The sequence below is a fragment of the Cinclus cinclus genome, chromosome 1 (genome assembly GCF_963662255.1).
Source record: "Cinclus cinclus chromosome 1, bCinCin1.1, whole genome shotgun sequence".
Lineage (NCBI taxonomy): Eukaryota > Metazoa > Chordata > Aves > Passeriformes > Cinclidae > Cinclus > Cinclus cinclus.
This window is the reverse complement of record NC_085046.1, coordinates 30,532,691-30,604,779: the sequence shown is the minus strand read 5'-3', so window position 1 is coordinate 30,604,779 and position 72,089 is coordinate 30,532,691. Positions and strand designations below refer to the sequence as shown.

General features: G+C 40.0%; 1 protein-coding gene across 1 annotated transcript; it reads right to left on the bottom strand.

Annotated features, from left to right (window-relative positions):
• Window positions 1-31,374: 31,374 nt before the first annotated feature.
• Window positions 31,375-64,048, bottom strand: ABCB5 (ATP binding cassette subfamily B member 5). The gene is made up of 28 exons (XM_062495547.1): window positions 64,000-64,048; window positions 62,897-62,984; window positions 62,719-62,767; window positions 61,746-61,890; window positions 61,254-61,320; window positions 60,854-61,045; window positions 59,573-59,744; window positions 58,436-58,560; window positions 55,927-56,101; window positions 55,507-55,620; window positions 54,535-54,645; window positions 52,097-52,222; window positions 50,622-50,825; window positions 49,274-49,444; window positions 46,720-46,881; window positions 46,022-46,252; window positions 43,956-44,102; window positions 43,352-43,456; window positions 42,425-42,502; window positions 41,836-41,919; window positions 39,713-39,916; window positions 38,902-39,002; window positions 37,471-37,611; window positions 36,836-36,992; window positions 34,346-34,543; window positions 33,220-33,426; window positions 32,102-32,248; window positions 31,375-31,572 (listed from the first exon to the last, which is right to left on the bottom strand). Exons 1-28 carry the CDS (start codon window positions 64,046-64,048, stop codon window positions 31,375-31,377), a joined length of 3,948 nt encoding a protein of 1,315 aa, XP_062351531.1.
• Window positions 64,049-72,089: the final 8,041 nt, after the last annotated feature.

The following is a 72,089-nucleotide window of genomic DNA, read 5'->3' as shown; positions in this document are numbered from 1 at the left end:
TGTAAGAATAGAATATTACAGGTAAATTCTAAAGGGACTGGATAAAGACAGTTGCATAGTCAAACACTTCCTCACCTCTTATGTCATGATCCCTCAGCTGTGAAAACTGCATCTATCCCAATTTAAACAAGAAGACTAGAAACTTCTTCTTCTAAATCTTGTTCCGTTAAAGCTAAGAATTATCTGCAAGATTTTAGTGATTCACAAAGAATCACTAATGTAGTAGAAAAGGCATTTGGTTCCTCCTGAATCTCCTAATTATCATTCTTTATGTAAAAAAAAAAGGCAAGCAAAAAAAAATACTGATTTAATAATTCACCAAAGAGTGCTGTAGTTCATGAATTTTATACAATTCTCAGTCATGATCTTGACAGTGGAAAAGAGAATGGAAGAAAATGCTATATGGGTGATAATTTCCATAATGAGAAAGAACACTCATTATAAAATTTTTCAATGCAGTTGTGTTGCAAACTCTGTAAAAAACATTGGGTTCTAATGTTCATTTTGAAAGAACATCATTGTTGTGACAATATGGACTTCATTAGCTCCAACTTCAACTGTGGAAATAAATTTGTGTTGAAGACACAGTCTAACCTCTCTATAACAAATCACCACTAAGCTCAGATAAATATTTATGATTTCAGACTGTTCAGGGTAATAGGATTTGGCTGTTTGCTGCATTAAAAAAAATAGAGAAACTTGTGATTTGAATTAAAGACTTATATATAGTACTTTTACGGAAATTGTTTCCCACACATCAATATTTAGATGGAAACTTAAAAAGGAAGACCAAGTTAAATGAAAATGGAAATAAAAAGGATATTTCTAGATCATATGCATCACATATTGGGGAATTTTTTTTGGTAAGTTTATATTAAGGTTAATTTTGAATTCTTTCTCCTACAGACTGATCAATGAAATTAATTCAATCTTGTTGATAGGAGAATTAAATCAGGATGTTCTGGTGAAAGATAGGATACTGACTCAGGAAACAGATTATGTTTAGAGTATTTCCATAGGAAATACAGCAATAGAAACATAGAAATAGAAATTAATTATATGTAGCTTTATTAAAAATAAGCAATCACTATAGTTTTGCTTAGACCTCACAAGAATATTTTGAGTTTATCTACACTGAGTAGATATGCATTTGAAATGCACTAAGATATACATATAGGTATGTATTTCAGTCATATACAGGAAATTTTTTTATGCACTTTTTTTTGTATTAAACTTACAAGGTTTCTTGACCATGACTTTGACTGTTCTAAGTAGGATTGTCTTACTGCCAGTTTACAGCTTCTCACTACTGGATCATCAGTCTTCCTTGTTTTATCAGTATCTGAGGATCCTGTTAGACAACAAGGTGAGCATGATCAGCAGCGTGGCTTTCCAGCAAAGAGGGCACCAGCACAGGGGATAAGATCAGTGAAGGAGTGCAGGTGGAGAAAGGCAATTATTCTCCTCTATTCAGAAACTGGGAGCATATGAGGAGCACTGTGTCGAACTCTGGGCTCCCCACTGCAAAAAAAAGGACTTTGACATATACGAAATGAGATGCACAGAAGCCTACAAAGACAAAGAGGGCTCTGGGACTTCTCTGGTATGAGAAGTTATTGAGATGCTGAGAGAAATGTGTATTCACATTGGAGAAGACAAGTACAATGATTGCTGTCTACTGCTGGGTGATGATTGGCATCTACTGCTGATCCAGAGGAGCTGGAGCCACGTTCTTGTCAGAATGGAAATTGAAAAAGGATGATGGGCAAAAGATGCCAGCTACAGGAAGGAAACACTGGCTGAATAAAGGAGCACAGTATTCACAGGGGAGTGGCCAAGCAGTAGCTCAGACTGTCCAGAGGGGCTGTGGGTTTACCACCTCTAGGGCTATTCCAGAGTGTGTTCAAGAGCCCTGAGTAACCTGCCCTTATTTCACAGTTCTCTCTGCTTTGAGCAAGGGTTGGATCAAATAAAATCACACAACAGTTTAGGATTGGGGCTGCAAGACTCTCTGTTGAGGAATACTTCTGTTTGCACTAGGGGATGCTAGAAAAAGGCATGATTTAGCAGTGTAAACACAACTGGAAGCCAGAGACTTCAAGAATACACTTTTATGGGTAAATGAAATGAGCAAAAGCCTCATAAGTTCCTGAGACATAGCCCAGTGTACTTCTGGGAAAACGTATTCTTAAATATATTGTAAAAGCTCAGTCATTAATACTTCATGCTTTGTAAATCGGAAATGTGCCACATATGTGCTAGGACTCAATATAACATTAAAAATACTATGTCAAGAACAACTATTTTGAGCAGCAGAACCCATTCATTCTTTCCCTGAATGAAGCAGGACCACATTCAGGACCATTTTGGAGATCAATCATACCATTTTTGAGCTGGGGGATTAAAGACCAGGGAAGTGAATGGCAATAATGTTTAATAATCAGTCTAAGAAACATCTCTAACTGGTATTTCCCTGTGTTACTGATAATCAAGGGCTGTTAAAGGTACTTGCCATGTCACTTTACTGAATTTATTTTTTCAATTAAATTATAGTAATAAAAGTAATTTCTTTACACCTTCAGCAAGTGTGATGCAAAACAGGGGACCAAGTCACTTCGGAACTGTGGCCAGTGCTTAGTAAATGATCCTTCATACTTTAATTTTAGTATCTTCAGAAATAAGAAATTAAAAAATACTTCAAAATTACAGTTATTTCTACATTTTCAGGATACACTGATCTTAGTGTTGTATTCAGCTGCAAGAGGACCCAAACAGAATGATCCCAAGGCAGCAGAGAACAAGGGTGAGAATACAGGTCTGAGTCATTCTATAATGTGGTCTCAGAAACACAAATAACAGCAGAATCCAAGCTTAATAACTTTGGTGTATCAGTGACATTAATGTTAGAAAAAGGAAACAATCCTGATCACTACAGAAATAGTTGTTGACGTGTTCTTCTGAAGAAGTGATGTCAGTGTGAAAGGGGAAGTGGTGCACAGGAGCTCTCACTGGCTGTCATAAGCTCACAGAGCCTTGTTGGTCAGAAGGAATCTCCAGAGGTCATCCAGTACACCCTGTGCTCAGAGCTGGCTGCCTGGGGCCTCACTGCTTGAGTCTTCACCAGCTCCAAGGATGGAGAATCCACAGTTACACTGCTTGAAAAATATTTATCCTTTTCATGTTAGTTGTCTTAGGGTTCAGTGAGATCCCTGGACCTCTCAGCCTGTGTTGTTCATCACTTTTTGAGAGGTTTATTCTTCGTCTTCTTATTATGGAGCATGATTTCCCTTTTGATCTATTTGGCTTCAAACTGTTGATTCTTGATCCACACTTAAGATCTTCTGTGGTCACTAGTTCCTCTAGTAACATCCATTCAAACTAATTCAGGGAGGATAAGACATGAAGAATATTCAATCAGTCAGAAATGTATTGTGTTGGTCACTGTAGCTCTGAAAAGCGCACTAGTTTATCTTTGCAGTTTCACATAAGTACTCTGGTATTCAGTTTTAAATTTATTCATCTTGCCAAATTAGTCTCATTTCTAAAAGCTATTTCTTATGTGACTTGGGGATATTAGATGCCTTCTCTATACTTAACAATTTTATGATTCTATGTAACATTATAAAAATTTCCCTTAGTCATGAGGAACCCACATACAAGTCTACAGTATAGAAAAGAGGGAAAATACGTTTTTAAAAGCCCTAGGAAAACATTACTTGTTTTTCCTCAGTGGGATTAATTCTGTGTGATTTTTGAAAGGCTCCTGCAAGTATTCATTGACTACAATGATGCAATAATTACTTAGCACCTCTTCAAATTAGCAAGCAAACTTTGCAAGCAAACAATAGATTCTTATATCCATTGACAACTTTAAATTCCATTTTCTGAAATTTCGTCAAATTCATGATGAAATGCTTTTGGTGGCTGCTGCAATTTGCAAGTTCATTTTCTGGTCAGCGTCTACAGCTTACCAAAGCTATCATTGTCAAGTAGAGCCAGATTTCACCCTGAAAATTTTGCAGTCATCTTCTTTGTGAGTCCTTCTAGTTTTAGCCACCTTTACCCCCCAGTTTTAATTCTAGCCAGTATGCCAGAAAGACCCTGGCCACAGCTCATGAGCAGTAATGGCAGAACCACAACTATCAAGTGGCTTACATGGCAGTCCTGGGCAGGCCCAGATAAGTACTTGTTTTAATGTAATTTTCCAGAACATAGCTTTTAAACTGTGCTTTTCTAACCTCTGGAAATCCAGTTCCACTGCTTTTACTGTCCATTTTAACTTGGTTTAACTTGGTGCTAAAAAGAAGTGTCTCAAGTTATGCTCCTACAAATAGCGTGTGAACTGACAATGTGTTAGTTCAAGACAGTGTCTCTCTCTTCCCTGTCATGCTGCCAGAACTTTTCTGCCTGTCAGAGTTGACAGTTACTCAAACTGCATTAGATGGAGTGGTGGAGAGCCTGTCCATACCTGGCATCCTTAACCCTTTCCAATACTTCCATTTGTACTTTTGCTTTTGGAGGTAGACCAATCTGGAAAAAAGGTCCAAACTGTTAATAATTCAGTCAAAAAAAAAAAAAAAAAGATGGCATGTTATGTTTTCTGTGTCCTCTTGATTTTGTTTCCAGTTTGGCTCCTACATATGTATAGGGCTCAGAGTTACAGCCTCAGCTACTGCACTTGTCTTTACAGCCCACTCTAAACACTCTGAACTGTGGTAACCTTTACCCACACTTCTAACTGAGACTACAGGCGAAATTGTTTCCAGGAGATTTCAGAGGAGTGATATAAAGAGATGCAATCTTATTTGGAGGTGAGTTGACTTTGGTCTCTCAGTAGCAGGCAGCACAGACACCAGAGCACCAAGGGGTTTTCCTGATGATGGCCATGATGTAGCTGTTAGCTCTGTGACTCACATCTGTATGTGCCCCTTTAAAGCATAAGACAGATTATGCTTGAAACACAGGTCATGTTGCATTTTAAAACTCATCTGAGACATTCAGAAATAAATAAACTCACAGTGGTGCATACAAGAAACCAACATTTATAAAATTGCTGAGTGACAAATGTATGTATGCGTGATCATATTTTCAGCTCCCATATCTAAAAATGGCTCAGTAGGGATTTGATCCATGATATATCCAGCCTGCATACTATGTTTATGCAAGTAATAACAGCAATGAAAATCAATATACCTGTAAGGTTGCAAGTGAATAATATGGCTCCTTTTTCTCCATCAGCTCTGCGTGTGTTCCTATTTCAATCACTGCTCCATCCACAATACCCACTGTTACATCCACAGTCTGAGCAGTGGAGTGCCAATGAGCAGTTGTACCCTGCAAATAGGAGTAGTTTGACCTCGTGTGGCCTGTAAACAAAACACCAAACTGTAATTCATGTCCTCTGTTGCTTGGTGCTTTGGAGTAATTCCTCTAATTTGTCATATTGATACTGCTGTTACATCCCATTGATCCCATCTGCTGAATATCTGTATAATCCATGATTCTCTCTCAGCTGACTTATCTAACAACCAGCTCCTTTCCCTGGCAGTCATCACCTGTTCTCTCTTTTGGCTTGTTGTCTGTTCCTGCTTTTCTTGGAGTATGTATTTATAAAATGCTCTTTAAAAGCCCAGCCAATATGTACAAAGCTGGGAGCATGTCCATAGAGAATGGCTCACTGTTGAAGAACACGTCTGCTCCTGGTGTCTCTCAGATTCTAACAGCATGATACCAGTGATTTGCCACTGGTAAATGTTGCTCAACATTATCTGGCTGAAGGCAATCTATTTGCCTTAAATAGGCAGCTTTGGGCTTCCTTTGCCACACAAAAAATATAGAGGATATAATTTGGTAATTTATGGAGGAAAGCTATTCACCTCATATAAGCACAAATGCCAAATTTCCAGTAATAAACAAACATACAGGTCAGTACAAGCAGACTGCCTATACAACCAAAGAAGAGAGAAAAACACCTTTTCCAAAATGCATCTTACTCAGTTTTCTTCCTAATGAATTACTGGGATTTAAACACTCAGTGCAGTTAAATTGTCTGGGGTGTTGCAATAAGGGCTCCTCCTCTCTTAGGGCCATGGTGTCAGCCCAGTCCCCAGCTACATGAGCCAGGTGGAAATCATTGTTGCAGCAGTGGTGAGGTGGAAGAGATGAAGACATTGTCACAGAAGAACAGTAGGCAGCTTTTTGACCTGAATGGGAAATAATCCTCGTCCTTGTTACAGACTTGTCAAGGAAAATTATAACTGTCACTTGTGTCTTCTCTGTGAATTTAAATTAAATTCATGACTGGAGACAAGAGAAATGAGAGATATATCAACAACAAAGCACGTCCTTTTCCTAGTCTAATGTGAGCTAGCCATGTCTCGGCCATGTCTAGAGCAAATGCAGTGTTATCTAGTAAAAACGTATTGGGATTGCACACTGAAGCTCAATTAATAGACATTTCTGGTTTCTGAGCCCTGATTTCTGCAGATTTCTTCTTTCAACTAAAATGCCAGTGTGTTTTGAGAAGAAGGGTATAACATCAATAACCTTTTGCATTGTGAACAAATAATGTCTAATAGGACCTAACTAAGCATTAAGATAAATGGCAAGATCCCTTTTGATGCTGTGAAGTTCAGGCTGCAAAGGAATGTGATCTAAAAGTAATGTTTTCTCACTAGGTGACACTTTCTCCTAGAAACTGAATATCAGTGAAAATCCACCCTATTTCAGGGTGTTTTTCCACTGGCAAAACTTCCCCGTGTGAGCAGGTCTCCTGGCAACAGCAGCAACATTCATGAGCAGTTAAGTCCCTTGGGTGCAGCGCCTTGCTGAAGCAGGGCACTGGGTTCTCAAAAACAGATTTTGAGAGCTGCATTTTCTGTTTTCGACACAAGGTGGCTGCACCAAATCAGTTTGTGGTTTAAATTCATACATATATATACACACACACACACACACACACACACACACACATACACACTACACCCCTTCCTTTTACTGGATTTGCAGGGAGACAGATGTTACCCACTTGGGAGTGGCATATAACTCTCTCTTTCCCCCTCCAACATCCCTCCATAATTTCTACTGCATTTACATTCACTCAGCCACTCTGTGGCTTTGGACTTTGTTCTTATTACCTGGTTGATCTTAATTTCTTTATTCTCAGTGTGCATCCCTTCATTTACATTTCACTGAGTTTAGAGAAAAGCTAAACTTTAGAGATAAACTGGTTTATAGACAAGCACACAAAACTCCACTACACACATTAAAAAAAACCCAGCTCCTATTCAGTAATGAACTTTGTGTCAATTAATTTCTAAGGAAGAAAGAGATCTGAATATCACAAGAGAAGATCCATTACCATGAATCATAAACACATTCTCCTTTTGTTTTGATTACAGCTTGTTCATACATTGTATTTTCTCTGACATGTCTTACACCTGTTTTATTTGTAATCCAAAAATGATGGCTGCCTGTCTGACCGCACCTATGAGTTCTCAGAAACCTCTTATGTAAAATGACTTTTAGGGCATGTTCCTCCAGAATGATGTAGAGAAAAGATCACACTCTCTATCAAAGGACAAGATTCCATTTTACGGCCTTTCACCTCTGGATCAGACTGATATGTATGATAGGGCAATCTAATATTAGATTAACTAGTCATTAAGTAATGTCTCCTTTAGGTGCAGGTAGTTAGACATCAAACTTCTGGATGGATCACTAAAGCCAGGTAAAATATGTCCATATGAATTGTAAAAATGATAAAGTTTAAACTAAAAATACTTTATAGGCTGAAATGTTTGAGACTTGTACATTGATTGCTTTCGGGATTACTCATCTCCTGTGGAGAAAATGTGATTATCACAAAAAGACAACAAGAAGGTAATTCTTAAATATTTATCATCTTAAAAGTAGCTATTATTCCAGCAAGTTTTACATTGGCAACATTGTAAACATCACTATTTCATCTACAATCTTGCATCAGCTTGCAAATCAAACTTCACTTATGTGTGTGAACATGGTATCTATTTCCAAAAATTGTTTTAAGCTTGTATAGTAGTCTACATTTTACTGGACTAATCATGCCTCTTTGTGTATAATTTTCCTTCAGTTCATCTATTTAAAACATCCAGGAGAGAAGAGTTTACAAGACTGATGGAAATTCCCAGTTTTGGCATGCACTTCCCTTATTCTTCACTCAAAGGGGAAATACCATGAATGAGTCATCTCATACAATAAATACTTTCTACACCCCTAGTATAAAGACACCCATTTCTTCTGTACCAAACGGCCACGACCATGAGGAATCACTCCAAATATAGGCAGCACAGCACAAAGTTTGAGAGGGTTTTCCAAAGGCATCCGGAATTGCCCAGGGATGAGCAGAAGCTGTGCAGCAAATAGTAGCTACAGATCATTTCCAGAGAAATATTAGTTCAACTGCAACCAATTTCCTGCCCTTTGCCCTGGGACACTATTTTGCATGAGTCTATTTTTAACTTGGGTTATTTCTTTAGTATTTTGTGGTAGCTGCAGGCACACTGCCTTCAGTTTATCAAAGCAAATATCAACTGGGAAAAATAGACTTATTCAGACTGTATATAAAGGGAGAAATAATAGTGTTGCCTTTTATTTTACAAGCAAAAATCATAGCAAAAGACATTTTTAAAGAGCTGGTGTAAAATATTATGAAAGTAAAGACTTAGGGACTGGTAAGAAAAACACAAAGACCACGTTCTCTGGCAGATATAGCTTGTTGTGCCATCTATGCCAAGAAAACCCAATTTAAATCAAAGTCCTCCACCCAAGCTGCTGGCTCTGCATGTGGTGGACAAGGGGGCACTCACAAAGGTTGCATCTTTGTCCTCCTGAGCCTTTGTTGCTGAGAGCAGTTGAGGGTCCCAAAGAGCTCCTGAGGCTGTCCTGTGACAATTTAAATTTGAGGGCTGAAGGACCCCTTGAAGTCAACATCTGGAGACCTTTTGCACCTTTTCTTACCACTGTGTTTTACCTCTAGAAGCAAATAAAGCCACAACACCACTCTAGAGCATTGTTTCATGGAGTATGTTTATCCAAGCTGTGCTAGGAGCTGACACACCTATGAGCTGAAAAGAACTGTCAGAGGTGTAAGGGTGAAGAACTGACAGGGGTAAGCATGTCAGTATAAAAAATGACAAGCACTGCAGAGTAAGAAAAACATCCCTTTGCTTTCAATTCTACTGCAGGGAAATGAGCAAGGGATGGAATTTCCAATACAGAGGATAAAAAGTGGCTGAAGATGCTTTTAAAATATATGATTACACCTAATCCATGATTTTCACTGTTTAAGTGCTGCAGATCCACAATAAGACAGAAAAGACTGTAGTCTTGAAAAAGTTTTCTTGAATTAATTTTAGGATGATTGGTAACACAAAGTTAGCAATAGATGGGATATTTTTTAAAGCTGAAATACAGATGGAATCCTTTTCCAACCATTCTATACCATTCCTCCATTGAGTTCACCTGTCATGAGGATCATAAAAATGCTAAATGAAACAGTTTATTATGAATTTGTATTCTGGTGGATTGAATATCCAGTGAAGTCAATTGAGCTAATAGAGATCAGGAACTGAATTTGGAAGGTTATTCTATTTAGAGGAAACAAAAACTACCAAGAATTAAACTGCCTTAGGGCAAATACTCGTCTCAAAAGAAGATTACTGAAAGTGAACAAAGAACGTGGGGAAAAGTAAAAATATATTTATCACCAAATGTAGGTGTATTTTGATCATAAAAATGAAGCTAGAATAGTGTCAAATCAAGCAGACTGGGATGCTGCAAAAAAATAAACCAAACAAGACACAGAGAAAATAAAGGAAGCAGCAAGGCCATTGTGTACAATTGCCTCTAACAACACTGAATAACGTAGGCATTGGGTAACTACAAAGTTATTACCTTGTCTCAGCTTCCCAGGAAGCTGATGATGTCATGTATGTGGGAAAGGCAGGATCACAAAGGGGTCAAACAGCATGGAAATGGAAATGACCATAGTCAGGGAGCTTGTGGGCTCAGCTTGGATAATCTCTGGTCTGGAAAGGAAATGACATCTGTGATTCTGCCCACAGGCAGCTAGTCTGGGACATTCTGGGTACATCAGAGGTACATTGCATGCTTTACTTGGCAGAAAACAGATATCACAATGTTTTGTGGATGTGAAGAAACTGATTAGAAATTACTGAGTCATATTCTAGGCTTGTGCAAATAGTTTAGGCAATCTTAAATTTATTTTACTGAATAAATAGTATGTGCAAGACAAGTCAAGGGAAAGTGTAATTTGTATTCAAATTTATGACCAGTAATTTAATTTAATGAACTCTTCCCACATCAGCAAAAATTGAATTTTAAATCACCAGGTTAAATAAAGAGAACCTCCCCATACATTTCAAGATTTGTTGTGCAAATTTTCTGTTAGGCCAGTGATGAGCAAGACCTGTAAATCCAGAAAAAAACTCCTTTTTGCTGGTGTAAAGACTGATCACTGCCACCAGCATATCCCACTCATAAGACATGACAAAATTAAATCTGTGTTTCCTTTAAATTCAGATAGTGTATTATAGTATATGAAGTTCCTGTTTAAGGCTAGTGATTCATACCATGACTCTTGGATATGAAACAGATGTTCAGACCAGAAATTATTATTTCATTGGTGCCTTTATGTGGTATTAGGACACCTATAGGACTGCTAATTTAGAAATTACACATATAAAAATAAGACATCATAAATGATGAAACTCACATGAGGTATAGAGAACACAGCCTAATTTACAAAGAGCTATGCTTATAAATACACTCTCCTGAAAAATATTTCCATTTGAAGTGGTGGAGTCATCATCCTGAAGTGTTGAAAATATGTATGGATATGGCACTTGAGGACACAGTTTAATGGTGAACATGGTGGTGGCACTAGATTGACAGACCTGATGATCTTAAAAGACTTTTCCAGCCTTAATGATTCTATGATTTGGTGAAAACTCTGTGAATTACTTTAAGGTTTTTTTTGTGTATTTGAAACCATGAACCCACTTACACACTTTTATGTATTTGCAATTTAAATACTACCACATACTTATGATATACTTTTATGACATGTAATATATTTAATGTATTAAATGGATCATTGCATATGATATATATTTATATGCCATGTATGTGTTATAAAATTAATATTTTCTTCAGTCTGGAAATACATACACATGTGTTTCTCCAGAAACAGCACAGATATTTGGGTCAGTATATCGTATTGTCTTCATGAATTACTTAAATCCTTGATTTTAGAGTATAACTTGTTTGAAATAAGAGCTGTGATCTATTTTTCTCATATTCTGCTTACAGACTTGCTCTTGACTAATGAGCATTTTTGTCTTTTTTCACTTTTTCTTTAAAATACCAGCAAATTATATTTATTTTCTAAACAGATTCCACCCAGACCTTTCCTGTCTTTTTCTCAAGATTAATACTCTTGACTCCTAGAGCAATTCTGCCAACTCTCCAATTAATGGGTTTTCTTTTTAGTATCTTATCTGTGTTTCTTGGTGAGACATTTGTACCTGAGCATATAACCAATAGTCATCCAAAATGTGAGTTCAGTGGGATATCTTCTCAATTTTATACAGAAGCATTTTTATTTTAATTTCTTTTTTCTTTTTTATTTTCTTTTCCTTTCCTTTTTTCCATTTTTTTCCTGGATGTTGAGGGTTAATTCTCTCCCTTTTTCCCTCTGTGGAATTTTCCCCATTGTCATGCTAAGATACCTGTTGACTGGGCCCTGGTGACAAGGGGGAGGGAAGAAGCAAGCCCCGCGAGATTCAAACAGCCAGAAGAGGAAGCGGAAGGCTGGGCCTCGGCCCATTTCCCCTGCGGAGTTCGGACGAGAAGGACGATCGCCGCTGGTGTCCCATCCCAGCGTTGGGAAACCACCATCGGACCCTGCCCGGCTGTCTTCTCGCTGTGAACTACCACCATCCAGCACTCTGCTGAGCATCAGGACCCACACCGTGAGCGGAGAGCTCTCTCTCCATCTCTCTCTCCCCCTGGGACAGCGCTGCCATCACCCCCAGCCCTCCTGCGGCTCTGCGGGACCCGCCCGCCCCCAGCACCGGGAACTGCAGCTCAGGGAAAAGGTGCCTGCAGCCAAAAAACACTGGGACTGAGTCACTGTTCTGTTTGTGGGTAATTTCATAGCTGTTGTTGTTCTTGTTTGTCGTGTTAGATATACTAGTAAAGAACTGTTATTCCTACACCCATATTTTGCCTGAGAGCTCTCTTAATTCCAAAATTATAATAATCGGAAGAATCACGGTTTTTTTCAGTCCAAAGGGAAGCTTCTGCTTTCCTTGGCAAACACCTGTCTTTCAAACCAAGACAGATTTTGGCCACCCAATGTGGGGCCCGAGGGCATTGAGAGAAAAGGGTGAAAAAGGAATAACAGTTCTTGAGTTACCTCAGTTTTGTGTTAGGTGGCATCATGTTGTCCAGCTTACCGTGGTTTGGGCTCCATGTGGCCACAGCTTTATCTCTCCCATTTGCAATCCCTTATTTGAACATGGGTTCTATAACTCAGGCTGCTGTAACTATTATCCAGTTCCTTTTGTGGGCTGATAACGTGAGAAATTCATGGATTTTTAACTTCCTCTGGAAGGTGGGCACATGGATTCGGAGCTATCACACTCTAACTGTATGTTTTTGGGGTTACTTTAATAATGGTACATACTGTGAGGATATGACACCAGGGAAAATTTTGTCCCAACCCCTTACACAGTTTTTTGGGTCTGCTCCACCAGCTTTTGAGGGGTTCAAATCTCTTCTAAGCAGTAATGATATCATACAGTGGCTGACATTGCTAATAGGCCTTGTAAACCTGTTCTATTTAACATTCCGTGATGAGGGGAGATTGACTTGGATGACAACCCTGATACGTCCCCCAAGGAATAGGGATCCTGCCCCAGAGCCTGGCCCTGCCCCAGAGCCTGGCTCTGCCCCAGAGACTAAGGACTTTGCCCCAGAGCCTGACCCTGCCCCTGCCCCAGAGACTAAGGATTCTCCCCCAGAGACTAAGGATTCTGCCCTAGAGACTAAAGATTCTGCCCCAGAGCCTGACCCTGCCCCTGCCACAGAGACTAAGGATTCTGCCCCAGAGGCTAAGGATGTTGCCCCTGAGCCTGATTCTGCCCCAGAGCTCACCTCAGAAAGGAACCATCCAGAGTGGGTGGGGTTTCTAGTGAAGGAGATGGGCCAAATGCTGAAGGAGTACCTTTCCCCAGCTCTTGAGAAACTCTCCCCCTGCCTTAAAGAGGGAGAACCTGATGGTGCAGCAGTGGAACCCACAGATGTTACATCTCACCAGGTTCCAGCTGAACTGCAAGGGAACTCACAGCCAGCAGTAGTTGCCCCTGTGGAAACTAGAAAGTCTAAGGTGAAAACAAAGCACCTGGATAATAAGGATCAGAAAGCAGGGCCCTCACAACCAGCAGGGGAGCCAGAGGTTGAGATCGTCACAGAGTCCCTGTCATACGAGAGTCTCCGTAATCTGCGTAAAGATGTTGTAAGAAGGGGCCGTGAGGCTTTTACAACGTGGTTACTGCGGGTCTGGGACCTTATGGGTACAGGTGTGCAGCTGGATGGTACTGAGGCAAGGAATTTGGGACCCCTGACCCAGGACTCAGGTGTGGATCACATATTCGTAAGAGAACGAGGCCCCCTTTCCCTCTGGGAGCGGCTTTTAATGAGTGTAAGAGAGAGGTTTGTCCATAGAGAGAGAATGCAGGAGCACCACCATAGAATGCGCTGGAAGACCGCTGAGGAGGGGATCCAACAGCTGAGAGAAGTGGCAGTACTGGAGATACTCTTTGGGAGGGGTGGACAACATGACAATGACCCTGACAAGGTCAGGTGCACAGGGCAGATGTTGTGGAATCTGGCACACCTGGGGCCATCTCAATACACCACATTCATTGCAGCCATTAATGCTGACACCAACCACGAGACAGTGGGTTCTGTTGCCAATAGGCTCAGGAATTTTGAGAGTATAATGAATGGCCCAATGCAGGCTCAGGTCTCTGCCGTGATTAGGGAACTCAGAGAGGAGTTCAAGGAGGAGATAAGAGGGGTGAGGGAGGAGATGAGGAAGGTCAATGCAGCACCAGTGCGAGTCACAGATCCCAGAGTTAGAGCCCAACGTCCCCCAGCTAGAGAGAGAGGATACACCCCACGAGCTGACCTGTGGTTCTTTCTGCGTGACCATGGGGAAGACATGAGGAGGTGGGATGGGAAACCCACTTCTGCCCTGGCAGCGCGGGTGCGTCAACTCAAAGAGGGAAACACTAACCAAAGGAGCTCCACTAAAGTGAAGGTAGCCTCAACTTCCCATAACCAAGATGCAGGGTATTACAAAAGGGAGGATGATTTGTCAGATCCCCTTGAGGGAACCTCCAACATGTATGCCCAGGAAGGAAATAATAACCAGTGCTAGAGGGGCCCTGCCTCTAGCCAGGGAGAGGCACGGGAAAACCGGGTCTTTTGGACGGTGTGGATCCGATGGCCTGGCACATCAGAGCCACAAAAACATAGGGCATTAGTTGACACTGGTTCACAGGTCACCCTAATACCATCAGAACATGTCGGGGAAGAGCCTGTTTCTATTGCTGGGGTGACAGGGGGATCACAGGAATTGACTTTGCTGGAGGCTGAGGTGAGCCTGACTGGGAAGGAGTGGCAGAAGCATCCAATTGTGACTGGCCCAGAGGCACTGTGTATTCTAGGCATAGACTTCCTGAGGAATGGCTATTACAAAGACCCAAAGGGACTCAGGTGGGCTTTTGGAATAGCTGCTGTAGAGGCAGAAAACATTAAGCAATTGAACACCTTGCTTGGACTGTCAGAGAACCCATCTGTAGTGGGACTCCTGAAGGTGAAGGAGCAGCAAGTGCCAATTGCCACCTCCACAGTGCACCACCAGCAGTACAGAACAAATTGAGATGCCGTGATCCCCATCCACAAGATGATCCGTGAGCTGGAGGGCCAAGGAGTGGTCAGCAAAACCCACTCACCCTTCAACAGCCCCATCTGGCCTGTGCGCAAGTCTGATGGAGAATGGAGATTGACTGTGGACTATCGTGCATTGAATGAAGTGACTCCACCGCTGAGCGCTGCCGTGCCGGACATGCTGGAACTCCAGTACGAGCTGGAGTCCAAGGCAGCAAAGTGGTACGCCACCATTGACATTGCCAATGCATTTTTCTCCATTCCTCTGGCAGCAGAGTGCAGGCCTCAGTTTGCTTTCACCTGGAGGGGCGTGCAGTACACCTGGAACCGACTGCCCCAGGGGTGGAAACACAGCCCCACCATCTGCCATGGACTGATCCAGGCTGCACTGGAAAAGGGTGAAGCTCCAGAACATCTGCAATACATTGATGACATCATTGTGTGGGGGAACACGGCAATGGAAGTATTTGAGAAAGGAGAAAAGATCATCCAGATTCTGCTGGGAGCCGGTTTTGCCATCAAGAGGAGCAAAGTCAAAGGTCCTGCCCGAGAGATCCAGTTCCTGGGAGTAAAGTGGCAAGACGGGCGGCGCCAAATCCCCACTGAGGTCATCAATAAGATCACCGCGATGTCTCCACCAACCAACAAGAAGGAAACACAAGCTTTCCTAGGTGCCATAGGCTTTTGGAGAATGCACATTCCTGAGTACAGCCAGATCGTGAGCCCTCTCTACCTGGTCACCCGGAAGAAGAACGAATTCCACTGGGGCCCTGAGCAGCAGCAAGCCTTTGCCCAGATCAAGCAGGAGATCGCTCATGCTGTAGCCCTCGGCCCAGTCAGGACGGGACCAGAGGTGAAGAATGTGCTCTACTCTGCAGCCGGGAACAAGGGCTTGTCCTGGAGCCTTTGGCAGAAGGTACCTGGTGAGACCCGAGGCCGACCTCTGGGATTCTGGAGCCGAAGTTACAGAGGGTCTGAAGCCAACTACACCCCAACAGAGAAGGAGATCTTGGCTGCTTATGAAGGAGTTCAAGCTGCCTCAGAGGTGATTGGCACAGAAGCACAGCTCCTCCTGGCACCCCGACTACCAGTGCTGGGGTGGATGTTTAAAGGGAAGGTCCCCTCTACCCACCACGCCACCGATGCCACATGGAGCAAGTGTATTGCCCTCATCACACAGCGCGCCCGTATCGGAAACCCAAATCGCCCTGGGATTTTGGAAATAATTACAAACTGGCCAGAAGGTGAAAATTTTGGTCTTCCCGATGAAGAGGAGCAAGAACAAGTGACCCGGGCTGATAAAGCCCCGCCATACAACCAACTGCCAGCAGATGAAACTCGCTACGCTCTTTTCACTGACGGTTCCTGTCGCATTGTGGGGATGAACCGCAAGTGGAAAGCAGCCGTATGGAGCCCCACACGACAGGTTGCACAAGCTACTGAAGGAGAAGGTGGATCAAGTCATCTTGCTGAACTCAAAGCCGTTCAGCTGGCCCTGGACATTGCTGAAAGAGAGAAGTGGCCAAAGCTTTACCTTTACACTGATTCATGGATGGTAGCCAATGCTCTGTGGGGCTGGCTGGAAAGATGGAAAAAAGCTAACTGGCAACATAGGGGAAAACCAATCTGGGCTGCTGATGAGTGGAAAGACATTGCCACTCGGGTAGAGAAGCTACCCGTAAAGGTCTGTCATGTAGATGCCCATGTCCCCAAGAGTCGGGCTAATGAGGAGCACCAACACAATGAGCAAGAAGATCAGGCTGCAAGGATAGAGGTGTCACAGATAGACTTAGACTGGCAACACAAGGGAGAGTTGTTTCTGGCTCGATGGGCCCACGATGCCTCAGGTCACCAAGGCAGAGATGCTACCTATAAGTGGGCACGAGACCGAGGGGTGGATCTCACCATGGACAGTATTTCCCAGGTTATCCATGACTGTGAGACGTGTGCTGCCATCAAGCAAGCCAAGCGAGTGAAGCCCCTCTGGTATGGGGGGCGGTGGTCCAAATATAAGTATGGGGAGGCCTGGCAGATTGACTACATCACACTGCCTCAGACATGCCAAGGCAAGCGCTACGTGCTGACCATGGTGGAAGCCACCACTGGATGGTTGGAGACCTACCCTGTGCCTCATGCCACTGCCCACAACACCATCCTGGGCCTGGAAAAACAAGTCCTTTGGAGACATGGTACCCCTGAGAGAATTGAGTCAGACAATGGGACTCATTTCAAGAACAGCCTCATAAACACCTGGGCCAGAGAACACGGCATCGAGTGGGTGTACCACATTCCTTATCATGCACCAGTGGCTGGGAAAGTGGAACGGTGCAATGGGCTGCTTAAAACCACCTTGAAGGCACTGGGTGGGGGGACTTTCAAAAACTGGGAGATTAATCTACCAAAGGCCACATGGTTAGTGAACACCCGAGGTTCCACTAATCGAGCAGGCCCTGCCCAGTCTGAGCCCTTGAGAACACCAGATGGGGACAAGGTTCCAGTGGTGCACATGAGAGGTATGCTAGGAAAAACTGTTTGGGTGAACCCTGCCTCCAGCAAAGACAATCCAATTCGGGGGGTGGTTTTTGCTCAAGGGCCAGGGTGTACCTGGTGGATCATGCAAAGAGATGGAAAGACCAGATGCATACCCCAAGGAGACCTTGTTTTAGGGTGAACTACCTACAATACTGTGCCTGTATCTGTAACTGTATGGATGTCTATAATTTGAAGATTTTAATTTGATTTGGCATGATGGTAGGGGAAAATTCGGGGTGGATAATGTTGAGGGTTAATTCTCTCCCTTTTTCCCTCTGTGGAATTTTCCCCATTGTCATGCTAAGATACCTGTTGACTGGGCCCTGGTGACAAGGGGGAGGGGACGGGAGGGAAGAAGCAAGCCCTGCGAGATTCAAACAGCCAGAAGAGGAAGCGGAAAGCTGGGTCTCGCCCATTTCTCCCGCGGAGTTCGGACGAGAAGGACGATCGCTGCCTCTCCTCCATCTCCGCCATCCCAGCGTTGGGAAAACCACCATCGGACCCTGCCCGGCTGTCTTCTTGCTGTGAACTACCACCATCCAGCACTCTGCTGAGCATCAGGACCCACACTGTGAGCGGAGAGCTCTCTCTCCATCTCTCTCTCTCCCCCTGGGACAGCGCTGCCACCACCCCCAGCTCTCCTGCGGCTCTGCGGGACCCGCCCGCCCCCAGCACCGGGAACTGCAGCTCAGGGAAAAGGTGCCTGCAGCCAAAAAACACTGGGACTGAGTCACTGTTCTGTTTGTGGGTAATTTCATAGCTGTTGTTGTTCTTGTTTGTCGTGTTAGATATACTAGTAAAGAACTGTTATTCCTACACCCATATTTTGCCTGAGAGCTCTCTTAATTCCAAAATTATAATAATCGGAAGAATCACGGTTTTTTTCAGTCCAAAGGGAAGCTTCTGCTTTCCTTGGCAAACACCTGTCTTTCAAACCAAGACACTGGATTAGTGAATTTACAAGAATATTCTGATGGAAAGAAACATTCCTATGCTGACAAAAGTGAAGAAAAAGTTCATGACCATACACCATAAAAATAAGCTCCATATTTCAACAGTAAATTTGAAACGATGGAGGGAACACGCCTAAAGACAGGATGGAGCTTGGAGCAGGAAGATGTTTTCTGAAACAATACAATTATTTTTAAATGACAAGCCTTTTTTTCTCCAGAATCGTGAAAGTTGCTGTACTTGGATTAAGGATAGATGTGATATATTTTGGAGAAAATTTGTTATTTAGGACATTTCTCCTACAATTTTCATCTCAGCAAGACACATGTGTAAGCAAGGCTAGAGGGGGAGCCTTGCATTTCAATCCTATAAAACATTCTCTTCAGAACATACCGGAAAAAACAAAGGAATCAAAAAATACAAAATGTTGCATGTCCATCTCTTCTTGCGATAATATCCATCTTCAAGCACCCAGAGTCCATTGAAGCTCTCCAAATTCAGCACATACATCAGTATCTGTCAGGATTTCACTTTAGGGACAAAACTAAAGATTAGTACTTCTTTCCATGTCCAAGCTCGGACTAGTAATGGTGAGGTCATGGGTTTGATCACGTCATTTCTTCAGACCCAGTAATGGTAGTGGGTAAATTCTTTGTGAATGAGATAATCAGAAAATAATTTTGCTGAAAGAAGTCTTAAGAAAACCCAAAACCCCCTATCAGAATAATGACTTAATACTCTTGAAATACTAAAGTACAGTTTATTCCAGGAACTCAGTCCATCCTCTTGCATTCAACTACACAGTTTAGATATAATTATCGGGAAAAAGAGGAAAGATTACCTGGAGTTAATATCTGTATAAACCACACTCTCAGCTAGAATCATTATTTTGGCAATCAGTAAGCAGGCAGCTTCAGTTAGAAGCAAACCTCAAAACACTCAAAGCATGCCACCCTAAATCAGAAAAGTTGAGACTACAATGATAAAAAAGAGAATAAAACCACCTGCTTATTGTCCACAGTGAGGCAAGGAGCAGCAGATAAAGTCTCTAATGCCCATGTGTTAACTACTACCTTGTCTAAATCTTGCTTGTCCTCTCAGTGCACGGGCTTATTGACAAACAGGATCTGACTGCAAAATTCCCTGGGCCTCTTCATCAGGAAAGTTATTGCTGTGGGGCAAATTTTGTTTTTTGAACATAGGGGCATGGCAGGTCAAGTGATCCAAAAACTCCAACCCAGGACTTTCAAAATTCACAAGCTAATAATTGCCTCTTGGGGTGGGAAATCAAAAGGTTGTAGGTTGCAGTACCCTGTGGTTGGACTTAGACACAGCCTCAAGGATTTTACATCTAGATGAAATACTTTTACTAGCACTTTCATTTCTAACTTCCTGACCCTTGGAGAGGCATTGGGTTTCCAAGAGACAAGAGATTCTTGAAGTGAACTCCTTCCCCAGAATGCAGTATGTCACAAGACAACGTTGTTGCTACAAATGAATGTTTACACAAGCGGAAATGTCTTTAAAATAAAAACATGCCAGAAAGAGGGGGCCCACAGTGCGTGGGGATTGCAGAAGCATGGACTCTGCAGTTCCTACTGTGCAAAGGGAATAAGCCATTCACAGTCTAGACTGATTTTTTCAGTGTCCTACTGGAAAGTTATCCCAGAAGCTCTTTACAGGGCAGCCCTGACAGCTTGTGGGGCTGTGCCCTGGAGTGGCAGCGTGTTTATTGCAACAGCGTGGGGCCTGCACTCACAGCACTGAACACGGCTAAAAATATTGCCACAGAATAAACAAGCAGAGATCAGTACGCAGTTTGTATGTCAATAGATGTCAGTGTTGCATGTCTTATGTGGCTTTACTGCTCTGGCAAATAGTAGCTCTGCTGGGAAAGATCTGTGTATGTGTCCTGTTTTGTTTCATGGGCTCTTGTCTCTGCTTTTCTTTTTTGTATCTAAGCCTGTCCATATGACAAAGAGCAAGTAAAAGTAAGCTGGGGCATCTGCTGGCTAGTTCTTCATCAGTTAGTAGTTATAAATAAGTTTTATCTGTCAAATAACAGTAAAAGCAGATGTTTTTCATTGATCTGATTAAATTTGCAGGCCAAACAATTAGCAATACCATCTGCAATCCAGTTGTTAATCAGACTTCAGAGAGAGAACAGAGGTGGAATGGAGGAGCTGCAGAGCTGCGCGGAGCAGCCCACAGCTGCTCCGATGGCTCTTTTGGTGCTGATATATCTGCTCATGTGCCGAGTTGTTGTGGGCACACATCACTGAAAGCAGGACTTGGTACGTATTTTTGGCAGCCCCTGGGTCTGACTCATGCTCTGAGAGAAATACCAGAGCACTCCTCTGCGAAAGCGCTGGGAAAAGGTGCCTCTTCCACACTGGACACATCAGCTGGAGACTCCTCTATGCAGGAAGGAGAATTTTTCAGGGGTTTTTGTTCTCTCACCAAGGATTTGTTTTCCCTTACTTGCCACATCATTCATCATGGCCAATTCCTTCTCCACTGCAGCCCCCACTCACTCTCCTGCATCTGTGGTTACGTAGCAGGGGAATCACAGAAAATGTTACTATAATTAATGTGCCACTGCAGGATCCTGTCCTGCCTGTGCTCTCATTCTCGACTAGTGACTCAGCCCTTCTTTTATTTCCCCTTATGGCAATCAACACACACCAGTCCCTTTACCCCAGATGGAAGTGTTTTGATTAAGGACAGCTGGCATACCCCTTGCTTGGCAATGCCAGGTAGAACACAAGCAGTTTTGATAATCCCATCACAGCAGAGAATCCAAAGTGATTTTTTGGACTCCTGAATTTCCTGTGTCTCATTAGACTGTCCAGTGCACATCTGTAACAGTTCACAACCAGGCCTGTCAACACATGGTTCATTAAAAAGCCAGGGCTGGCAACTACTTTTGGCCGAAATTCTTCCCTTCAGCAGTAACACAAACACTGATCTATGCGCTGTGTACCTTCCTGGAAGCTCGGAGAGAACAAAAGCAATCTCTTGTCTGACAGGTCACTACTCTTGTGGGGTCAGTGTGTGCTGATGTGCAATAGCCTCTGCTCTCCTCAAGAGCGGGGAAGTTGAAAATCCCCAAAGATGAGTCTCTGACCTGAGTAATTTGCCTTGTAAATTACACAAAAATGCCCAATGGGTGAGAGGTTTTGTTCTCCTGAATTTTTTGTTTGTTTTCCTTTTCTTTCCTCCCTCAGTCATATTGTATGTTATGCAATTTACAAGATATATACTTAAAAATAATAAAAGGAACAAAACCAGATGAGAATTTAAGTCAGGGCTATTATTTCCAATTCTCCTTTTCTCTGTCCAACTTAAAAAAACCTTTCTGGTAAATTCTTATAATTTAATTTTTGGAGCATGTGAGTTACTAAACTTATGTCAGAAGCCAGAATTCCTTAGGTTTAAGCTGCCTTGAAAGCTTTTACATCCCAATAATAAAAGCTGGAGGTGCAGACTGAGTATCATCACTTGCTTTGTTAATACTGCTCTTCTTCAGGAATCTCAGATATATCCTGCATTGAGGATCCAGAGAATTTCTCAAGAAAACATAGCTCAAGACCTATTTTGGATAAAATCCTTGATTTATGGCAACTTAAAAATATTTGACTATCTGTCCAAGTGTTAAAAGGCCCGAAGAGTTTTTGGGCCTGTGTTAAGGAAGAAGGAAAGATGGCACTTTATCAATACGAGCAAGCTGGGTGCAGGTTTTTTTAATAGCAAAAGTGTTAAAACCAGATAATAAAATGAAGTCAGGATGAAAACACAGATGACACCTTTCCCCCTCCAGACCCAGGGGGCAGGGCTTGCTCAGAAGGGTTTGCACATTCAGGGCACTGCCAGCAGCCCTGGACCCCAGCAGTCTCCCGAGGGAGAAGGGGGAAGGAGTGTCCCACCTTGGACAGCACTGCAAGGGCTCCCTGGAACAGGGACCACAGTGCAGGTGGTGGCTGTGCTGGGCAGGCTCAGAGTGGCACAAACACCCTCATCATGACAAAACCAGTTTTTATGTGGTGAACACTGGGATAGGCACACTGAGGGTTATTGTTTTGTTTCTTGTGCTTGAAAGTGCTCCGACAGGACTGGAGCTGGATGGTGCCAGTCATTTCATAAACAAGTTGGGGAAATTCCTCCCCCTCTCTTGACATGCTTGCCATTTATTCTGAGGCAAGATAGGACAAGAGAATGTGATGAGCTGAAAGGAGGAAGGCCACAAAAAGATGGATGGCTAATGTCCTTGTAGAACATAATTTACACCTCAAGCTTCACGAAATACTTCCAGAAAACATCCACATCTGACTATCCTTCAATTCAACCTTGAATGGTTGCCAAGTTTTTTTAATGGTTAAAACAGTGCAGAGTCCTGAGAAAGATTTGGAGACGCTTCTGTTTGTGTATATTTACCTATGCATGTACTACAAGTGCTTAAGGTTTGGGGTTCTCTTCGTGTTTTATTTTTTGTTAGATTGATCTCATTTGGGACAGGATTTTTCTTGCCTTATCAGAACAAGGCTGGCACATTTTAGAGGCAATTGTCTAAATAACAAATATGGTAACAATTATAGTAAAGTCTCATTGGACCCTGACTTGCCATCAAACTAGGTTTACATGCATTAACTGCATCTCAGTATTGGAAGTTCCCAGACATTTCCAGCTCTAACCGTCGATCAGGACATCTTTATGTCCCTGCACAGTAGGTTAAACACAGCAAGCCACTTTTTGCATGCCTCTGTTTCCAGAGAAACGTTATTTCAAGTAATGTCTCACTAAATGGGGCCTTGCTAGGCTTAGTGAAGGATTGAGCTACCAGGATACCTTAGTTTCTTTCTGTGTGTCAGCTTTTGCCACTGAAGCAGACTAGAACCTGAGGCAGTCTGAGAAGAAATAGTGGAGATGAAGGAAATTCCACTGCATTTTGGGGAAAAAATAGTGCTACTGGTATTAAAAAAAAAAACAAAAAAACCAAAAAAACCCAACCAAACAAAACCACACAAATACAAGTATGTAATGCAGTAGATAATTTTTTGGAATGTTCTGCTGTTTACAAATCACTTGTAATCAAAGAACACAACCTTTTATATGCAACATTAAAAAAAAAAAACAGTGTCTGTTCTTGTGCTTTTGTGTTTTTTATTATAAACCTGAGATTCAGACAAAATGTGACTAATGTTAACACAAGTCTATTATAAACACCTGTGGATGTTAATGCAAATATGCCCCTCCTGGTGACATTGTGATTGAGTATACTTAACATGAAAGAGGATAAAATGCATTTCTATGTGAACTATGCTCCCCATAAAGATGAAAACAAGCTAAAGAAGTAGCAGCAAAAGCTGAACTTTAATGAAATGCATTTTAAATGTCACTACACAACACATCTCTTCACTGGTGCTTGGCAGTACTCTGTGATGATGACTAGTGTGGGATAAGTTGTGCTGCCATTGGCTTGACGTAATTTTTAAGGGCACTCATTATGAGGGTGTTTACCATGACAGGTGGCACTTCTAGGGTCCTTCTGTGTTGAGCATTTCCTAACACTGAGTGGGGTTCTGAGCAGCAGCAGGGCATTTCTGTCCCCCATTTTTTCAAGAATGGTGTGCAATTGTAGGATGGATGGGGGAAGAATGAAATATGAAGCCTTCACATGAAAACTATGCTTTCTGGAAGAAAGGAAGCCTCTAGCAAAGCAGAGAGATGAGGAAAGGTTTAATTTTGCTGTAAGTATTTTCAGAAAAGCTGATTTGAGTTGGGCAATTTTTCATAATGCCATCTCTCATGAAAGCTGGGGGCATCTGGATAGACCCTCTCATGCTTTCATAGCCTGAGCTGTCTGGGCTTTTCAAGTGCAAGGAGTTTAATTGCTTTCTCAGAAGGTATGGCTAAAAGGCCTAGATATAAAACTAACAATGGTTTATCTGCTGAAAGCAGAATAAATATGTGTGAGTCACTGGCATCATGCGGGCAAGTGCAGTATGTGAGCCAAGGGAGAGCTTAATAGTCTGACTAAGCTGAAAAGAGATATTACATCATCAAAGCTTGATGAGAGAAAGATTTTCAGGAGAAAAAGCTAGTTTTGGCTGCAAAATTGAATTAAAATGCTGACAGCAAGTGGAATTTTCCTGTGATTATTCAGAATTTTTTCATGGCTCCTTCTTAACATAAAGTAATCTGCAATGCATATAAGTATACAGTAGTATATATTTTATAAATACAGAATTTAAGTATGCTACCATATATACATATAAATTGTATGCTTTCCTCTTTTCTATAAGTGGGGCAGATTAGACATTTTCCTCTTAGAAAAAGTATATTCATAACTGTGTTTATTTTTAAAAAACAATTATGTAGTGGTAGATGCAAGGATTAAATGATGGTAGCGGATGCAGGCAAATTTATCAGAATCAAACTACACTATCACAGTGTGCATCTAAATTTATGAGTGCAAAGCAATTGCAGTGAGGCCCTAAGATAAACCCTAAAAATAAAAATTAAGAAAAAAAAAGAGATAGAAAGAAAGCAAGCAGTAAAACATGACACTGGAAGAGTCCCAAAAGAACTGGCATCAATTCATGGAAAAAGTTGTCCCAGGTGTCAAAGTATGCATGAAATAAGAAATTGAAGAAAATAGTCTAAGTCTATATTGGGAGTCCAATTTATTCCTACTAAAACTACTTTACTGAATACTGAAAAGTAAACCGTATTACAGATATCTCTTCATATTGCTCTAGAATAACAAAAGTCACCCATTATAATTCTGTTTCCATATTCAGTGTTGCTGATATCCACTTCATTTGTAGCAAACACATACAGTGGGTTTATAACCAAACCTATTAATGCTGTATAAAGTGATAGTTTTTGATTGAGTTTGCTTTGAAGAAACACGCACTGCATTGTCAGGGATATGTTCATAGGAGTAACAGATGTGAAAATGGGAACTCTACTTATCATTTTAGTGTGATTTCATAAAAGGCATTATATGCAGGTGTTAGAGACATCAACTATTTTGATTCCTGAAAATGTTAACTCTTTGTTTAAAATTTTTCACATGCCATCCAAGAGGGAAAAAATGAAGATTCTCCTAATTCAGTGATGATTAAAAGTTGGTTTGTGTTCTTCTGCAACCTGTATGTTTCCTTTCAATTTTTGTACATTCGGGATAAATATTTCCTGTTCCCTGAATGTTTTTCCTTCACTCCAAAGCTTCTTGAACTGTTAATATTTAGATGAAGAAAACTCGCCCTGATTTACTGCATAGATCCTTCTTCTTCCTCAAAGCACTTGGTTGCAAGACTGGGCTCCCCAGTGCCTATCTGGAGATGCCTGGAGATCCCAGGCAAGGATCTCCAAGAATTATTTGTGGGACTGATATACTAACCTAGTAATCTCTTTAAGAAAGATAAAACTTTCAGAGTAGAACTCCCTTCACCTGATGTAAATGTAAATTAATACTCTGACTAAAAACTGATATTCTTCATTTCATTTACTCTTCATTTATGGTAAGAAATAGACACTTTGATTTTGTTCACTGTCTGTTCAGGCAAACATTTAGAAACAGAAGAGTCATGTCCTAGAGCACTTTAAAGGCAATCTGATTGATTGCTTCAGACCCAAATGTCTGCAGTTAAGTGGTAAGTGCCCCAGAGCAGTGCCTCTTCCCCCTTGTTACCCTCTTGGTAGAATAACATGCACGTTCTCCATGAATGCTGCTCACGGTGGATTGAATACTAAGAATATCCTTATTTCCTTGGTGTGAACTTGAACAATTTTTTCCACAAAAATAACCATATTCATATAGTCATTCTTCAAGGACCATAACAAAAGGGACTATACCAGGGATGACTGACAGTAAGGAGGTTTTGCTTTGACAACATAGGAGAGCGGGCAGTAAAAACACATTCTGCTCATAAGGATTAGAAAGAAATGAGAATGTTACTCCTGTGGAAAGAGCAGTGCAATGAAAAGTATATTGGTCAATTTAAACAAGTCCACAAAATCTATTTGTTGAGCTAACATGACTTTAAAACATCTTTCTGTGAAATCATTCAGTAGACTGGCATCTTCAGGAGAATTACAGGAAGGCTTAGCAAGTTTGCTTTGGAACTTGGGATACTGATGTCCCTGACCATGCAGGGGATAACTCCAGTGGATGTGTGAGCTTCCCTAAGGGACAACAAATTATTATTTCCAAATGGAAAGATATGCTTCAGAAAATAGTTTCTGGATTTAACTGCTGATGAACCAGGTAGGCAGTAAAATGATAAAATGAGATAATTGCTAGGGTTTCAGGTAGATAAGAGCTACCTGCACTCTGGATAACAAGGCACAGCACAGAGGCAGATGAAAGCAATCCAGTGTAAATGATTAATTTACTGAATGCAGTGACTAGTTTTCTCCTGAAAATGTTTTAATTGTAGAAAGTAATCCTTTAGCTTTGCTGTTGATTTTGTCACTTCCCGTCTCATCTCTGTCTGCGTTTTTCACCAGATCACATGGTGCAGCATCTGTTGTGTGTACTAGGAAGGTGCTTGAGGAGGAAATTCAGTCCAGGCAACTGGAAGAGAACAGTCAGGGAGAGCCATAATCCTGGAAAATGTCAGGGTGATGGGCAATCTGTGGTGAAGCTTATATATAGGGCAGCTGGAAGGCGATAAATGATAGCAAGACAACTGGATTCTTCTACCTTTGTATCTAAAACTACCAGTCATATACAAGTACCTAAGGATCAGGACTAAACAAAATAAGCCTTTCAAGGGCACTTTGTAAGAAGAAACTATACAGATGCTGTTTGTGACCTTGCTGCCCAGCTGTTTCTCTTCTTTACTGCAATGATGATCTTAGAAACACTTTGATGTCTCAGATGTGGAGAAGATGTGTTTTACAGAAGTCTGATTTGTCAACATGAAGCAGCAGGAAAACACAGAAAGAGGTAAAGTACAGACTTTCATCCATTGTTTTGTCCAGTTTAACTGGAGTTTGGGTATAGTTCTAGTGACCAGACCACATTCCTCCAATGTTATCCAAACCTATTAAGAAACAGAAAAGTTTGGAAACATCTTGGAAAAGCTGCCACTGTATTTCCTGCTTCAGCAAGACACAACCACATCTCTAAATAAACTGTATGAATTTTTCTGGTCTCCATAGAATCACAAGTTGGTTTGTGTTGGAAGGGACATGGAAGATCACCTAGTCCCAGCCTCCCCACCACAGGCGTGAGCACCTTCCACAGACCACTTTGTTCACAGCCCCATCCACCTTGGCCTGGAACACTTCCAGGGGTGGGGCATCCAGTCATCTCTGGCAGCCCATGTCAGTGCAAGAATTTCTTCCTAATATCTGCTCTTAATCTACTTTCTCAGTTTAAAGCCATCACCCCTTGGCCTACCACTGAACATCCTTGTAAAAAGTCCCTCTCCAGCTTTCTTGTCAGTCTCCCTTAGGTAAGCTGTTTGTTTCTCCTTGGAAAAGTTGAGTTTTCTGGGCAGAGAGCCCAGAAGTAGGCAGTAGATGAGCCTTAAATGGGGGCCAAGCTGGAGCATTCCTATAACAAAACCACACTTATTCTACTGAGAAGAGCCATTTCTTCCAGGAAGAAACTCCATTTGCCCCACCCCTGGCAGTGATGAGGTGGTATAGAATAACCTTCGGGTCCTGGCCAGGCTCCCTCCTGGCTACTGGAAAAATGAACCCTGTCCCAGCCAGAACCAGGACATTGTTATAATTACATTTCTTTTCTGAAATGTTTGTTCTGTGTTGCTTTATATATATAGGTGCGAGAGTTAAAAGTTTCCCCTAACCATGCACAAGTGCTGGTGTTCTCCAAACATGCTCACAGTATGCTGAATCACTGCTGGTGTCACTGGGAACCTCACCCCTAAAATGACGTCCACAAAGATGGGGTGAAGGGGACACATTGGCCTATGCTTGTCAAGGAACACCAAAGACCTCATTCATGACTGAAAGAGGAGCACTTAGCTCAGACACTTGCGTAATGCTTGCACTGATCTAAATCTCCTATGGAATTATTAAGATATGAATTCCCAGAAAAGAGAGTGAGGACTTCAGAGAAAGTATTTAGAAGGAAAAATCGAGTGGTTACTTGGTGGAGCCAACAAACCCTCTGTTAGGGTTGATTATTTTTATTTCTATATCATACAGGGCTTGGTGCTGAAATAGGTGCTTTTGGCATACATTTCTCTTTAATTTAGGTGTCCTTTTAATCAGACCATAGCCACTTTGCAAGCTCTATGGGCATATCCAGCCAGGAAGGTGAGTTGGATGGTCTGAAATAAACTATCAGAGCATCAAGTAGACTATTAGTGCCTACAAGCTGAACACATGTATCACTTTATAGCTCATGAAGTAAAGTCATCCAGCTCTATCTGTGTGCTAGTAGACAGGCACAGCCGTGTCAAGGACCAGGGTGTCTACACTGGTCCTGCACCTGCTCCCTTTGATGGCACCAAGGGTGTTCTCTGCTCATGGTGATCTCGAGGCAGAACAAGAGAATTCTCAAAGCAGTTTACACCTCTTCAGCACCTTAACAAGTGATGCAGGTCCTCAGATCCCTGAGGATCTGGCTGGCTGTTACACACAGAGCTTGAGGCATAGTAAGATCTTCAGAGTGGGGAGCTGTTTCCAATCTCCATTACTGGAAAGCTCCAAAAAAATGGAGGCTAGTGCTGGGAAAGGGAATTGGGCAAAAATTACCCAATGCTGAGGAAAGTAATGGATACAGTGCATGGTGAAGTTACTTCCTTTTTTATTTTCAAAGCTGAGGATCAAAATCTAGTGCTTGTAATTTTAACTCCAGAGCAGAAACAAGACAGGGAAAAGAGAATTAATTTGAGCACACATTAGATATTTGGGAATATAATAAGGACAGCAGTTCCATAGTATGTGTCTATCACAAGAAAATTAAGAGATCATAGAGAAGGGGTGCCTAAAATAATAAAAATTCCTCTTGAAACAGTCTCTGAGAAAAACTGTGAGGGAGAGCAACTGTATTTATTTTGGCAAACCTGAGATCAGATTTTGTTCTGTGTGTTTTATTCCCCTTGTAGGTCCTGATGCCGGAAAATAATTGAAATGAGCAAAGGAGATGGTAATTACTGTAAGTTTGTCTGCTAATCTGGAAATTATGAAGTATTGCAGGTTGCTCCAGGCTATAAATCCTAGCCCAAAGCCACGTGTAAAGCCTTGGAAAATTGAAATGCTGCAATTGGGTTTAACCAGCCAAAAAGCCCCAGCTGCTGAGTCACTCTGACTACACAGTACATATTCTTCAACAGTTAAAGGATGTACTGTAGCACCCTGAGGAATGTATCAGAGGAATAACAAATTATTAAAACACATGTGTAAACAAGCTTTGCCAACATTTAAAAACAATCCTTGAAATTATTCGTAGAATAATAAAATTATTTAGAATGACAAACATGTTTTAAATGATCCAGTCCAAATATTAACCTAACACAATCAGGTCCACTACTAAACCATGACCCTAAGTACCATGCCTATTAAAAAGAAAGGAACTTTTACTGAAAACAACTTTTCATTTTCCCTGTATTTTAAAGAAAAGTTGTTTACATGGCTGACAGGAGTCCATGCCAATAGATGCCATCCTAGCTCCCCACAAAATTTTGAAATTTTCTTGACGGATACAAAGAATGACTAAACTCTGTTAGGTCAGCATTTGAAAAATACTAAACAAAAAAAGGTATATTTTATGCAGTTTATCTTGATATGGAAAAGTTGTAACTATTATAATTATTGTCTAAAACAGACTGTTGAATATCCAAGCGATGCCTTGGGTTTTAGATTTTATATTTTTCAGAATCTCCTCTGCTTTGTGTGTAACTCTGAAACTTCATGTTAGGTGTTAGTAGGTGTTAGTAAGTTCTCTTTACAGGGTAGTTAGAAAAAACAATTCCTTTCTAGCTAGAGAATCAGGGACAATTGGTACCCAAAAAGCATAAACAACAGTGAGGGAAAGGGGGCAAGCCAGGAGGCTGAGACTTCACAGCCTGGAGCTGTGGTTGGACAATTGACCCCAATATGAACCAAAACTTATAAAAGTGTAAAGACTTATGATCCATCCTGGATTTGATTTGGGTGTAAACCCAGCTGGGCTCTTACACTGCCCAAGGTGTATCCTTTCAATAAACACCTATTTTATTCCTTTTGCTCTGTTTAGTCTCTGTTCCAGGTCAGCCTTTCCAGGTAACACAAGAAATGTGTGAAGCACAGTAATATGAGAAATGTGGCATAAAGTAGGGGAAAATAACAAACACATGCATCAACAGCCTTCTCTTTAATGCTTTTTTTTTAAAATCTCAGTTTTCAGTAAGAATTGATAATCATCTTCAACTAAAGAAGATTTTATGACTTCATCTGGCTGGTGAAGAAACCAAAAGGGCAACCACAAGCACCAGCTTGTTGTGTATCCATAATGCTTAATTGCTGTCGTACTGTTATCATCTTGGTCTATGGCAGCTGCTGTGGACCAGGGTTTGGGGGGACAGGGAGAGCAGGGTACCCACCTGAGCTGTGGATGATACTACACCTGCTCTGACACCTTCCTGAGCATGTGACGCACCAAACTGCTCAACTCATTCAGTCCCTAGGACTCCTCTGTGCACCTTCTGTGCCCCAGCACCGGGCATGCACTGCTCATCCCCATGAATGTGTGGGCCAAGGGTTACACTGGATACAGCAAGGAGGCAGCAACACAGTTCCTGCTAAGTCAGCACAGACACATCCAACAGCAACAACCCTCTGTACAGCTTTTCATGTCTTCCCCTAAACAAAACAAAACTAAATAAAAAATACCCATCTCAGCAAGCAGCACTAATTAGAGACTTGTGCATTTACAAGGGCATAATAGTGTCCTTCCTTGGCCAGAAGCTGGCTGTGGGTGCCCTGCTCGACCACCCTGCCGTTCTGGATCACCACGATGATGTCAGCTGTCTGCACAGTGGACAGGCGGTGAGCAATGACGATGCAGGTCCGACCTTGGCGGGCGTTATCCAGAGCCTTCTGGACAATCTGTACACAGATAACGTGACAATGCTGTCAGCACCTGAAAAGGCTTCCCTAGTCCTAGGAACCACGTTTGATTTCTCAATCTCTTACCACCTGAATACACGTCCCACAGATATGCAAGTCAGTGCACACAGGAGACTTTACTCAACAGGGTTTCCCACTGAGGTCAGTGAGCCTGATCAAACAGGTGTGAAACATGGAGAAGTGGGGTTTTGGGCATCCAGCTCAGGTCAGAACACAAATTCAATATTTACCATCAAAAACATCTGATAGGAAGACAGCTGAGGAGTATCAGATCAATGTGGAATTTTATACTTAAGTTTTCATGGTTTTTTTCTACTTTTTATTTAGTAAATATAAACAGCTTTCTAGTATAGTTCAGTTCAAACCTTTCAGGTGGGAAAACTACTGTGATACCCCTGATTTCTTTCACAATCGAGCATTTGTAGCATGTTTGCTTTTATTTTATTCTACAGAAAGCAACTGGCCATATACATAGGCCTAAGTATTTCACATAATATTTATTATTCACCTTTTCACTTTCTGTGTCAAGAGCAGAGGTAGCTTCATCCAGAAGCAGAACAGCAGGATTACGAACCAGAGCACGGGCAATTGCTATTCTTTGTTTTTGACCTCCAGAAAGTTGCGTTCCTTTCTCACCCACCCGGGTATTATATTTCTGGATGTTAAAAAATAAAAAAGATACCAGTGAGTACTCTTTAGAGAAAGAAGATTAGAAAAGTAAAATTTATTCATGGCTACAAAAGTTAAGCATTTTCATCTTGGAAGAAAGAATAGTGCAAGGGGTTTTAAGAAACTTAAGGCTTTATAAACATCTCTAGTACAAGCAGTTATAAATACAGTCACATATATTCATTCCCAGTCTGAAAATTTTCTCCCTCAAAGGCTGCAATAGGTCTTGAATGGTACCAGCAGTGAGGTATCCACAAAGCATATGATCATATGATTAACTGACATGTACACGAAGAATTGGGTGCTGCATTGCTTGTGGATTACTATTAATGTTTGATATTCTTAATGAAAATGAAATATTGTTTAACATTATTACCTCAGTTTCACTTGCCCAGAACTACAGTGAAAAACAAGCTATCAAAGCATTTTTCTTTGTTGGAACCAAATTCTTGTCAGGCATGAAGGTCAAATGCCATGCCATTCACTTTTGATTTACTGCCCCTTTGTATTTATTAAGAAACACTCCCGGTGTATATCCATTCAATCAGAAATATACTACTCTGTTTTACTTTTTTTTTTTTTAAATAAATTGTCATTATCAGAGTAACTTGAGTTTCTTCTGTCAAAGGAAAAATATATAAAAAATTATTATGAGCACTTACTTATACATAGAACATCAACTCATTTTCCTCTCCCCACCTGCCCTTCACTCACCACCCCCCAAATATTCTGGGTTGTCTACCACTGTAATAGTGGAAACATTGGCTTCTTTTTTTTTAAACAAACTAAAAAGGACTTTGAGCTTGAAACACACTGACATTTTAAAACGTAAAGGCTATTATATTAGGGGAAACAAATGTGTTTTAATTTGATCTGTGCAAGTAAGCACAATCTTGATATCTCTATATCATTCCAAATATATGATCTCACTGTGAAGAAAACACCACTGTCTCTTACCTCTGGCAGTTTTTCAATGAAAGCATGAATATTTGCTGCTTTAGCTGCTTCTTCAATTTCCTCCTGACTCGCCATCCTACTGTTGTCTCCATATTGGATATTTTCAGCAATGCTGCAGTCAAACAAAATGGGCTCCTGTGACACCAAGCCCAGCCTGGACCTCAGCCATTGTAAATGCAGAGATTTGGTATCAAATCCATCTGCTAGCTAGAAAAAGCAAAAGAAACATGATGCCAGGCTGGCTACTGAGCTCATCCACACATACCTGCTGTAAACAGGAAACATGAATTCTAAGAGAAAGCCCATTATGTGCTATTTTACCAGATATAATCAAGTAAATATTTTTCATGCTAAATGGAAAAGAAGCAGTGGAATAGATGAAATATTTTCCTGCATTAGTTTTAAATTTTATGTTGTTTTGCTTCCCTTTGCTAGCAGGCAGAAACAACATGCAGGTAACAGGTTGTTCTTGCAGTCCTTCCAGCCCTACTGACCACAAGAAGCACCTGGAAGCTCATGGGAGAGCCTGTCCCTTAAGAAGCTGAACACAATAAATATTGTCAGCTGTAGGCCTTTCAGTTCTACAGCCTCCAAAAGAGGTTTCTTTTGACCTTTTACACCCATTAACAGGGGTTGCATCAAAAAGCCCATTGGGACCTCCTGATGGTGGCACAATAACACCTATGTGAGATGACATTTCTGTTATCTGAAGCATGTATCTGTGTCCCTAATGTGTTCATTCACATCAGCAAGAAAACTTACACATTGACAAGTAAGATACATTCGTGTCATGCCCCTGTCTGACCAGGGTGTGAGGAGCCCTGGGGCAAAGTGCAGTTGGACATGGCCATTTCTTTCCCAGGCAAGATCTGTGACCTGAGGAAGCACACTGTGCCAGCATGGATGCCACTGCTCATACATGTGAGCAAATGCACAGGACAGGCAATGACAGGGGTTTGGGGATTGTCTACAGATCCACTGGAGGCACAGCTTCAGTAATTCACACCTCTAAAAAAGGCATCTCAACAGGAGGACTGCCAAGCTTGACAAAAGCCTCTGAAACCTTGACAGATAAAAAGTTCTGTAGATTTAATTACTATTAATAACCACACAAGTCTATTCTTACCACTTGTCCTTCCACGGGGTCATAAAATCTCTCCAAGAGCTGAATGGATGTGCTTTTGCCGCAGCCGCTGCTTCCTACTAATGCAAGAGTCTGTCCTTTTTTAACCTTCACACTGAGTCCTTGCAAAACCTGAACTTCAGGCCTTGTTGGATATACAAAATGGACATTTCTGAATTCAATGTTGCCTTCAAAATGGCTCTGAAAAGCAGTAGAGAGTTCACATGCTCATATTAACTTTTATTAGCCTTAAATATAACACTTATAAAAAAACTTGGTTGTTAAAGTGACGGATCCAAGAAAGTTTGAGAAGGTGTTTTGAAAAGTGCTTTTGAAATTCTTTTAAATAACATATTGGACTGAGAATAGCATTGCTAATTATAGGATGTTCTGTAAGTCACTGCTTCCTTTTGGAGAAGTTTTCTGCATCTCTTGTGTATATTTTTCACTTCATCTTTGAAAAGAATACCACAGAAGCACAGGTGGAAGCTGAGGTGGAAGGGACTCTCCAGGACCAGAGTCCAACTCCTGGCCCTGTGCAGCAGCAGCCCCAAGAGTCACCCCATGTGCCTGAGAGTGTTGTCCAAACACTTCTGGAGCTCTGTCAGGCTTGGTGCTGTGATCACTTCTCTTGGGACCCTGTTCCAGTGCTCAAACACCCTCTTAAGAAAAATAGACAACACCCAGATTTTTAATTTCTAACACATTTAAAAGAGACAATTCTACTTGGGATATAAACTGTACTACTTGCTTTCCCAATCCTACCCTGCAGGTAGCACACTTTGAAAAAATGTAACACAAGGCCAAAATCAGAGATTAAGACAGCACATTTAAATTCTTCAGGGTACCAAAGGACAAGCTGCGTTTTAAAAAGCAGTGATAGTTGTTAATTAGCCTTCCTATCCAGGCTGATATTTAAGCACAAATGGAAGAAATGGGGTGCATGCCAAGGCTATTGCTTGTTTTGTTCTCTGTGGTATCAGCCAGCCCCCTGTACCTGTCAGCAGCACCACTGCTATGATGCTCTCACAGCAGGTAATAACCTAATTTGATGGACTCAAAGCTTTGCTTTGCTAAGTCACAGGCATCACTGACAGTTAAGTCCAGTCTATACTAAAAATGATAAATTTTAAGTTTTATTTTACTAGGGTTTTATTTTACTGGAAACCTTCCACCAGGTCTTTCAATGTCTGTGCCAGAGAACCCTGGTTCAAGAAAGTATACAAGCATGCTCAGAACTTTAAAGGCTAAAAATCCTGTATATAAGCTTGAATTTATGGAAAACTGGATTATGGCTTCCTGAATAGAAGCTACCATCTAAATCTACATGGGAAGTTAATTTTAAATTTAGATGAATCTGGATGTGCCCTTGTAATCCTTCCAAAACATGTAAATTGAAAGCATTACATGCAGAAATTTGACAAGTGCTGAGGTCAGCCTCCTTAATGATAACTTTGGTTTAGAAGTGAGGTTCTTGGTTTTTTTTTTTTTGGTTTTTACTTTTTATTGTCTTTGCTTGTTGTGTCTTTCCTCCCCCAACTTTAGAGCAGACCAAATTATTCATTAAGCTTGTTTTGACTTCACAAGAACACATGTTTAATTGTTAAAGTTTCCACAGATGAAATAGGATGGCTTTTGGCAAAGTGTCTATTTGTAAAGGAGCTAATATCTTTTATTTACAAAATAATTAGAAAAATGTATTAGTATTTAATTTCTCCTATAAACCCTTACAAAGACAACAAAACTTCTATTGGAACTGACATTATCTGTGTTTTCCTGAAGTCATTTGCATTGTGAGTCAGTAGAATAAAAAAGATTTTTTTAAAACAATTTTGAGAAAACTACCTTAAAGGCCATACGCTTTTATCTGAAGCCCAGAAATAATATGGTCCCTAAATAAGTCTGTGCCACCATTAATATACTGTCTGTCTTTTGACAGAACCACATAATGGTCTGGGTTGGAAGGGGCCTTAAAGAACATCTAATTCCACCCTCCCCTGCCATGGGCAGGGACACCTTTCACTAGACCATGTTGCTCAGAGATCCATCCAACCAGGCCTTGAACATCTCCAAGGAAAGGATATCCACAACTTCTTTGGGCAACTTGTTCCACCCTCACAGTAAACATTTTTTTCCTAGCTTCTCATCTAAGTCTACTCTTTTTCAGTTTGAAGCCGATCCACCCTTGTCCCATCACTACATACTCTTGTAATAAGTCCCCCTCCATCTGTCTTGTAGGCTCCCTTCAGGTTGTAATTAGGTCATCCTAATTCAGCATCCTTTTGTGACACCCTAAGAAACAGGCACCTGTGAATACAATTGCCAATAATAGATAAATACTAATTTAGTTTGTTACATTTTTTCCTGTGAAAAAAGAACACTCTTACAAAAAAACCCAAACAAAACCAAACAACAAACAACACCCAAAACCCAAAGAAACAGATCTCAAATATCCCCTCCCAAACCCCCATGCAAAACATTACCAACCCTTACCAATTTTTCACCTTGTTCACTGTAACTGTCAATTTGAGGTTTTCTGTCCAAAAGCTGAAAGATTCTCTGGGCTGATATTAGAGCTTTGCCATAGTCTGGTGCCATGGAAGAAGACTGACCAACATTCATAGCTGCAAACACGACAGCAGAGAAGACTCTAAGAAGTAAAGGACAAAGCATGATTCATTCCAGGTAGAACAATACATTCTTTTCCTACTGGGTAAAACATACCTTCAGAATAAAGTTTTTTAGCATCTTTAGGTTCTGACATTTCTGGAGCTCCTCAGACTCCAAGATGTCATCCAGTATTAGGAAGGTCAGCTTGTTCTCATAGCTACTTTACAGTGGTATAATATAATTTCTCTTTTTAACACCCTCTGGCTGGAAGGGATTTCAAAGGGCAAAGGCTTCTCCAGAGCAGGTGTGCTGAGCTTGCTTTTCACTTCTTACACTGCCCAAATATGCACCTTTCCCCAAAACATCCCTTGTGCCCAAAGAACACTCCCAATCAGACTGAATTCCTGGATTTCCATGCCCCACTGCCTTTGTAATTTGATAAAATAATTTGCATGCATTGAAATCACTACTTTGTGTACCGATTTTGATCATTTTAATGTTTTATAAAGTATACTCACATAAAAACACTTTCAAAGTTGGTCAGACAATTAGCAATGAGCCATGCTCCAAATCTGAAGGCTGCTGCATTAATAAAGTACTCTGAACACTGAGCTATTCCATAGGTAAATCCATAAAAAGGGGCTTTTTTCAGAGATTTTCTGAAAAAAGAAGAGACTTTCCATAAATGACTTGTAAAAGAGAAACAACAGACACTGGCTGGGGGGATAGCCAGACTTCTGGAATATAGTTTTCAAGTAATCCAGCTCACCCCCAAAAACACAAAAAAATCAACCCACAATACACACACTCACAAACAATTCTTGCCAGACCCTAAGAGCCCCTGGCTTCATGGCACAGAACCACCCTTAGGACAGAAAGCAATGAAAACCTTGATCCTCAGTTATGTTAAATTGAATCCCCTTCCTTTGCTTTTATAGCAGGGCAGGTCACTAGAGCAGTTAGCTAAAATGAAATAAGTTAATAACTACCCCATATGACCCATTGTATTACGAAAACAAGCAGGATCCAGCCTGACCTAAGAGCTGCCTTCAGGCTTTGACCAGCTTACCCCATCTGAGCTGAGCAGGGACGAATTGCTGGGCATCCCCACAGGAATTCAGACTATACCACTATTTCTCAATCTATCCCTCTGGAAAGGTTTCATTTTGTTCAGCTAATTGAACACACACAAAATAAGAATCTGGTGAACTCTGTCCTCATTGTTTAGGATGCTCTCTGAGGAAGAGGAAATATCCTTTCTAATCTGAGCTGTAAATCAGACTTGTAACAGTCCAAGCAAGCATCCTGCTCAAATATGTATCCTTTGCAGTTCACCAGACATTGAATTTTAACACTATTTTGGCCAAATACAGATTTTGCAATATAACATTTTGAATTCCTTCTTTTACCTTAGAAGTAATTTAGATTTTGGGCTATTTCATTTAAATGAAACAGAGCTAGAAAAATCTGGCAACCTTGGTGATTCAGACACATTTCAGTGGAGGAAAGTCAGTGGGATGTAGTGGATCAAACAAGGGAAATGTATGAAGTTATTTTCAAGGTTCAAAGTCATATGAGGGGAATAAAACTGGTTTATGTTATAAAGGGTGTGGTGGAACTGTCATTTCCTAAGTTAAGTAGTATAGTGCAATACACTGATAAAGAGTGAACACATATCTTTTATTGTAGGCAAGCACAATATTCTGTAACATATGCAGAGAATGCAGTTTATAAAGTGTTTGCATAATAAAAACCTTCAAAAGTTCTATTCTTCAAAAGTTTTTTTCACTCTGCACTTAAGAATGTGTATTAAAACATAGAGACATTTCCAAGCTATATGAACAGCTATTGATATTCTTCTCAGTCTTTTGGGTGTTGGTTAGGTTCCAAGAAAGGTATTTGCAGTAAATATGAAAGACTAAAGGGTACTGTAAAAAAAAAAAACCCACCTATATGTATGATTCAAACTAGCAACATATCTTTCATAAAATGCTTCTTCCTTGGTCAATGAAGCTACAGTTCTTATGTTTTCAACTGTTTCTGTTGAAATCTAAACAAAAATATTAAACAAATAAGAGGTACAACTCCTATTACTCTTACAGCTTCAATCTGCAAGATATCTTCTGAACACATGATTATGCTCTAGCATTTATTATTTTAGATCAGAACATGCTTGCTTAAGAGTAGGGATTAAGGTAAGGAAAGTCCTGAGAAATGAAGTTATTCATCAGCAGTGTTTTCTCTAACCCACAGGTTGTGGCCCTTATTAATTAAAGCAAATGTAATAAAATGGGGACAAGCACTAGTAATCTGGACACAGCTTGCTCTTTTGCATGGACTATGTCTGTCTCCTGGAAAAGCACTATCAGGTGAATAAAGACAGTACCCTGAAACTCTTGAGCACATTAATGGCTTGCCTTTATAACTGAATAAAAAGGTATTGATGTCGCAACATTTCTGGCTGCAGCAGAGCAGTGCAGAGCCGCGGTGCTCATCCTAGACACAAGGTGCACTACTGCTGGGGCTGCTTCTGCTGCCACTGCCTAGATATCTACTATGTAGGCTTTCAAATGCATTTTTATATACTAATTTGCAGATGGTTTGTGTTGTCTGTGTTTTGCTTTTCTTGAAGATATATAAACATTCCCCTCAACACCCTTCATTTATCTTGGACAATTGAGTCAGCTATAACATAGCTACAGTGTCGTCCTTAAAAATTATCTCACACAAGAGCTCTGTAGTTAAAATTGATGAACTTACTCTTCCAGCCTCTTCCAAAGCTTTTTGGTCTTCGGCAGCATGACCAGCCATAGAGCTGGCATTCACAGCATTTGCACCAGCAACAAAAGGAATGCAGGCCAGGACAAGTAAAGTTAGCTGCCAGCTATATACAAATGCAACAATGATGGCAGTGGCAAGGGTAACGACAGTCATAGTCATCAGTGCAAGTCGGCTTCCAGTTGCCTAAGAAAACCCCAGAAACCCCCCAAATATAAGTCAGTAGATTTTTATTTTTGTTGCTTGACTTACCACTTCAAATTGCTGTAGCCAAGGCCAAAGGTAAAGGAAACCATGTGTGATCACTTGTGGACATTTTGTTCCAACTTTGGTAAACATTCCTGGAGATTCCTCACACCTGCCAGCACTCAGGCCTTCAAAGAGTTGTTAACGTAGTCTAGAGAGCCGGATGTGGCAGCTGTTTAATGAAATGTATCTCGGACTTCACACTCTACCCAAGGTAGAGAAAACTGTGGCCACTGTGACAGTAGGGCAAGTTGGCAGTTAGATTTCCAGCATTAGGCAAGAAGGGCTTGGTTCTAACAACAGCCATCCACTGAGACCCTTCACACTAACAGTGGTGGAAAATATTAATCCTCAGCTTCTTACATTGCTGCACTTGAGGTTATGTTCTTAGAGAAAAGAAATCTGAATTTGGCCACCCTACAGAAATGCTTTATCTCAGTGGGATAATGAGTAGAAAAGATTAACTCTGGTTGAAGAATTCTCACCTCCTCCCAGCTTGTATAACCTTCCCATCAAAAACTTATTAAAATGAGAGTTGATTAATATCCAGCATATGGGTGGGCTCTGATCTGCAGAAAGAACTTCTGCGAATAGCCCTGTGGAAATAGTTCATCTTCCAGAGCTTGGCGTGATGGCAAAAAAACAAAAACCCTTGAGTGTGAAGCAAATATTCTTTTCTTTTGCCAAAGGTTTTCCTGCCCTGAAAAGACTTTTCTTGTTCAATAAATTTAAAATACTAACAACTAAACCAATGCCAAAGTGAATTGTTGCCATATGTTCTAGGGGTTGCATGTAAAGATGGATTTGGAAACTTCAGCCAGTGCAGCATGAGGCGTGGTACTGACTTACTGATGTCTGGCACTCCAGAGAACACAGTAGCTCTGGAGACCCATTCATACCCTTTAGTTGTTTTCTGTAGGTAAGGAACTGTGCCCACCCCTCCTTTTTATGGTACTGACAGGGTGATAGGCTTCATTGCCTCTGAATCGAACAAAGTTTAAAAGATGAAAATGACTAAATTTGTCAAAGACTATTTTATCCCTGTAAGCCCACAATGAAGGAGGGCTGGAGAGAAACAAAAACCTACGGAGACTGAAAATGCAAGGATTAAATGATTAGTGATGTATAGACACGAAGGGAAATAAAAAACACTAGTAAGCTTTTCTCCAAAAGTCCTGCAGTGATGTTTTTCCCCCCTGCAAACATACAGGAAGAAACAAATGTTTGGCAGACTGTCAGGTTCTGCTGATGAGGTGAGCAGTTGAAGGAACTGTGCAGTATTTGCCATAGTCTCTTACCAGTGGCCATCTCTCCCACACCAGCTTCTTGAGTAATCTCCTTCCTTGGCCATTGACCTCTGTGGTGATTTTTAATTATGCTGGTCTATTTCTTACTGCTTGTGAAGCACATTTTGTATCAATGAGAAGTAGAAATTTCTTCACTGAAGTCAATAAGGGTTTGTATCCTCTGCAAATGCAACCTCTTTGTGGCTTTCAGGTGACACCCATAACAGGATGTAAAAACCTGGGTTCCAGTGACTGTGGTCCAAGCATGTATACAGATTTCATTTTGCATGGCAAAATGGTCTACAATTTTTATATTTTTAGCTTAAAGGAGGAGAGGTACATGAAAGGTACATGAACATCTGCTGGGTTTTTGGTAGTTGTTCTAAATTATCAGCTGGGAAACCGTTTTTAGTGTGTCTGTAGCATGCTATGTAAGTGTATCTGCCAGTCTGTGAGGTAGATTTCCTAATTTGTTTTCTGAAACAATCCTGGATTTCCTTGCCAATTGAAATTAATATTGGAAATTAATAAGGAAAAATATGTTTGAAAATACACTTAAAACAATCAACATACGCCTTTAACTTGGGAAGCATCTGTAGCAAGACGAGTTAGCAGAACACCAACAGCATTTTTCTGGTCATCGTACCATCCAATCTCCTGCAAGAAAAGATATTGATTTTTAAATACATGAAAGTACAAAACAGGATGGCTAACTGAATATTCTCTCTATGTAGTCAGCACTTCCAAATAAGCAAAAAGTAAAAGCTTAAAAACCATTATTCTTTTGTGGACATCTAATTGTTCATAATCAAAGTGATCTTGGCTATAATATTTTCCCGAACATGTCTATTTAGAAACTTTTATTATAACCCCTATTTACTTGGACATTCCTTAGTCCTGAAGAGGTTAGCTATTCTCTTAAAAATTACTTATCCCATCAGCTACAGAATCATAGAATACCTCGAGTTAGAAAGGACCCACAAGGATTTGTCCATATGGAAAGAAAAGGAAGGTTTTTTTATTTGCAATCGCTATGGTGGGGTTCTTCTTTCTCCCAGTCATCAATTTATTTTCTTGTGGTCCCTTTCAGATGTTTCTATGAACACACAGGCTCTTGTCCACACCCACTGCTCTCTCTATATCCTAACTGCCTAATTCATACCTGCTGAAGTAATGCTCTGAAGGACAAAGAGCGCAGTCTCATTGTTAGGGCTTCCCCAGACTTCCCAAACATGATTCCCTGCAGGAGGAAAAAGAGTCACATTTTCTCATCTGATGCTGTAGCTCTATTTATAAATCTGCACAACTAAAGCAATCACATCAAGAAGTACAACAAAAGCCACCAAATCTACAACCCTCAGTGAATATATATGTCTAGGGAAAAGCATCATTCACATTCCTGAATCTCTAACTTGATTTTCTCACAGAAAGGAAGCAACATAGCACAGAAGGCACCTATATATTATATACTTGTATCACAACCAGCCAAGCAAAGGGAGATTAAACTTTCTGGTCAACCTTGCACACACAAACAACAGCACTACAAGATAAATCAACCTGTCTGGTAACTGGCCTCCCTACCCTGAATGTGAGCAGAGACATTCACTCACAGCCAGCATACTGATGGATTTTTATGATATGGACATCAGTGAGCACTAAGTGCTTTCTGCAAGATTTAAAGCAATCACAAGAGGACAGCAAATTATGGAATTTGCTTGATGGTATGAAAAGTGCCTTCTGCAATGGAAAGAGTGAGTCTGCTTTATACTTACTTTGGCAAGAGCCTATAGACTAGTCAGTGAGAAGTAACAGTATTAACTTGGATTTTTAAGGCCAGACCCTCAACTTTGATTTCAATCATGCTGAATTAAAATTGTTTTCAGTGGATTATTTAAACCAAGAGCAAATACAGACATATGTCTTTAGGTAAACATTAACATTAAACCTATGTATCCCATGAAGACCCTGGCACTTGTACATATTTCCATAAACTCTGCTGTTTTACTGCTCAGAATTTGTTGATATCAGTTATACCTGCAGTCTGCTGGAGAGTTCAGAACTTTTAAGATTTCAGCGTAGTGACACTTACTTGGATTATGTATGCTGCTAAGATAATCACTCCAAGTAAAAGAAATATTAAAGAAAGCACCACAGTGTTTTTACTCCTTTTTTCTGGATCTCTTTCTTGAAAAGCCTATGAAAAGGAAAAAGCCCACACTTCAAGAAGAATGTCTATTTTTTCTTTTAGCAAGTATCCTAGATCCTAAAATCAGTCTGCAGTGAACTTTCTGTTGAGGACCTAGCAGATAGTCCAGCTTTCTGTTTCACCTGCATTGCACTAACTTTGCCCAGTCCATCAGTATTCCTTCTTTCCTCTGCTAGTCACATGCAGTCCCACCATCCTCTGCTTCTAGAGAGGACCTTCAACATTTTTCAGTGGATGTATTTATACAAGTTAATCTCACTCAGACTTACATGGAAAGAACTGAGTGGCTGAGCATGAGGAAAGCTCAGGACTGCAACTTACATTTGCAAAAAAAACCCCAAACAAAACCCAAAACAAAAAACATCCCCCCCAAAAAAAGCCAAAAACAAACCCAAAGGAACAAAACCCATAAAACCCAAAGAAACAATACCATGCAAAAAAAAAAAAAAAAAAAACCCAAAAAAAAAAAAAACACCCCAAAACTTACCCCAATGATTTTTCCAAATATAACAGCAAATGTAGGATTGACTGCACCTATGACAGCAGCAGCAATCATTCCCAGCAGTACATAGAACCACTCAGGCTTGTTCAGAGCCAGGATTTTTAAGTAAGACACAGCAGGAAGATTTTCTTCCTACAGGAAAAAGTTGTAAGTTTTCCTTGGAAAGTTGCAGAACATAAAATTCCCCAGACAGTGAGTGTTCATAAGACCTTGAGCAGTGAACTGTCTTGGTAAAGTGCTGAAAGCTCTCTCTGTGCACTCCAAACATGCTGGATTTCCTGCTTTGCTGTTTCATGTCTTAGAACATCAACAGCACTGTAAAAATTTGGAGGCAGAAAACTTAACAAAAGGCTAAGTCATGAGGGGAGAAGGGCCAGGACAGTTCACTGGAAGTCTGATAGGACTGGTGAATGGAAACTAACATTTCAATCATTACAAAGAACTGAAAGTCTCACAGTTCAGAGGACAGGAGAGAGCACTCCAGTTCAGCTAAATGTCAGTGGGCTGGCAATAGAACAATTGGGTAGAGAGGTAATTTTTCTCTTTGGCAAACTATATCCAATGAATCAGTACCAAAGCCCAGGAACGAGGCATATGTTAGAGTCAGTTAGCCTGTTTGAGCTTCAAAGACGCAAAAAAGTTCTCTCTTGCTTTACTGCTTTATTTAAGTGCCTGTGCCTCCAAAGGGATATTTCTGGAAAAGCTATAAATGGAAACATCAGAAATGAGATAAAATATTAGTCAGGATTATGAACAAGTTGCTCTTGTTTCCTGGTTATTTCATCCTGTGTTTTAGATGCTGAATGAGGGTGGCTAAGCCTCAACTATAAAAGTGGATTGACTTTTTCTGAAATAATTACAACTGCTGGATGTTTGACTTCTTCAGTTTTTCTGAATGTGATGAATATTGTATTCTTGAGCATGAACACCCAGTACTTCCTCTAAGGTCTTAAGCAGTATTAATATACAACCAAAAAGTATATTTTAAAGTTACATGACTTTTTATATGATAAGGGGAATGGGTCCAACTTGTTCTTGCTGTTTAAAATATTCATTAGCTGGAAGGTATATTCTAGAGAGGAGGAAAATCTATGGATACAATTATACTAAGTATTTAACAATAATTTTAATATTTTTTATTACAGATGAGATCCTAACTTCCGCAGATTTAGAAGAATTAATGGTTTTAATTTGGAATTTATATTTTAGTTCTTCACTTCAAAGGTTTTAAAATAAAAAACCCCAAAACTAAACAAAAACCTTAAGCAACCTCAATATACCAAACCACTCCTCCAATATGCCTCATGAAGAAAGTACTACAAAATAGAAAACAAAATCAAGTTCCTGTTGAGCTGCTTATCCCAAGTCTGATCCAGAAGGCACTAGAAATCTGCTCTTTTTGTTGCTATGAGCAAGTTTTATTCAACTTTGATGAAACAGAATAATTTTTCTTAATCCCAAACTTCCTGTGTACTTTTATTGATGTATGACATATATCAACTAAGTTGTTTAATCTGCAAAAATCCTGGAAAACTGAAGCATATTCTAAAACAGAGAGAGTAATGTATCTTTTAATGGAATGTTCTTTAAAATGTCATGGTTTTGATTATTTTTTGCATGACATAAATGTAAAATGATACTCCAATGTGCCTTCAGTTTGGGTATGCACACTCCAGGGATTATATTATCCAGCAGTATTTGCAACAGTAAGTACCAGGGAGTAACGAGTCTTGCAAATGAAATCTCACAACTGCTATGAATTAGATAGACTTAAAACACCTGTACCACTGAAATAGTTCTCTTAAATTCTACAGAGCAATGTGACAAATCTATAGCAAACTTTTTCCAGATCCACATTAACTCAGTAGTGTTGAAATGAAGATCTTTGTTAAGACAAATTGTCCTCAGATAGACTGGTGAGCACTGATGGCAATAGCACCAGAGTAAAGGTTGCATAAAAGCCAGCTATCTAAAAGTTATCCAAGTTATGTGCCTTTTTTTTATGTTTACATCTTGTAATTAAAATTCTAAACCGAAGTTCTAGTACCAACCTCCACCTCATTTTTTTTCTTCTTTTTTCCAAAGGGAGTTTTAGATGACCTCCTCTTGCTCTTATATCTGCTGGATCTTCTTCGAATGCTGCCTCTCCCTGGTATCACAGATGTTTCAAAATGATCTTGAAGAATCAGTTCTTCCACAGGATTTTTTTCCTCATGTTCCTCAGCTCCTGTGCTTTCACTATCTTCTGATGTGCCATCATCTTGAACATCACTGCTACAACCCTAGTGAGAATTCAGGATATACAGTTACAGGGCATTTTGAGCAGAAAGAAAGAAAAGTTTTTTTTTCCCCTCATGAATACTGCTGTTTCAATTGTGTAACTGCTGTTGTCTGTAGACCACATATTTCAGTCTGCAACTGCAGAGTAGCAGACTCATTCTGATCTTTTCCCTCTTTTCCTTTAACGCAGTCTATGGAATTCACCCAGAATCTAACACCCCTGTGCTTATGCCATAATTATGCAGTCTGTGCCTTAAACTCACTTATATCTTTGACATATTGGATTGTGTAAATATGAAGCACTTATGGATAAAACCCCTAAGAGTTCCAAGCCTGAGTCTGTGCCCAGACTAGAATAACTGAGCAGCTGCCAGCTGGACAACATGCAGGAACTCTAGAGAGAAAACAGCTCCACCCACCATTTGACAATTTTGTGAAATGAAGAAAAAGTAAATAAATTTGCCCTTACCTGCTGCATTACAAGGGAATAGTAGACGCCTTTCTGCAGCATCAGTTCACTGTGTGTCCCCTGTTCAACCACGACACCTTTCTCAAATCCAGCAATAGTGTCAGCAGTCCTGATGGTAGACAGTCTGTGAGCAATCACAATGGTGGTACGTCCAGCCCGAGCCTTACAGAAACAACAAAACCCAGTTACAGTTAAACTGTGCCAGAAAATAGCACAGAAATAAAGTTACATTGGTCACCTGCAAAATATAGTTAATTCAAAACTTTTAAAATCCTTCTCTTTAAAGAGCAAAGATTATTTTTCTTTCCTGGTTTTGTGTCCTTGTTTAGCATTCCAAGGACAGTTTCATTTGACTAATTTAGATAAAGAAAGCCACATTGCTCTTTTTCGACAGGCAACAAGTATTAAAGACCACAATTAAAATTTATTTATTTTTTGACTTTTATAATACTTGAACTGTTTAAGCTAAAGTTGCTCACAAAGTGTTTCCATGTGCATGCAAGCATGATGGGGAGATGTCATGAGAATAGTCAGATATTTCTGAGAACAAAGCTAGGATAGCAAACATAGAAAAAGCAGATATTTTCTTTATATACTGTCCCCACAATTTTTTGGAAGTACATCAGCAGAATTTATGGCAATACTTAGCAGAAAAATACAGAGCAGCAAACTTGACCAAAAATGAGCCACTCCCTTCTGAAACAAACTTATTTGACAATAATCCTGCTGAGATTTGGCAGGAAGAGCTGCTGAAGTGTCAGTCAGCAGGTTACATGTTCCACCCCTTCCAGCTCCCTCGCACGGACCAGTGGCACACACAGCCCCCATGCAGCAAGTGACCACAGGTCACCTTGTGACTGCTGGGGAGGCTGGCTTCCCTCCACCCTGATGCCTGGAGCAGATGGCAGCTTGGCAGGAGGAGAGATCCAAGGGAACCTCATGCAGCAAGTATGTTCTGTGCTCCTGGAACCTGCTGGAAGTTTCTTGCTGCAGAAGTTGCGCATCATATGGACACAGGAACAGGGGCATGAAGAAGATGAGGCCATCTGCAGTAGAGGCCTGCTTCCATGGAGATTTAAATTCTTCCCCCTGCACCTGCCGTTCTCATGGACCTGATGCAAGTCACTCCTGGGAAGTTACCACAGTGTGGTTTTTATGCCTCTGACCTAATGCACAAAGCCTTCAACGCTGCAGCTGGGAGCTGTGATCGGAACTAGCAAACTGCTTTATAAGATGAAAAGTTATCTAAAAACATCTGGCTTCAAGGAGCTTCACGTGAATGCCCAGAAACAGTGAGCATTCATGAGATTAACTCTGCTCCTCAGCTGTAAAAATAATGAACAATAGTAGCACCACTTTTTCCACTCGGGGACGTTGAAAAGAAATTTGGAAATCTCATTAGGGGACTACACTGATGGACATCAAAAAGCTGTGAAAAGATGACTAAGTTATGATTCAGGGCTCATTTCACTGTGCTCTGAGAGCATGAAGAAGGATGAGAGAGTCCACTTAATTGTGTGAACTCCCTCTGTTATGCACTAAATAAGGCAATAAGCTTCTGGAAAAGCTAAGCACTCGATTACAAAATTTAAAAAAACAAAAAGAAACTCACAGAAGAAGGATTATATGAATATTATTTTTGCATCTACATGTTGCCTCAATACTCTTGATATTCCAATATCATTGGAATGACATGAATAAGACAAACATCTGCAGTTTACCTCAGATTTAAACTGACTAGCAAGTGAACATGACAGATTCTGTATTTCCCTTGAGCCATATTGGCAATTCGTATCTCTCTGCATAACTACTGAAATGAAAGGCAGGATTTTTCACTTAATTTAAAAGTATATATTAAAATAAATATTGGACAAAAGAAAAAAAACATTCAAGCCAAACCATAAAGTTCTTTTTCAATCAAAGCCTGTGGGTTCTACTGTATGTTGATGGAAACTGTTGATGAAGGTGGGCTGTGAGGAAGGTATTGTGTACTGATCAGAGACTGAATGCAAGGTCTGATAGCTCTGCTCTGCAGCAGTACCCACCCTAGAGCTGTGGGGCTGTTAAAAGCAGGAAAAGAATGAAAATGGCTAAATTCCAAGAGCTTTCTGAAAATTATGAAACAACTATTCAATAAAGAACAAATACTAGGGATATCAGTAACATATATTTTTCTATTAATCCACCAGAAAAAGCCCATTCTGTCCTCATACCTTGCTTTGATAGGATGTCATCAATATTTGACCAGCAAATGAGCTGTTATAATTTGAGAAAGGGAGTGCAGGAGACCTAAGTTACAGTTTCACGTGACTAAGTGTCTTAATAATTAGTAATAATACAAAATCAAAACCCTGAAATAAACAAACCCAATTTTCAATTAAATTTTTGATAGTTCAAACTCCCTGTCAAAATACTGAAATCGAACATCCATCCAAATTTTATTTTCCAGTGTTCTTGATTCTGATGGAAGCCTGCACTGAAAATCGTACATTAATTTTTCCAGAAGTGCTTGTTGCACTTTTTCATGGCAGATGCTAGCTTCAGTGAGTCCTACCTTATCAAGAGCTGCTTGCACTATGGATTCACTTTGAGTATCTAATGCAGATGTAGCTTCATCCAGAAGAAGAATCTTGGGGTTTCTTGCCAGGGCACGGGCAATAGCTATTCGTTGCTTCTGTCCTCCACTCAACTGAGCCCCTCTTTCGCCCACCATGGTGTTAAATTTCTGATAAAGGAGAGAACAGAAGAGAAGTTGAGACACCTCGAATACTTCTCAGTGCAACACCAACTACCCATCTTCTAGAAGATGTAGCTTCTTCTAGCTGACTTGAGCACAGGCAGAGCAAAAATCCATCCAAGTGGGCCTTAACCAAACCCTCCTACCCCCACATGTTATGCCTGCCTAACTTTGAACTTATGGTGCTTTAAAGATCTTTATTGCTCACTCCAAACCCTGGGGTTTCTCAAGACAAGCCTGTAAAAGGGATCTCTATATTTTTTGAGGATTGCCTGCCTTTCCAAAAGGGTTGGAATTATAGGGACACACCAAGAGTGTGCCTCCTCTGAATCTGAGACACCTCCTTGGAGCATGGTTTGGTTCTTACTGACCATATCACTTACTGGAAAGTGACACTTCTCAAAGTCCACTGTAGTTTATTACATTGCTATTTAAGAGTACATATGATCAAATCACTCTTCCTGAGAAGAAGGAACCTTGGAACAGATTGGCATGCTTGAAATGGCACATGCTTGAGAGATGGAGCCAAGATTTCTAGTAAAAGGATTTGAAATCAATCCCAGGTAGGTACTTTCCCCACATTTTTTAACTTCAGGAGCAAAGGAAAGGACATATTATTCAGTTATGAGGATTTGTTTAGAATGCTTGATCTTGCTTCTAAGCCTCATCCTGAAAGGAGTAAGGCACTTACTGCCAAGAGAGGGCTCAAAGCTCTGAATCTCAGGCAAAGGGAGAGCTTAAGCTCGTAGCTGCTAAAAGGGTCTTGGTTCAGGGCATATTTATTTACTTCCACCCACTCCCCCCATTTCCTGTGAGTGTACAGACACCTCCTGAGAAAGGGTTTTAGATTTCTGGTTCTTTTTAAAAGCCAGCTCTTCTGTGCCTCATGAAATGGGTAGGGATGGCAATACAGCTGTGAAACTTCCATTCTCCTGAGTTATGGCATTGACATCTTTTCCCAGACTCCAGCCTAAGTCCTTTGAGAGCAACCAAAGGCAAAATATCTAGTTGAAAAAAACCTCTAAATTGAAAGCTGCTGGAGGCAGTAAGTATATTTTGAGAAGTTGCAGTATAACTTGGATTCCCATGCTCTGCCTCTCAGAAACAGGACAGCAGCCTAAATGGACCTTTCACTCTTATGCTCAAAGTAAATTAATGAACTCACATCAGGCAATCTAGATATAAAGTCAAAAGCATTGGCTTCCTTGGCTGCTCGCTCAATTTCAGCCTCAGAAATGTCTTCTCTGCCATAGCGAATGTTCTCAGCTATTGTGGTTGCAAACAAAACAGGCTCTTGGCTCACAATACCAATGTTTTCTCGTAGCCACTTTGTGTTAAGTGTCCGTATATCCCGACCATCTAAGGTAATCTGAGAGGAAAAGACTGTGTCAAAGGAGTCAAGGAAATGTACTCTGTTAATAATAAAGCAATTAATTACTCTTATTTGAATGAAGTATCAGCCAGAAGGTCAAGGGAAAAAAAAAAGATGTCTTTAATAGAAAACTATGCTCAGGGAGAATTACAACTGCAGTTTTTTTCATCCACTGCACAAGCTGCAATGATGATGAAAATGATGATGAGCAGCATAAATAGAGAAGACATCCGGGGCTTTTTTTTTCCTCTCTGTTTTCCCCCATGGCTGTCCTGTCTGAGTTGTATTAAGAATTTTACAGCTTCCTTGCACACTTTATATGATTCTAAAGACCTGATGCCAGTTTGATGTCCTCACAGTTGTGGTTACACAATTATCTCTGTGGCTGGGCTTTACACCAGATCAAAGAGAGTTCAAGCTGACTAAAAGGAAAAGGAAAGTTATTTTTAACCCAAGTAATTTGCAGTGTGGTCATATGAATGATGGCATTGACACAGCAAAATGAGGCATGGGGCCAGGAATGAACAGTACAGGAAAACTAAGTTTAAGAAAGAACTGTGTTGAAAACAGCTGCCTTGACACCTTATATACCCATAGTTCAATTTTTTATATTTGAAATATTTGTCTACTTTCAACTTGCAGTAGCAATTATTAAGTAACATCATTCAAATATCAAGAATAAAAAGCAAATTTTCCTTAAAAATACATTGTTTCATTTATCTCTTTTTTCCCCCTTTGGAAATTTCTTGTGGGAGGTATTAACCCTTTACCAACTAGATTTATTGTTCAGTGGTAAAACACATGCAATGCACAATGATTGATTCTGATGTGGGTTAGCAGATAATGAAAAACAAGCCAAGAAAACAACCATTTAAAATATGAAAACTCTCTCCAGGTTTTAGCTTGAATTCAATGAAAAGGAAGCAAAATACAGCAGGACTGTTGAATTATGCTTTGCTTAAAGTTTAGGGAATTTAAAAAATGAAATGCAAATGAATATTACAATTGATAACAATTATCTAAAGTTCAGATCTTGCAAGTCTATTCCAAGACTTGTGGCATTTGCTATTTGTGACATAGCAGTGTAAGGAGCAGCAGAATAATGAAGTCAAGCCAACAAGAGAAGATCATCTGAAACTTAAGTTGGGGAAGTATGAACTACGGAGATATATGATCAAATTCAGTCAAAACAGAATAAGAGTCAACATGGGAAACTCATTCATGTCCTAATAGCTCTGAGTTGTTACAGTTCTTTTGCAGACACTCACTTCTCCCTGGTCAGGATCGTAGAATCTCTGCAGCAACTGAACAGTAGTGCTTTTTCCACAGCCACTGGCACCAACTAGAGCAATGGTCTTCCCAGTTTGAACTTTCAAGTTTAGACCTTTAAGGATCTGGGAATAATAATAATAAAAAAAATATACCTCAGTTTAACAAGTTTTATTAGAGAGCAGTCTGTCAATGTAACTGTAGCTGCCAGGGCTGTAATGAGGGCCAAGGTCTGAAGGTATGTCAGCATTAATAAGTTAATTGTACTTGGTAATATCCTGGAGAACTGACAGGAAAAGGTCTTCACCTTTGCTTGCAAAATGTATTAGCCTTTGAAATGGGATGGCTACATGCAACCTGCCTTTTGGGAATGGCCCCTAGATCCATCTGGCTACCAGAACAAGCCTGGGAATTTTTTGAGAAGATTGATAGCTAGAACAGGCCAAGTTCATGCCAAGGAACATTTTAAGAGTTCCCTTGCATAAACCATTGCATTCCATTGCCTGGGAAAATTCCCCAGCACACTCAAATAAACTAATGCTGAAACAGCCACACTACTCTGAACTTCAAGGCTCATTTTTTCCAATTTGTGTGATCTGGTACCCGGTTTGGGATTTTAAATTTTCCTGCTGTCCTCCATTTTCCAGAGCATAATAATTACGAATCTCATAGAAAATTTTCAGGTGCTAAAGGGTATCACTGTAAACCAAGCCTGATCTTTTCTAATTTTATAATATAAATTGTTGTTTTGGTGCAGTAATTGCTGGAAAGCCCTAAATAAATGCCTTTCTGTATTGTTAACAGCCTCAGCAACCTGGGGAGTAGTTACAGATTGATGATATAATTTTTGCTATTTTCACATTTAGAGAACATTTTTACCTCAATAGAGGTCCATGTCATTACAAGTAATGCTGTGTAGTTGCCAAAATATTCGGCTACTATGGGAACTCTTCTTGTTTATACCAGGCTGATTTATAAGTTTGCCTACACATGTTTTTGCAATGAGAGATTAAAATAGTTGCAATATTCCTTTTCTCTCCCTGCATTACATCCACCCAGTTTTATATCTCCAGGAAGCTGATATCCTGGTGCCTGCATTATCAAGAAGGAACTTTATTCTAGATACCGTATTATCTCCAGATGTAAATAATCAGTACCAATACTAGACTAGCTTTAACTCTCTTTCATTAGGCATCATATTGCCACGATTAAAACTAACAATAACTGTACTCCTTAGATCTCTTTGATTTGGTTTAACCTGGACAGAGAAGATTTTACTGCGTTGCATCAATTGCTTGAGAGATTGTGGGTAACTTCTACACAGCTGTGCTGATTCTTTTTTGGCTCTAAAAAGCAGCATTGATGGTCTTAGTAGGGGGAGCTGCTGACTCGGATTTGGGAAGAATGAGAAATATTTATTTCCCTCCCATTTGATGATAACAGATCAGCAGCCTGAATAGGATTTTTAGGAAGAAATATGAAGACTCTGCTCTGTCCCTTCAGATTTCTAAGCCAAGAGGGACAGAAGTTGAACTGTACAAAATACAGTTAAGGAGAAAGCCCAGCTCTGAATCTGCCCTCCAGCCATCCCAGTGTCCTGGAAACAGATTTGATGCACAATGGGAGAGACCTCAGATGACTGAGCTGGGAGAAGCCACCTGAAGAAACAGCCATAGAGATATAAACCTTCCCACTCTCATCACTGAATCAGCACGTCAAGCTTTTAATTGACATTTGAAATGTTGACATTTGAAATCTCTGTTTCCATCTTGATCAAGGAAGAAACAACAGTAGCAAATTCCTTTTCCTTTCACCTTTATCAAGGTGTTAAAAAGATTATAAATGAATATGGCAGAGAGATCAAACCAACAGTGTCACCACGAAAGTAATCACCAGGACATGATATACACAGGTCACTAATGGAGCTAGCAAAGAACAGGGACAATGGTTTCTTGAACAGTAATTTTAACTTATGCCAAAACAATGTTTGACTTCCAAATGTACATTCCGGATGATATGTTTCAATACATTAGATAGCATACTGTTGTAAAATATATCTCTAATAATTTTTCACATGGAATATTTCAATTTCAAAGGTCCAAGAAACTGGAAAAAAGTAACTTTCTGGTTCAACTACTTAAAGTCTGGAAGCTTTAATTAAAGGTTTTGAAAAATCTTATTTGATTTATCAAAGCTCTTGTTCATAGAAATTCAGACTAGGAGTAACATGTATTAGATTTATCCAGCAGAAGAGAACAAGATACACAGTGACTTTGTCTCTGTGCATAATTGGCGGGGGGGGGGGGGGGGGGGAGACACACAATTATTCCTCATCCCCCAAAACAGGGATGAATTTTGCATTCAAGAACAAAATTAGACAAACAATATGAACACAGGCTGAGGAAATCCAGTACAGTAATCTAAACAGAACACTTACTTCAATATCAGGTCTAGAAGGATAACTGAAATGGATGTTTCTGAATTCAATTTCTCCTATGAGTTTGTCTGGCTTGTAACCTTCCTTAGAACTGCTATCTATGAGCCGTTTCTGGAAAGAGGTTTGTAAAATAAATTGGTGGTTATTTCACTTTTGGAACTGTTATTTCTGCTACATACATTGTTCTTTACTTTCTCAGAGGCTGCTTTACACTGCAGTTCATCATTGCAGAATTACTGCATTTTACCTGCAGAATGCTGAGTAAGGGAGAACATCAAATTGTTAATTTTACTTGACAAATATAGTAAATTTTCAAAAGCAAGAAATCCATAGCAGAAAATCTCTAATTGCAGAACTTAACTGCATTCTCTTGCAGCTAAAACATGGGCCTCAATATTCTTTGTAGGAAGGTTTTATGCCCACATCAAAAAGAATGATAGAGCCATTTCTACACAAACTTTTTAGTCCAACTTTCAAATATTTTATATACAGAGATATGAATGCATAGTACAGCAAGACCAAGATAATGATATGCAAAAACATTTTTATAACACCATCAGCATTACAAATTATTATTTTTATAACTTTCAATAGTGATATTAATCCCTCTTCACCAATTCCTCCTCCCCAAAAAGCCCCATCTCAGCTGAATTTGTGCATACATGCATTTTTTAAAATTAGTATAGTGCCATATTACTTTTCCTCTGGAGCTGAAAGTCTAATTTGAGAAAAATCTCAACTGTATATCTCAGACACACATTTCAGGTTTTCCAGCTTTCATTGTAATAAAGATGCTGGGTTACTTTAGATGAATGAAAATATTATGTGTTTCTGTAGCAAACATCTGTAGATGAGATTTGGGTCTTTAGAGCATTTTTATTACATTTCTCAAAGGAAAAAAAAAATTAAAAGGACAGGGAATGGAAGCTAAGTTGGTTGGAAGGCTTCTATTCTATCTAGTTAGGTGCTTACTTTATTGATAATCTTATATACTTCATAGGCAGCCCCACGTGCATTGGCCATAGACTCCAGGTTAGGAGCTGCCTGACCCAGGGAGAAAGCTCCAATAAGCACAGAGAAGAACACCTGTGGGAGATGGAGAGGAACATTGCAATTAATGATTACAGGGCCACCAGTGCCCACATGAGCACTAGAAAGGCTAAAGCACCAGCTCTAGGTTATTCATCCCACCTTACAAAGTCCAAAGTCCAAGAGCTCAAGACAATCAAACTTGTTATATTAAAAGCTAGGAAAGATGAACAACCTTCAGTTGTTTTATACTGAGCCTCTAACAGCTAATTTAGCAAGCACGTGGCAGAAAACAGAGACACCACTTGCATAACTTTTTCTAAAGATGCAGAACATTTTTCAAAGCTGCATTGCTGTACTTACAATTAACACACGGGTGAGGTCATAATGTGGATCCTCAGCAGTGAGCTTGGTTCCATACCAAAATGCAAGGGCATAGGATCCAAAGATAAAAAATTGTGAAAGACCTAGACATGTGTTGGTGGTAATGGATTTTTGCATTCCAACACGTTTAGCCATCTCTAGGTTTGAGTCATATCTGAAAGTGGGTAAGGAAACCATTAATTTGACAGGTAACACATGCCATTCTGTTTGATATTTCTCAGCACCCTTTCCTTAATTAACAGGATTTAGTAAGAAAAACAAAATCTCAAAGAGAATACAGATTATATATATATAAAATTTTTTTACAGAGAACTATAAGGGAGGTAATTAATTTGAAAAAATTTGTTCTGACATATGCCAACAATATTGACATACTCTTAGGAAAGACATTTAGAAAACAATAAACATCACAACTTTGTTATCATAATGGAAGACACAGTAGCACCCTTGAACTCATTGTTTCCATTAATCCTGAAAGGAAACCTTGAAAAAGTTTTAGCAACATTGTTTGCCACAGAGGTAAAGATTAGTCATCCACATTTAAAACAAGCAAAATAAAAATAAAATCCTCCAACAACCTAGGCAATAGGGAAGGAGATAAATGTGATGTCCCTTTGATAGCAAAGGTGTTTTCTTACTGGCCACTTTGGGATGTCAAGTATCTTGCCATTAGGTGGGTTTACTGATTAACATATATAACCAGTGGATACAGAAGATCAGTATAAAGACTAACAATTTCAACTAGAGAATTATTTCTTCTAAGGATGGTTTAAATTCATTCACTCATCTATAGTTTTCAGCAAATAACTTTCATTTACTCAAGCTCATTATGAAAGTGTAGCCTAGGAACAGTGCAACTTTCTCCTTGTAATCAACACAGTCAGTAGCTTGCACTCTTTTCCCAATTCATATTTTTAATAAAGTACAACCCCATCATAGAAAGACATGAAATTCATTCAGCTGGGAAGCAACCTTATAAAAACTGCACTAATTTTGTTCAAGTAAATTTCTAAGATGCCACCAATACTGTATTTGTTAGTCAAACATATTGAAGTATTTTGACTTGATTATGCTCTTAAAACCAGGCCTTGTGTCTGAGTCAGCAGCATCATAGGTCTTCTGGGGAAATGGGTACTGCATTTAAGTAGTGTGATAAATACATGTGGTCACTCAAATACTGAGGTAAAGCCAAGCCACTATCAGAAACTAAAGGTGACTGAAGATCCCTTGAAAAAGTAAACTTTTGTGGTCAGTGGAGGCACTGTGCAGTGAAAGGATGCTTTTCCTAACTCGGAGACCAGCATTCAAGAGCTGTGTAGGAGTCACATCCACTATCTGAAAAATGCACTCCCTAGTAGGAGTTTGTCCCCAGTAGATGATGTTCCAAGGGGAGTCACTATGTTTGTTTGAGGCTTTTAGATTAAATGGAGGTAGAGCTGTGGAAGAGGCTGACTGGTCAATCATAAAAAGAAATGGCCTTACTTGACTCAGGTATCAGTTATTCTGTTTTTAGACAAAGTATTTTGATATTTGGAATGAACATTGGCATCTCCTGTCATTTAATTTTCAGACACTAATAACTGCAGAAGATCAGGAGAAAGGGGGAGAGGGGGGTGGTTGCAACTTATCTAGGTCATCTAAGGGCTGCTTTTGCCTTTACTGTGCAAGCAGGAAGAGTCTTAATACTGTTGCATCTTAATAACAAATTCCAGTAAGCAGAAGACAGGGCTATAAGATAGTCAGAGCTCCATCCATGGAAGCAAATGCAGAAACAGGCTGTAGTATCCTAAGCTAGTATTGATACCACCTGAAAAATTTTGCACAAGACAAAGGCAAACATGAGTAGAAAAAGATAGACAAGTTTCATGGGACATATGGATGTGCTTTGCCTTTCCCAGCTGCATCTTTGTATTAAAAATTTATTGTTTATGCTTGTTGAGTTATCTGCAATGCATGTCAATAAGTCTGTGATCAATCACAATCATTTCACCTTGTATGTGGGGCTAGGGCCAGCACTGGCCAACTACACATATTATTTGCAAATCATTGTAAAAGCCAGTAATGTGATTTTACCCAAGGCTGTTATCCAGTGTAGTTTAAAAATAAGCTCAGTAATTAAAGATCAGAGCAGTAGCACAAATGCTCTAGAATATAAACAACTGGTTGCATGCTTCATTGCATCTGACTCATAGATAAAGGTAACCTTCCCACCACTTCACATTCAGTTCAACTCCAAATCTCAATCAAAGGAGACATTTTCATCTATGCTGCAGTGACACCAAGTAGCCTGCATTCACTGACTAGGTCTGTTTGCACACATTTGTCCACTGATTTGTCCAGCTGATTTGCCCACTTATAGAAAGACAGAATGACACCAAGGAGAATCTCATCCCTCTGTGCCTCCAAAAAAAAAAAATCCCTACAAACAAAATCCACAACTAAATTTCCTTGCCATATTTTAAATATAATTATTAATCTAAAAACTTACTTCTCTAATGCCTTCTGCTGTCCATTGAAAGCCACAACAGTCCTGATTGCTGTCAAAATTTCTTCTGCCACAGCTCCTGCTTTGGCATAAGCAGACAGCTCTTTAGCAGTGAGGGAAGCCATGAGCTGAAAAGTTGAAAAACAGCTGTTATTGGAGCCTGCTGAAAGGATACATACACTTTCTTGCTGAATCAGAACTATCACACAAGATGCACAAGATCAGACTAGCAATGTGGGGGTCAGCTCCTCCTCACACCCTGAATTTCCCTGAAATAGAGTTCAATTTATCATTGTCTCCTCATTACAATCAAAGGCTACAAAAATAGCAAGTGAGCTTCCTGACTGATCTACTTTCCTCCCGAGCTGAGGACAGCCTACAAACTACACTAGGAAGAGTGAAGGGGGGAGTGCTGGAGCTGCTGAGTTTCTGAGGTGTTCAGACACTAGAGCAGCAGCAGATATTGAAGTAAACAAGTCAATCACATTACAGCCTCTAACATTCTTCTTCTTAGCTTATTTGTAATGCTTCAGGTAGGAAAAAACCCACAAAATAATATAAATAGCCACTCAGTAGTATGAGCTATACACATTAATGTGGCTAAAGAGTGTATAAGGGGAAAAAGTTTTCCTATCTGAAAGGGAAAGCTCTCCAGCCATTTCACTGATTTATATCACTTCAGTTTTCAGCAGCTGTATGTAACTGCATAGCTGTACAGATCTATTCTGTACACAGCATGAAACTTGGCATATTATTTGCAAGACATGCAGTACATGCATGTGCAGATGGAAAGAGGTTGAAAGGTATTTGTGCTAGGAGGGAAAAGCAAGGGCTTCCCCAGTGCTTGCCATGAGGAAACAGCAGTGCCAGAAAGATGTTCTGATGAAGATTACCCTCCTGCAACATGGCATGAGGACAGGATATGCAGACAGGAGATGCAGACAGGAGGAACACAACTTACAAGTGTGTGCTTGGGAACCCAGGGAAAGGCTGCAGGAGGACCAGAAATCAAAGTAAGAGTGGGGCCAACCTCCCAGCTTAGAAACCACTCTGGGTTTCTCTCATTCTCTCCCCCTTTTCTGTGCATAAGAGTTGTAAGGTTTTTCTGATTTCTATGTTTATAAATCCCCACACACTTACAGTTGACCAAAATGCTGCTGATGCAGCAAGAAGTGGGCTGACTGACATAACCACCAGTGCCAGCTTCCACCCGTAGATGAATCCTATAATAAGCCCTGAAACAAACGTGGAAAAAAACTGCAGAAATATACTGATCTTGTCTCCAATGCCTTCACGGATGGTGTTGATGTCACTTTAATAATAGAAAAAGATGCATTAGTTTAGAATGCCTCTCATTGTGACTCCCTCCCACTTCTGTTCATGCTGTGTGGCCTCATGTCAGGAGCTTTGCCATTTCCTAACTGGCAAAAGAAAATTTCTAACCACAGCTACTGAACTGTACCATTAGGCTGTTCTGTGGCCAAAACACAGCAGAAACCTCCTATTATTAAGGACCCATTTTCTGTATTCTCAACATTCTCTGCTGCTTCAATGGCATGTCACTAGGTCACCAATGACCTTGTTTCCTCATCTGGCATCCAAATGGAGCAATATAAGTAAACAGTCAAGCAGCCTCTTCACCCAACATGACCATCTCTAAATTATTTCTTCTGCTCAGCTCTCCAATACATTTTATGTTAATTTTGGCTACTGACTTAGATGAAAAGCTACTTCCATTCCATCATACCAATATTTGGAATAACTTCTATTTTTCATAGAAATTTTCTCCCCTATTTTCTCATCCCAGAACATACAGATATTACAGTTGAGAGTGGTTTCATTTAAGTTTCTTGCAGACCTTTCAGGATGGATCTGTGTCCAAGGCTACTATAAAATCCAGGAAAAAAACAATTTTTAAGAAGTAGTGTTCACACATATCATCCCATAACACACGGGCATTTCAGTCCTCATCCCTAAATCTATTTAAGTCTACGAAAAAACTCCAAAGACTTTAACTGGCTAGATAGAATACAACCTGAGATCTGACTGGGTGCAAGTACAAATTCATTTCCATTCAATTAAGTGTCAGCTTTTGCTGTTTAAACTAGGTGGAAGCAGCAGAGATATTTGTTTAACAGTGTCTGACGTGTAGTTCATGGACTTCAGAAAGCCAGTGTCAGGCATTTCATGAAACAAAACCTTCAATGCACATATCACAGAAATTGCACAAATTAAGCTGAAAAGGATAATGAATTTCTCACTCTGAGCTGTAATATTTCACACCTTAGGTTTAGTGGATTTTTTTGTGCTTTTTTAACTCTCTATAGGCTATTCTGCTGAGATAAATGTCAGTTTTCTTTTAGATGCCATACTTGGAGGTGTGCGTATGTGTGCAAAAAAACCCAAAAGCAGAGTCCTCACTCAGTCAGCCTGGTGTTCAGTGTTCCTATCTGGGTAGTATCAAACCAAGCCATCTCCTGATGGAGCACTGCAAAAAAGAACTTCTGGCGGATCCTCGAGGTTTGCCTTGTTGCAGTAACCAAAAACGTCCACACTTGGATGATGCTCAGGATAAGCACAGCGAAGCCAATTGCCACGTAGTAGTAAGCAAACCTGGGATAAGAGAACAAAAGCCCGTGTGATCTCACTGTACCTCATGAGACAAGTTAGACACACAAAGCAGCAACTAGTCCTCATTAATCACATCAAAGTAAATACTGAAGCCTGTGATGCATTACTGGGAAGCAAACACGGCTTCTGCACAAACAGATAACACAATAAAGTCCTCCAATACGTTAACAGGATAACTACAGACCCTTACTTTGTCATTTCACCTTCTATATCCACACCTGGATCTGATGGGCAGCTTGAACTGTTTACTGAAGTATCTGTGAAGGGGAAATAAAAAGTAAAAATATTTGTTGGAAGTGTTATATAGAACAGCTGATTCATGGCAACATGGGGTCGTTGGTTTGGGAATGTTTTGTATTTTGCAAGTGGGGTCCTGAAATACAAACTTAAATACAAAATAATTTGGTGAATACATATTTATTTTTAGGCAATTAGTGCTTGATAACGTACTCCCTACTATCCCAGCAAAGTCAAAGTTCATTCATAAAATGCAGATCCAATGCTTTGGTTTTGCCCTGGTCTAGTCATTGAAGATGGGTTGAAATGATGGGGTTATTCCGGCAGGATGAGTGATACTCATAATATGCTTCCTTATATATGTACCAGTGTGCAGTCTGGGGGGGAAAAACAGCCTGAGGAGCAAAGCACAACAACACAGAGAAATTTAATTTAAACTTTTTACCGTTGGATTGCATGCCACTTAGTACAAAGCTGTTTGTCATCTCTCCAAAGATAATAATCATAAGTGGCATTCCAGTACCATTTGCAGCCGCTGCGACCAAACCAACTATCATCAACAGGACATCCACCCCATCAGCATAACGAAACTATGTAAGCATTAAAAAGAAAAGGAAAAAAAGAGAAAAAAGTGACATTACACCTGACAGCTCATGCATTTGCTACAGTACATCAGACTTGCAGAACATGCTTCATTCACCTATTTTAAGTAACAATACTCCAATTAAAAGTAAATTCAGTACATAAGGATTTTGTAGTAGTGCAATACATCTTTAAATCAGTACTCAGGCTAAGAGAATAGTGGCAGGACAGATTCTCAGTCTGGAAAAAAACAACATGTTTGCAAGTGATGGTGACTTTTGTAGAATGTATTGTATTTTGTGCTCCATTGAGTTACATATTTACCAAGATAATGCCTCTACAATGTAAACAAGTGTGACTTATTGACCAGCACCTGGCTTACACCTAACAGTAGAAAATGTTTTCAGTAGAGAGAGATTGTATCTTAAGACTTGTTTATCCCTGAAGCTTTGTTTTGTTTAAAGAAGGATGTGAATTTCAACTGCTATAGATATCCTGGGAGGTGGTTAATCTGAAATTAGAACGCTTTATTCCTGACTGGTTTAACCATCTCAAAGTGTAAATACACATGGAATAAACCATGAAGAAGAGTAAAACTTTTATTGTTTCAGAGTAAGCAAGACCACATGCAAGAGGTATTTTTGTCTGGGAATAGCTGTCCTACAGAAAACTGACACAAAACCATATCACTGGTTCTCAGAGAGCAGGTCTAGAATCAGTAGTCCTCAGGCTTCTTCTCCGGTTTTTGATTGCCTATGAATTGTAATTCATAAACAACTCACAATGCCAAATAAAGAAAAGAAAGTATAAAGCAGACCATCAAACAGGACACTAACCAATTCAAGAATGCCAACCATTCGTTTCTCTGGCTTCTCATCTTCCTTCCTAGAGTAAAGTACAAAAGACTAATTAAGATGAGGGGTTTTTTTAGCAAACCTTTTAGCTCTTTTCCTCCTTCCCCTGTCCCTCTGACTTCCCCACACCCAGTTAACTTTAAGATGAAAAAATACCTACTTTTTCTTCTTGGGCTCTAACTGGTCAATTTGTTCTACGTGTTCTTCATGCTGGAAAGAAGGATCATCACACCCCTTTCTTACAGATTCTGTGAAATAAAAAGACTTATTTTAGCATAATAATCCATCTATTGTACCACCTTATTGTGTCTTTCACTGCTGATTCATCTGCATTTAAAGACGAGTGATTTTTTTCATGTTCTTGGGAGGAAGTTTCAAGAAAAACTCAAAAGACTCTCTCTCTTCAGTTCATCTTTATTCCCAGAAAAAGCTTCCATGTCCATTTCTGAGATGGAGACAACTTCATTTTTATAATTGAAATATAATTATACAGAAATATTATCAAAGACTAAAAGAAAAAAGAAGAGTTAGTTCTTCCTTCAAATGCCTGCACAGCTGAATGCAAATTAGGAGAAGTCCTAATGAAATGAGTGGAATTGCTTATAGTGATGGTTATAATTGCTGTAGGTAACACAGAATAGATGGCAGTTGACTAAAGAGTCATGTCCTTGACTCTAATAACCATCTTCACTATTCTATTGCAGTACTTGTTACATGTTCCACTTCCTTTGTGCTGAGGACATCAGAAAGACATATGAAGGCATCGTCCTACCATAGAAGCTTATAGTTCTAAATGCATAGAATAAGACGTAACAAATAAATGAAGAAACAGATGAGCAACCACAGTGGGGAGGCAGCTGTAAAAGAGAAGGAGAAAAGGTGCTCCCTGCACCAACCACTCCCAATTTACACTTACTTTAACTTTAGCTGCTGACTCACAATGAATAGAATTTTTCATTTTTAATGTTAGTTGGCCTACAATGGCTCTTTAAGACAACCATTTGAAAGCAATAACATTCCCCCAGCTTACCTCAGGATAATTTTCACGCCTTCCTGAACAGTTTTGCCAATGTAAATTAATTTTGTTGAACTTGATTCATGCAGAAAATGTTTTATAGGTGTGGCTTTATTTCACTCACTTGTAGGAATCTCATAATTTTATCTCCTACAAAACCATTATGGCAATCAGGAGAGCTTTCTAATGTTTTTTAGATTCAAATCTGTGGAACACATTCTTCAAACACATGTGGTTTTCCTTCTTACCAGGATCAGGGAGGTCCTGTTCTGTGTAATTTGCAGAATAGTCCTTCATTGTTTTTTCGTTGTAGGCTTATGAAGGAGTCACATTAATTAGAACCTGCAATAAACCCCCCAACAAAATGCTTTAGTTTAGTAAATATTTAAAGAGTTCACATCAGTGGATTTTTCCATGACTCATCACATTTTGGTCTCAAAATAATTCTACTTAAATAGAAAGACTAAAAATAAAATAAAATAGGTAGCATGAAAAAAGAACTACTATTGATGAGATATTAAGAACAGCGCACTCTATTACTAGGCGACTTAGGTCAGTAGCCTATTTTAGTAGTCTTTTACACTAATTACTGAAATCATTTATATAAAAGTTATTGCAAACAATCTATTACAGAATAGATGACTTCCCTCATTACCTTATGTTTGATTAGAACTAAATGAACAACCGTAGTATGGTCACGAGTACAGTGATAAAGACACGCACTTGCTATGCCATACTGTACTAGGATGCATTTAGAGGCAGTAAATAAATGATGCTCTAAGTCTCCTGAGGCTATTCTTCTTGATCTATCAAGTGTACTGATAAAAAAAAAAAAACAACAACATAAAAATCCTAAGCAAGAAGTCACACATGAAGTCTAAATGATGAAGCCTAAAGCAACATTGACAAGAAAATGCCTTATCAACCTCATATTAAAAAACAAAACAAAACAAAAAAAACCAAAAAAACAAACAAAAAAAAAAAAAAAACCAAAAACAACGAGCAACCTGTTTGATTTCGGACTGCTTTTCCCCCCCTCGTTATTTCAGCTCACCTTCACAGCCCACGCTGACACACGCATGCCTGCTGCCTGCAGGGCGGCTCCGCAGGGTCCGCGCCGCCCGCCCCGCGCTTTATAGGGCGGCACCGCCCGCCCCGGGCTCGGGTTGCAGATCAAGGTCGGTGCCGCAGCAGGGCAGAGCCGCCCAGGGTGAGGGCTCCGCACAGGGATGCGGGCACAGCCGGCTCCTGCCCTCTGCCGCCCTTCGGAAGCCGCCCGAGGGTCTCCGAGCCTGTAAAGCGCGCACGGAGAGCCCATCATCTCCTTGCCGGGGCATCGCTGCCGTCCCGGCTCTCACAGAATGGTTGCTATTAGAAGGGGACCGCTGGATGTCACCCGGCCCAACCTCTCTGCTCCAGCGGAGTCGTCTAAAACACAATTTAGGTTTGATCGGTACAGGCTTGTTTTGAGTATTCCCAGTGAAAGAGGACTGCACAGCCCCTCTGGGAAACCTGTTGGAGTGCTTGGTTGCCTGCAAAACAATGAAGGTCTTCTGCATGTTGAGGTGGAACTTTCTGCGTTCCAGTTTCTGGTTGCTGTCCCTTCCCCTATGGCCTGGCATCACTGAGAAGAGATGCTCTGTCCTCGTGGCACCAGATACTCGCAGGCATTGAGGAGATCCCTCACAGGCTGAGCAAGACCAGCTCCCTCAGCCTTTCCTCATAAGTGAGGTGCTCCTGTACCCTCATCATCCTCATAACCTTACACTGGACCTGCTCCAGAAGTTCCATGTCTCTTTTATACTGAGAAGCCCAGAACTGGACACAAAGTCTCACCATTACTAAAACCAGACGAATTTTAAATCTAGAAAACGCAGCTGCTAAGAAGAGGTGAAGGGGAATTTGAAGGGCAGCTTGTCCAATGAAACATTCAGATTTGGGAAAACTATCTGCAAGGTCCTGTCACATTTGGGAAATTGCATCACTGCACTTGGAGAGTTTCAAATAAGACTGAAGATATGCTGGTGAATTTCAACTAATAAATGTTATTAAAGAAAGGCTTTTGTGTTCCATTTCTAAATGACAGCACAACTGAAGAGAGCTAAAATCAAAATTGTTTTTAGAGAAGCTAAGCAACGTTTTGCTCATTTGGTTCTCACCTCTTCCCCACAATTTGTGTGTGATTTTCATGTTGGTGGTGGGGTTTTGTTTGTTTGTTTTTGTTTTGTTCCCCCCTGCCCCAAATAAGACTGTTTCTTATTTTTGGTTAGTTGAGAAGGTGGTGGTTGGTTTTGTTGATGTGTTTTGTTTTTTTTTTCTCCCCTGTCTGAAGAAATCAGGTAAACCAGGTTTTCTGCACAAGCTTAAAAATAACAGTTCTTCATCTCCCCCACTGGTACATATCATAATCTATATATTTTACTTTCAGAAATGCCTCTAGGGTTTGTGATATATAAGCTCCTAGTTGTTCTTCCATCCTCTCAGATGCTGGCATCCCGAAGAAGACCCCCAGATATTTAAACTAGTTACTCAGCTGAAATTTTTCTCAAGTAACAAGTTCAAGACTTGGCTTAATTTAATCTTCCCTTGTCCACCTCTCACTCAGTATCCAGATTATATTTATGTCATATTCATTACTCATGATGCTCTGAAAGAACCTCAGAAGAAAATGTATTACTGGGTATCATTGTCTCCTGCCCACTGGAACCCTCTATACTCAGGTAGAGTCAAACTCCTGCACATCAGACCTATGACTTTGTTAGTATTTCCTTATCTCCTTAGCATTACTTAGGATTTATATAACTTATGTTTTATATTACTTATATGTATATATATATATATGTAATTAATATTAGCCTGGAGAAAAGGAAGCATGGGGGAGCCTTGTTGTTCTCTAGAACTACCTGAAAGGAATTTGTGGCAAGGTGTACATCTGCCTCTTTTCCCAGATAACAAATGACAGGATGAGGAAGTGGCCTTCAGTTGTGCCAGAGGAGGTTTAGTTTGGATATTATGAAAAAATACCATCACCAGTGCTGCCAAGCACTGGAACAGGCTACCCAGGGAAGTGGTTTTGTCACCATCCCTGAAGGCATTTAAGACATGTGCAGCTGTGGCATGTAGGGACATGGCTGAGTGGTGGACTTGACAGTGCTGGGTTAATAGTCTGACTCAATGATTGTAGAGATCTTTTCAAACCTAAATGTTTCTATGATTCTACAGCTCAGTGTTAAGCCTGCATTATGCACATACAGATCTGTTCCCTGTTTCAAAAAGTTAAGAAGGGCTTTGTTTTCTGCTGCCATGAAGAATATGAATTCACAGGTTTTTGAAAGAGACAGAAGAGCAAACAAAAATTACTTCACTGTCCCAGCCTCGGGCTTCACAATTTTATGCAGTATTTCCTTCACCAAAGGTAACAGGGTTTCTTCTTGCTCATCTCAATGAGAGTGAGAACATCTCCTCGCCACATCTCAGTTTTTTGTTTAATCCAGTCATAAACTCTTATTTTCAGAAGAAAACTATAGTTGCAAATAAAATTTTAGACAGAGGGACATCCCAGCTGGAAAGCAAACTCCTGGTGTGGGATTGAGAGCACATAGATAGCAAAGTAGAAGAACAGAGGTAGCATGAATGCAAAAAAAAAAAATCACTAGGACTCAATTTCAGAGCTATGAAATACTCACACATCATACTCAACATCACTGGCATCTAGGGAGTGTTTAATGCCTCCAAAACACAAGCACTTTCACTTTTCAAAGTTTCATTATCCGTTATTCACACACAGTAACAGTGAAGTGTCAAACACAATTCAGATCCATTGCTCTACACTCCACAGGCTTGGCAAGAGAGAGCTTCAGAGCTCCCCTTCATAGAAAAGTTGGTCCAAAAAGGGTGTGAGAGAAGAGCAGGGCAAAGGACCAACCATGCAGAAAAAAGAATCACATGGTGTTGAGCAGGAATTTGTTTCCTTCTTTCTCCCTCCTCTCCCCATTTCTTCCTTTGGAAGGGGTGCTATGCTTTATGCAAGCGAATGAGCATCTTCAAAGGGAGAAAAAAACCCACCCAAGATATAAAAAAGGAGATTAAATAGAAAGTGAACAAAAGAAGGAGTAAGAAATGGTCTCCTGGAAAAATATTCCCCATCAAACCTACTGAGAAATATGGGCTCATAATCTAGTTACAGCTAACCACTCTGTGCTTAAGTAAAAAATGAATCAGCATATTCTGATAGTTTTGCAGACAAAAAAATCTGGACTCAAATACACAAGTAAAACAGAGAAGACTTACATCAGTAGAAGGGAGGGGAGCAAGAAAAAATTTGTAGTTTACTATTTAGTTTTTTGTAATTTTAGAGTGAACACATTATGATAAAAACATCATAATGCAATTTGGAGAAGAAATACTATTCTCCCTTTAGCAAAAATTATTTTCTATCTTTGGAAAATACTAGATGCATCTGAAAACTATTCTATTCCAAACAGACAATATATACCCTTGTCTCCATGTATTTGGTTCATCCATCCAAATGTTGTCACTGACAGGAAGAGTAACGTTAAACACAATCAAATATCATTCATTAACACCAGCCATAATGGACTAGAAAATATATCTACTTTAAAAAAACTATTATCCATAAGCACATTATTAAAAACAAGCAAATAAAACACCCTACCAGAAACACCCTGTAACACTAGCTGGAAATGAAAACTTGTTTTCCCAAGGAAACCATTAACCCTGAAAAGAAAGCAATGCATGCTGTACAAAACCAGGTGACACCCAGCTTTACTGAAATATTTCCTCAAAATGACAGTCAAATACAAAGGAGGTGTATTGTATTTCGCTGGTATTATAACTCCTTACCATTTTTTGATTTCTCCAACAGAGCAGAAGAACACCAGCAAGACAGCTCTGTGCACTCAGAAACCACATGTGGGAAGTCAGGGCTAGTATTTGACCCACTCCCGTAATTACAGCTGATCACCTTCGTCTTTCGTGCTGGCTTGTAATTCACAGGGAGGACCTAGAGAAGAATTTGCTGCACTTCAGTTTTTGTTGCTTGGTGACTTTTGCTTATGTGACCTGAGATGCAACCAGAAAGGACTTGACAGAGTAACTTAAAGATAAGAAAGTCGTGCTTGCTCATTTATTTGGTGGCAATGAGACTAAAAATGGGAAATTGCTATTGTAGGGTTTGGGGGCCATTAGTTACAATTCCCTCCCACATATCCACAGCAGTACTACATATATGTACTATCCTGAAGCTCAACAGTAATGGTATTAATAATCACTGGGAGTACCTGTAGTCATGGCACAGTACTTGGAATTAGGAGACTGGATTTTGGTGGGCATAAATGGAGAGGCTTAATAAGGGAAGCAGCCAACTAAATGTGATTCTCCGAACTGAAACAATGTTATTTATTCTGCTGTAACACTGGAAACTGCAGAGCTATTGGAGATCTGATGCAGTGAAGGGAGAAGGCCTGGGTAGAGGTGAATGTTGGAAGAAATTCCAAGAAGAAAAATCAGATAAAGAAATATGTCCCGTCACTTGAACTTTCTGAGAAAGACTGAGCTGTACTGTCCAAAAGACCTAATGCTGTAACTGAGAAAAAAACATTCATTGTGATTTCCCAGAAACTGGGAGGAGGAACACATCTGATTCCTTTTAACTAAAAAGTAACATCGAAGATAGCTAATTATTTTTAACAGTTTCTAAACAGAACAGATTGCAGGAATTCATTCATTAACACTGAAATAGTTTTTCAGGTTCTCTGTAGTACACATATTCTCAAAGAGTAAAAACAAGGAAATGCATTTTATTCTCATCTGTTAAGTTTGCAGGTCTGTTTTAGGAGACACTTAAGTGATAAGTGTGAAGAATTTGGCAGAATTACTACAGTCCTTCTTGCCTTAAAACAAGTCAAACCAATGTGATTAATTGATTTTCATAAAATAGAGATTTTTTTATTCTTTTTTCCTTCGAAGTAATAAAGTGAGATAAGTAGTAAGATCATATCAAGCAAAGAAGGCAGTCATTCTGCTGAAAACTTTGTATGCCTTGAACAAGAAAATTTCATACATTATGAAAATGGTGACTTAAACCAGTAAAGATCTACAGAGATAGTTCAGGGGACTGGACATTGTTATACACATATTCCAGAACAACAGGGAGGAAAGAAAAGGAAAGGGAGGAGGAACTGCCTTATGTAATCAAACTGTTAATTCTAGGGTCTTCTGTCCTGTATCAGGACAAAGACAGAACAATGAGTTTTCAGCTATCATCTCAGGAGTAAAAAGTGGGCAACAGAGACAAAAGGTAAAAAAATGCCCCTTAAATTCCTATAAAGTGACAAGAACAGAATTTCTTTTAAGAGTCAAAAAGAAGTAACTGGAGATGGGCTTTTCTACATTTCATCCTGAGAAATGGAATGAGATCAAGGAAGGAGATTTGCATAAAAGAGGCAGTGATACTCTGTGGCTCATGATTATTTAGAGAAAAAGAGAGGAATCATAACAGAATAAATGAAAGCTTGAATATAGGATTATTTTTACTCAATAGGATCATTGTTACTTATGGAAAGGCAGTCTAAGGGCAAAAAGGGATAAAAAGAGTTGGTAATTAATAGAAACTTGTTATGAACTTGAAACACAAATAAGAGAACGTTTCATTCAGAAATATGAGATTCTTGTTTAGAGAAAATCTATCAATAAGCAAAACCTGGGAAGAACTTTTCAGGCAGCTTTCCTGCAAAATGGCATCTGGGAGATGTACTGGAAGGAAAACTGAATAGAAACCAATGCTCTCAAACTGGGATGAAAAAAAGCAAAATTCACAAAAGCACAGAAGAGTCACATGTGAAACATATGGAGTAGTCTTCTCTCTGTGTAGCACTGTCAAGTCCTGAGCTGGAGTTCTGATATTGGTTGTATCAAGACTGATCTGGGTGATAGGAATTAAGGAATAAAGTGAAACTGAGGGCATATATAAGATATGACCCTTGAGGAAGGACAGATGGAATTGAGTTTGGTACAGTGGAAAATATGCAATTGACTCTAGAAAAATCTGAGACATTGTTGCAAAACCAGTATAATCCAGTGTCTTCCATATATACTGTGGTACTGAATTACAATAAGAAAGAAAAAAACCAGAATGCACTGGGCCAAATAACTGATGAAACTATTGGTGTCTAGACTTTTGATGTATTTTCTATTTTTTTTCCTTTTTTATTTATTTTTTCTTTTAAAATGAAGCCATTTTTTCTATAAGGAAAAGATTGGTATAGATGATTTTGCCTTGAAGATTGGGAAAAAAATGAAGTTGTCTTCTGAGATCTCCATGAGCCTTATTTTCTCTGTTGTGCTGATAAATATAGCACAGGGTAAAACAAAACAAAAGTGGTTTAATCACAATTTGTGTTGTGATTAAAGAATGAGTTTAACAATAAATGGAGTCTGTGGAACAGCTGGCAACAGTTTTGGTGTAGGTTTCCACTGGTGAAAGATGGGAAAGTGGACAAATGACAGTGACTTCACAACCCAGTGTGTACCCTGGGGTGGGTCATTGACATGGCCCATTGAAATTAATATAAATTTTCAGGCTTCTTTTTGAAGTGCATCAGTTGTTTCACTTCCAGTTGAAAGTGGGGTTCGGTTTTGGGAATAGTTTATTTCTGAGTTTACTCCCAAGAGCTTTTTTCTATAGAACACTTTTGATTCTTTCCATCTTTCTGTCCTGGAACATTGTCCTTGTGGCTTTGTTTCTGCACTGACACAACATATTCTAGAGAATGCAATACATATCCTTAGTTTTGGCCTTCAAAAATGTTTCTCTGTGTTTTTTCTTTCCATCTAACATCACTGCCAAGATGCAAGGAAACTCAGGCTAAGTGGCATTCCATAGAAATGAGGCTGTCCAGGTCTATTTCTGATCAAAATGAATAAAATCTGTTAAGATCATGAAGTCCCTGGACCTTTCCTTCAAGTAACGGATATATTTTCAGGAGTGTAGACATAACTCCTGATACAATTTTTTCACTGGTACAATTTCATTGTGTTTCATGAATATAACCCTGGGAGGAACAAAGTTGAGTGAAATAAAACCTTTCTTTTTCTGAAACGTCTTATTCAAGCAGCCTATCCCATCTCACCAATCACAAAGTTAGGTGATAGTAAATTTTCTACAGTTCACAATACAAAAATGTGGAGAAAGTATCAGATGTCTTTACTACAAGGATGGCACCAACCAAACTCCTGTCTTTGAGCTAAACAACCCTTTGAATGTGCTGCATAGTGCTGGACAGGATGTGAGCAGCACAGAGAAAGTTCACTTTTTAGT

Excerpts from the sequence above, each read along its gene's own strand:
- ABCB5 (XM_062495547.1), bottom strand. The coding sequence starts at position 64,048 with ATGAAGGACTATTCTGCAAATTACACAGAACAGGACCTCCCTGATCCT. Across the intron at positions 62,768-62,896 it reads TTAGAGCCCAAGAAGAAAAA|GAAGGAAGATGAGAAGCCAG; the intron begins GTAGGTATTTTT and ends ACTTTACTCTAG. Across the intron at positions 50,826-52,096 it reads ACGATCCTGACCAGGGAGAA|ATTACCTTAGATGGTCGGGA; the intron begins GTGAGTGTCTGC and ends TTTTCCTCTCAG.